The following is a 70,144-nucleotide window of genomic DNA, read 5'->3' as shown; positions in this document are numbered from 1 at the left end:
CTTTAAAAATTGCCTTTCAGTTATTTAAAAATGAAATTATTTGGGAAATGGTAAATGATTTTTGTTAAGAGCTTACTAAGTGCCAAGCACTGAATTAAGCGTTGAGACAGAGACAGGTAATCAGGGTGGACACATTCCATGTCTCACATGGGGCTTACGGCATTAATCCCCATTTTACAGATGAGGTAACAGGCACAGAGAAGTTGTGACTTGCCTAAGGTCACGCAGCCGACAGTCCTTGCTCTGTCCACTAGATCGTGGAAAGGTGATTCATCTGAAAGAAGGAAAGCATTAGTAGATTTATTTTGCATCTCGAGGTGGAATTTGAAGGAGGGAAAGGAAATGCAATAACTTGATTAGTTAAGTGGTATAAGTTGCATCCTCAGATAAGGAAAAATGGGTAAACACCTGGAAGTATTGACTAAAAGAAGATTGGGGGTGGCAAGAGGGTTATAATTGGGCGTAAGGAGTTTTTCAATTGGTCAAAAAAAATGGTAGAGATTTCAGGAGTTACAAAAGGAAAAACAGATAAACATATACATATACCTTGTTTCCCTGATGGTGTTTTTATAAGTGAAGGATTTGGGATGTAAAAATTCACTTTCCTTGTGTTAGCTCTTCAGTAAAGATTTTTAAACTGATGTTTACAAGAATGAATTGTAAATGCTGTCTGTTTCAAAATTGATTGGATTAAATTATTAGCTTAAAGGTACACCAATTTTAGTGGGCAAATTGGTTACCTTTCACAAATTTATATTTGTGTCTTTGCATTTTGTAACTTTAGGCAGACATTCAGTCTAGCGTTTTGAGGCTCTCTTTTATAAAAGCAATCAAAAACGTTACAGGAAGATGCGTGCTTATGTAATGTAAGGAAACATAAGAGCATTTCTCTATGAAAGTGTTCCCAACCTTTTTTCTTTCCACAGTCTCACTTTATCTCTGCCCTGACAGTTGTGTTTGTCAACTCCAAATCCCTCTCCTCGCTTAAGATAGACGACACACCAGTAGATGATCCATCCCTCAAGGTACTAGTAGCCAACAACAGCGATACCCTCAGACTATTAAAAATGAGCAGCTGTCCTCATGTTTCACCAGCAGGTATGTTGTGAACGTGCATTTGGGAAAGTACGGCGTTCATAATGAAACACAGGCTGTGTAAATCAAATAGATGGTGTTTATCCAGCGCTTACTGTGTGCTATGGTCCATGAATAAGAGTAGCCTCCAGGACCCCTTACTATTTACCAAGTTCTGCTGAATAGTGATTGGAGTGGGAGATGTTAAATAGGGATATTATTTATAAATGATGAAGGTAAGATTAACCTGCTTTTGTGACAGTGATTGAATTCTGTTGGAGCTAAGTCACGGAGTTTCCAAATATATTTTTTGCCTAAATTAATAACATAGAAACTTCACTTTGCGATCAAAGTACAGATTTTCTAGCAGATAGAAGAGTTCCGTCAAAGAGATGGCAAAGTTACCAAACCCCAAAGGTTTCTAGTTACCAACAAACATCCCACTTAAACTTTTTTTTTTCATCTGTATTGTCTGTATGTCATCGCTCGGGCAAAACTGTGGCCACTTTAAATTGGAAGATAGAAGCTGAATTACTCTAATTATAACAAAATGTCTTGCCAGAAAAGCTATTTTAATCTTCCCATTTCAGATGATCGTCTCGTGGAAAAATTCACAGCCTTGCTTATTCTTTTGAAACCAAATTGTAAAATGTTAGCTATTTTCCCAGTTTATGTTGGCAGTGTGCCGAAGGTTCGAATTTCATCTGGGGAAGAGGAGTTCTTCACTGTGGTTTTCACCTAAAACTTTCGTAGGTCTAGTTGAGCAAAGTTTATATAAGTAAGATTTGTTCCTGTTCCAAAGAAGCAAAAAAAGTAAATAATAAATCAAGCTTCATCCCCATACTAGACAGGACCCTAATCACAATCAATCTTAATATGATAAACATCATTCTTTGGATCGCCATAGTACGTAATCTTAAAATTTGTGTCAACAGGAAGGAAAAAAATAGTTCAAGGGTTATGTTGTTGATAAATCCGAGGAAAAGTCAAAATGATATGCCTTGGCTCATACCACGTGCACACCGTTTCTTCAGACATTGCATCATGTTCTATTCAAATAGATGTGCTTCTTGGGAAAAAGAAGGTTCCCCAAGTGCCCAAAAGCATTATACCTAAAGCTGTTATGATAACGCCCTCTGGAAGAACCGACCATAATGCAGATTTTCTTCCAAAAACCTTTTATGCCTACAACTCTAAAAGATCGTTTCTACTTTTTAAAGCTGTGTCTGTAACTTGTTCATAGCTGGTTCTTTTTTCTTCTTCTTCTCACGAGGTATCCTCTGCGTGGCCGACCAGTGCCACGGCTTACGCGAACTGGCCCTGAACTACCATTTGCTAAGCGATGACCTGCTTCTCGCTCTGTCTTCTGAGAAACACGTTCGATTAGAACACTTGCGCATCGACGTAGTCAGTGAGAACCCGGGACAGACGCACTTCCACTCGATTCAGAAGAGCAGCTGGGATGCTTTTATTAAGCATTCGCCCAAAGTGAATTTGGTCATGTACTTTTTTTTGTACGAGGAGGAATTCGACCCGTTCTTTCGTTACGAGGTCCCCGCCACCCACCTGTACTTCGGGAGGTCAGTAAGCAAAGACGTGCTTGGCCGCGTGGGTCTGACCTGCCCCCGGCTGGTCGAGCTGGTCGTGTGCGCCAACGGCTTGCGCCCGCTGGACGAAGAGTTGATCCGCATCGCGGAACGTTGCAAGAATCTGTCGGCCATCGGCCTGGGGGAGTGTGAAGTCTCTTGCAGTGCCTTCGTCGAGTTTGTGAAGCTGTGTGGCGGCCGCCTGTCCCAGCTGTCCATTATGGAGGAAGTGCTGATCCCCGACCAGAAGTACAACTTGGAGCAGATACACTGGGAAGTGTCGAAGCATCTCGGACGAGTCTGGTTCCCAGACATGATGCCCACTTGGTAAAGACGTTCAAAGGTGGGGTGGATTAGTGGGGAGGCGGGGAGGGCGGGCACTCGTGGAATAGCACCTTAAATCTGAGCACACCAAACGGTGGAGTAGGCCGATTCAACGTAGTTTTCAGGAGAATTCCCCTTCCCTTGAAGCTTAAAAAAGTGATATTGACAGTGGTGCGTGGACACCAAGCGTGGAAAGGTCAGCCGTAACGCGGAAGATCACTGGGGTGAATTTGGTCAGCAGACCAGTGGGGGTGTGTGTGTTTTCTTTTTGTCCATTATTAAATCAGTTTCTGTAGAGACTAGATAAACTTGCTGGAAGAGTCATACATCTCATGGTAGGTAGAGGAATGGCCGTGGGGTGTAAACAACTTAAACCGAGGGGAAAAAAATGCATTTTCTTCATATTCAGTAAACCAGTATTAATAGGATAATCAGTAATAACCGGTTTAAAAAAATGTTTTGTTGTCTATGCAGTTTTTTTAAAATGTAAATTTAAAAATGTAGGGTCTTCATGGATACACCTGTTTTAAGGTGCTTACTACAGCTCAGGAGGGTGAGCCTTCTCAGACGTAAATGACTTATGTTGCTTTTGAAGCAGATTGCTCGCATTTTCGTAACTGTAACACTACCTAGTTCTACATTTATTTAGATGAGCCACTGTGCATGTTTCTTGGAAGAAAAAAACCTGGTTGAAATTGAATAGAAAAATGTCATATTTAACAAAATGACTTGTTTAAAGAGCTAGGAATTATTGGAGAACAAAGAAATATCAAGGGTGAGGGCAAATGACTTTTGTAATCTGCTAAACCATGTACATACATTCTGTAACACATATTGTAAATTGTACTTCGGAGACATTTTTAAATACTGTAAAGAATAAGCTTTTTCTTTCCTTTGCCAAATCCCTAAGATTATTTTAAGGTAATGGAAATCCTTAGGAGTAAACCTATATGCTGAAAAAACAAAATCAGAATTAGAGGTAAAACTTTTAAGTTGTTGGAAAGATTGCCTCAAGTGCATTTACTGCTATCTTTGGATCAGAAATACACAGCCAAGTCATTTCACCTGGAAATGAAAATGAAAAGATAGGGGTTTTTCTACCAGGTGTAGAGCTCTTGACTAGTTATAGGGTACGCAGAAAAAAAAAAGACATCTTTAAATCCATAATATTTTTGAGCAATTATTGCCCAACTGGACAATTTTAATAGGAAAATATTCCTGTGGAAGCTTGATTAGCAACCACGTTTCGTTCAGTAGACCTTTTTGTATTTGAACGTGTTGCATTATAGGTTACCTTAATCTGTTAAAAGGTAATTATGCACTAATACAGTCTGTGTTAAACGTAGGTGTTTAAAAAAAAATTCTTAGCCTTGGCATAAACTTTGGTTTTGAGCACTGGTGCTTGAACACGTCTCCCTCTGTTAGGAAATCGCTGGGTTACTCTCACAAGTTTAGGAAAATGGTGGACTGCTGAGTACAGTGCAAGTTAGAAATGACTTTGAAAATAGACCGAGTGATTTTCAGTTAAACTTTTCATCCATTTTGAAACATCTCTTTTAAGCCCAGAAGAGGATGACGATTTCCTTAATGTTCAACTCGGTGCTTAGGATACGCAGAAGCTCTCTAGTAAGTCGCGGGGGAGAATACACAGAGTTGATCACTGGCTAGCAGTGGCGTGTGATCTCAAGGGGGGAACCGAACAGGCAGAAAAAGTAAAGGCAAGAACAAAGAAAATGATTTAAAACGTTACTCCATTGCTGCACCGATAGGATTCGGTGCCTTTGGGGGAGGGGCAGATTAAATTAAAAATAAAATAGCCCGAGCTTCAGAATTTTTTTTTTCCATAGCATTCATCATCAGCTTGAATTCTCCCCCAGATAAACCTTAAATGTTGGTGTATGATGTAATTGATTCCTTTGAAAACTCAGACTTTGAGCACTTTGGACCGCCCCTTCTACTGGAAGCACCCTGACTTTTTTTTTAATGGTGCTTGTTAAACGCTTACGATGCGCCAAGCATCGTGCTAAGCATTGAGGTAGATAAAAAGTAATCGGGTTGGACGTAGTTTCTGGTTCATATGAGGCTCAAAGTCCGAGGGAGAGGGAGCCAGGAGATAAAGCTGAGGCCCAGGGGAAGTGAAGTGACTTGCCCAAGGTCACACCCAGCTGACGAGTGGCAGAGCCGAGATGAGAATCCGGTCGTCTGACTCCCAGGCCCGTGCTCTTGCCGCTAGGCCACGCTACTTCTCTGACACCGTCAGCCCCGGAGTTCTCCTGTGTCTGGCTGCTCCTTCTCCGTCTCTTTTGCTCACTCTTCTGCCTCCCATCCCCAAACTGTGGGGACTCATTCTTCATTGTTCAGTTCTGGGCCTCCATTTCTCCACTTAGACTTGGAGCACTCATTCACTCCCACTTCTATATTTATGTGAATCTGCCTCTACAGTTCCAGCCTCTCTCCCGTGTAATCTTATATTTCACCCCTGCCTTCAGCGTACCTCTTCTGAAATTGTCCCGTTGACACCTTAGATTTAACATGTCCAAAACAGAACTCCTTCCCTTCCCATTCGACCCTGCCCTCCTCCCGACTTTCCCATCATCGTGGGTGACACCACCATCCTCCCCCTTCCACAGGTCTGCCCCATTGGCATTACCCTCACCTCACCTCTCTCCTTCAGCCTGCATATTGCTTGGCACATAGTAAGCGCTTAACAGATACCGTAATTACTATATTCTGTCACTTGGCATATCCTGCCGGTTCTGTCGTCACATCTCGGGAGTCCAATCCATCTCCAACCAGTCTGCCACCTCACTGGTCCAAGTAAGTCGTCTTATCCCATCTCGACTGGTGCCTCCTTGCTGACCTTCCTGCCTCCAGCCTCTCCCCCTCTCCGATCCATACTTCACTTGGCTCTCTGAATCTAGGTAACCTTATGCTGTTAGTTTTTTTTGGTTTTTTAACGGCCGCCTCACCAATTAGGTTGTAAGGTCCTCGATCTTGTACTCTCCCAAGTGCTTAGTACCGTCCTCTACACATAGGTCAGCGAGTTCCCGTACATAAAGTTCAGCAGATATAACTAATGGATAGAAAGGATTTGACTGTGTAATCAGTGCTCAAGAATCAAAGCTTTATTTGGAAGTTTACATTTTGAACACGTCGACTTGTATGATGCTTGAAACATTTTAGTTTCACTTTATAAGCAAGATGCACAGCACTTAAACTGCCTTGTAAATACTTTAAACCCCCTATTCGATGCTTTTTGTCGTTTTGGAATAAAAAGTTACTATTTCTGGTTTTGTTACCTTAATTTTCATTTCTGAATGTTAAAAAAATGGGTATCTGTTTAATCTTTTAGTTTCTGGTGCGACTCAAAATAATTTAAACTGTTAAGCGTTAACTACTTTTGCAAGCATTGTTCTAAACTTTGGGGCAGATACAAGGTGATCATGTTGGACACAGTCCCTGTCCCGTATGAGGTTCGTGGTCTACGTGAGAGGAGTGTGACTTCATCTCCATTTTACAGATGAGGAAACTGAGGCACAGAGAAACTAAGCGATTTCTCAAGGTCACACACGTGACAAGCGGCAGAGCTGGGATTAGAACCCAGGTCCTCTGGCTCCCAGGCCGGGGCTCTTTCCACCGGGCCACACTGCTTCTCGAAGTTTAGTATTACACCTAATGTTTGCTTTTGAGATACCAAATACTAATGGTTGACTGCTTTTTCCAAAATTAGATTATTTGCAAACGGTGACTGTTACCCCTTGTGAAGAGGCATGCAAATATTTACCATTTTCAGTTGACTGTTGAAAATGAAACCTGTTTACTCTAAGCCTTTAAAGCAGGAGAAGCAATGTTGCCTAATCCTAGCTGTTACTTCATTGCTACATGAGCTTGGGCAAGTCGCTTATCTCCCCTCGGCCTCAGTTTCCTTATCTATACAACGGATAGTCCCTGTTCTCCCTTATGTGTAGACTGTGAGCCCCATAAGGAACCCTGACTGTGTCTGACCCGATTTTCTGCGTCAGCCCATGATACAATGCGTGGCATTCTTAATCATGGTAACAGTGATAATAATAATAATGGTATTTGTTAAGCACTTCCTGTGTGTTAGGTACTGTTCTAAGAGCTGGGATGGAGACAAGCAAATCGTGTTGGACAGAGTCCCTGTCCCATGTGGGGCTCACCGTCTCAATCCCCATTTTACAGATGAGCTAACCGAGGCACGGAGAAGGGAAGTGACTGCCGGTGTGGGCGGGGATCGTCTCTTTATTGCTGAATTCTACTTTCCAAGCGCTTAGTACAGTGCTCTGCACAGAGTAAGCGCTCAATAAATGCGATAGACTGAATGAATGAACGAACTTGTCACACAGTACACAAATGGCAGAGCAGTTGTTATTTCTGCCCATGTTCTGCCAGCAGAGCCGTGTTGCTGTTCGTATTGTTTCGGGGCTTGTGTGCCAGGTGCAGTCCAGGCCCACGCTACTGGTTCTGTCACTTGCCATTCACCGGTGCCGGTGGCCGTTGGCGAAAGTGCTTTAGAAGCTCTTCGCGTCTTCTGTAATGCTTAACAGTAGTAGGTGCGGATTTCACCGCCTCGTTAGGACCACTTTTACGACCCCCTGGGACGCCCCCATCTTGGTGTGGAGTTGGGTGCTTCAGATGTTGCCGTGGACTGTTTTTCAGTCTGTCCAAAGCCACGAGGCCTTCTGGTTCTGCTTCTCTATCTCCGTCCTTCTGAGCGTCATCGGGCTGTGAGCTAACTGCTCAAGTAAGTAATAGTAGTATTTAACGAGCGCGTGGTCGGTGCGGTGCGCTCTAGTAAGAGCGGGGAAAGAGAAGCATGATGAGCCGGAGACCCGTCCCTGGCTGCCACTGAGCTCACAGTTGGAGATTATGGGGGGCAAGGGATAGAGAAAGACACAAAAATGAGACAAGGGTGACAGAAGTCAGCGGAATTCACTGCCGTCGTCGAGTTCTGAGTTGTCGAAGAAGACCTTCGGTTGGATAATAATCACGGTATTCGTTAAACGCTTGCGATGCGTGAGACACTACCGAGTGCTGGGGTAGATCAAGCAGATCAGGCTGGATAAGGTCCTTGTCCCGCGTGGGGCTCACAGTCTCAATCCCTATTTTTCAGGTGAGGTAACTGAAAAGTAAAATGACTTGTCCAAGGTGTCACAGCAGGTAAGTGGCGGAGCTGGGATTAGAACCCATGACCCCTGACTCCCTGTCCCATGCTCTATCCACTACGTCATGCTGCTTCGACGTAGGATTGCGGACTACCTGGGACGAGTCTCCACTCGCAAAGCTATTTATAATCATTGGCTCACCTTGTCATCCTCAGTTCGTGCACCTCTATAGCAGTTATCTGCATAAAAAGCACTTATACCATTTTCTCAAACTCAAGGCCTGTTAAGCTGAAATTGCTAGACAGCTTGAAATCTAGACCCTAAACTTGCTATGGGCAGGAAATGTATCCGTTTATTGTTGTATTCATTCATTCATTCATTCAGTAGTATTTATTGAGCGCTTACTATGTGCAGAGCACTGTACTAAGTGCTTGGAATGAACAAGTCGGCAACAGAGACAGTCCCTGCCGTTTGACGGGCTTACGGTCTAATCGGGGGAGACGGACAGACGAGAACGATGGCGATAAATAGAGTCGAGGGGAAGAACATCTCGTAAAAACCGATGGCAACTAAATAGAATCGAGGCGATGTACAATTCATTAACAAAATAAATAGGGTGATGGAAATATCTACAGTTGAGCGGACGAGTACAGTGCTGAGGGGATGGGAAGGGAGAGGGGGAGGAGCCGAGGGAAAGGGGGAAAAGAGGGTTTAGCTGCGGAGAGGTAAAGGGGGGGGGGCACACAGAAAGCGCTCAATAAAAACGATTCAATGAATCGCTCAGCGGATCTGGCTTCAGCTAGAAGATCCCCCACTGCTGGCAGGAAACGTGTTTACCGACCCTATTTTGCGTACTGTCCCAAGCGCCTCGTACAGTGCAAGCAGGCAGTAAATACGATTGATTGACCGTGACTGATTGATCTCCTGTCCTGCCCAGAGACAACACTAAAAACGCAAAAGAAAATTATTTTCGATGATCAGTTCCCTCCTTCCCCCTGCAGAGACATCCAAGAGATGGTTAAACTACTTATTGGAAGAGCTCAAGGTGATCTTATCACACTATGCAAATTTTTGGTAGTTCTCCTTCCAACTCCTTACTTGTGGCTTAAGAACACAATATAAAATAAAGCGGTTGAACGGACACTATGCTTCGTAGGTGCTTTGGGATTTCAAAGATTGCGAAAGTTATCTGGCAGAGGAATAACGAGCACCACCACCACATAGGTTAATCGCTGTTAAATGGGTTAAAAGCCAGAGCTACTAGACGCAGGACAGGCCTAATCTCATTTCACTTGACTAGCTGGTCCAACCAGGTGAGTCCGCTCTCTGAATCCGAATGCCTTTGCACTCTGGTGAGTGTGGCAGAGTGGAAGGTAAAATTCAGTTTGCTTCCTTTTCTAATCTGGACGCGTGCCCAGTTTCTTTTTCAGATGTTCCTTCGAATTAAAATTAAGGACCGGCGGATGCTAAGACCAGCTTGTGAATGGTCTACCCAGTTTCTCTGTGTGATTATAATGGGAGAGAGGAGTTGAGTGGGATTACCCCCTAATCAATCAGTCGATCGTAATTATTGGGTACTTACTGTGTGCAGAGCACTGTACGAAGCACTTGGGAGAGTACAGTACAACAGAGTTGGTAGACACGTTCCCTGGTAAAGGGTTTGGTTCAAGGCTCAACTTTAAACTAGGCCGTGCCCACAGCAAATTGGGAAAACTCCTCCTGTACCGTAGCTGGAGATTCTGGTCCTGAGCCGCCTGCCCCGGTGACTTCTGTCTGCCCATAAATCGTTCGTTATCAGAGGAGGCAGGAGTACAAGTCGATCAATCTCTTAATCCGCCCTCAAAAAAACCAGCAGCCTGGTTCCAAGAATTCCCCCGCCCTAGAATCCACACTCTGCCGTAATGAGATCCTGTTGGATTCCCACTCTCCTCCCAATCTATTCCAGAGGGGACAGGAGTAGTAAATAGGTTTCTAATCAAATAGGGCTTCTTTCTCAGCATCAACCTACGCCCATTAGGGAGCCTGCAGTGGCCATAAGTAAGAAAAAGCCTCAAGGAGCCATTTAAGCTGGAAAGAGACGCTTTTTGGGGAAACTGCTGCCTCCAACCAGAGTAGGTTGCTCAGAAAAAATGGAAGACGATGATGATGATGGTGTTAAGCGCTTACTGTGTGCCAGGCGCTGTATTAAGTGGTGGAGGCACTACGCTACAGGACAGCCAGACCTGCTTCCCATCTCTTTCGTTGTCAAGCTGGACAGGGAAGCTGTGATATCCATCTCCTCTGACTTAGCAAGACACCATGGCAAAAATGTCTGCCAGCCGTTAGATGCCTGGCAGGAAATAGAATAGGGTAGATGGTCTCTTCCCAAATTGCAGTCCCTAACCGCCACACGCCTTGCAGTAGACATAACCTAAGAATATCAATTGAACCAGTGGGGAGTCCCTAAGAGAGGACTCCAATCCATTTTTAGTATTTACTGTGTGTTCACTGTGCGAACGGCACTGTAATACGCACTTGGGAGAGTACAACAGAGTTAAAAGACATCGTCTCTGCCCACAGGGAGCTTACAATATAGCTGAGGAGATGGGCACTGAAGTAACTTTTGTAGCGCCAAAGTCGGTTCCTCTTTGCTGGGCAGCAGCGGCATGAGAAAGAGTCAAAGGCGGATGATCGAGTGATCGAAATGTTAATCAAAGACCGTGACAGAGACTCAAGTCTTTTTACTGCGTGGAAGAAGGCAGCGGTAAATGGCTTTTGTATCTTTAGCGAGAAAACTATGGATACACATACCAGAACGATCATAGAGTCCACGGAGCCGCTATGGGTCAGAAACAACTCGGTGACATTTGAAGAAGATTTAAGCCCTTATCCTGTGCCGAGCGCCGTTCCAAGTGCTGCGGTAGATACATGTTAATCAGGCCAGATTACACATGGCACTCACAGTCTAAGTAAGAAGGAGAGCAGGTATGGCATCCGCACTTTTACAGATGAATAACTGAGGCACAGAGGAGCAGTGACTTGCCCAAGCAGGCAAGTGGCAGAGCTGGGATTAAAACCCAGGTCTTCTGACCCCAAGGCCCGGGCTTTATCCAATAGACCGTGCTGCTTCCCAGGTAGAAGGAAGAAGTTGGGGAACTGGTGCTTAAATAGAGGGGTATATAAGTCCGTCTATATAGACAGGCTCTGAAAGGTTGGAGGTATGGAGTAGAGTGCAAGTGGTTAATACAGTGCTTTGTGCTCAATAAATACGACTAAAAGACGTACCAAAGGGCAAAGCTGGTTGAGGAGAGCTGGAAGGTGACGGGGATAGAAAATGGCTCGAAGATCCTTGATTACTTTTATGTCTGCTTATCGCAGTCTGTCAACACCTCACGGACTAGTTGTTTAGGGGAACGTTATTGATCTACCTCTTTCTTGAGGCCTTGTCTTCAATATTTCCTTGCTTTCCTGAGCTTTGCTTCTTCAAGCAGAATCCTTGGGCTCGATCTCTTTTTCCCATTTCAGCCTCTTCAGAGCTCGGTTCGTCTCGCAGCCTGTGGCCCAGTCTTTTTCACTTCTCTTTACGGTGCCAGCGTTAAAGAACATCAGAATTCAATTTATTAAAGAATTCAGAATATCATTTATTCATCTCTGTATTAATTTGGCAGCATTAATGAGGAAAGAGAAAGGTGTCAAGCAAATCTTCAAAACCCAATAAAACTCCCCTGAGTGAATCTTAGGAAAACCTCCCAAATACATAATTTAACCCTTTTTAAGTCACTTTACTTCCTACTGGCTTGTACTGTGCTGTTCCTCTTAAAAAGGACTTCGGTTCACCGAGCTCAACTGGAAAGAACAGAATTGCTCCATTGTGACTCACGTTTAGTCATCTAAACTACTGACCAGGTCAAATTCAGCTGGGGAAATTCTAGAATTTGTTACGTTTGGTAGGAGCAAGTGCTAACGATTCTCAGTCGGAAGAAAGGCTGGTGCTTCCTCATCACGATCAGGCTCTGGCCTGGAATGCCCTCCCTCTTACCTTCTATCTACCTCTGCGATTAGAACAGTGCTTAGCCCGTAGTAAGTGCGTAACAAATACCATCATCTTCCTAGTTGATAGATTTTCACTCTTCCCCAACTTCGAAGCCTTAGCGGAGACGCATCTCCAAGAGGCCTTCTCCAACTAGGATCTCATTTCCCCTTCTCCCACTCCCTTCTTGCACTTGGATTCGTACCCCTTATTTCACCCCTCCCTCGGCACTTAAATACATATCTGTAATTTATTTATATTAATACAGCCCTCTAGACAAGCTCGTTGAGGTCTACCAACTCTGTGCTACTGCACTCTCCCAAGTGCTTAGTATAGTGCTCCGCACATAGGAAGCGCTCGATAAATACTACTATCAAAGTGGTATTTGGGCGCTTATTGTGTACAGAGCACTGAACCAAGCGCTTGAGTCCACATTAAGGAGGTCGTATGCCTTTTTCTCTAACCTATACGCCTGGTTCCACAGCTCTCTCAAGTTACTTTGGTCCGACAGGTAATATTTAGAAACTTGACAGCGGGGGCGGGAGGGATAAAGGAAGGGAAGGGGAGTTGACCAGCCTAATTAGTGCTCCCCTCTAAACTGCAGCAGTTACCAATTAAATTAGATTAATAAAGGACAGAGGGCCAGATAACTCATATCAACAGATCTCATTCAGCCAAGTATCTATCTTTTCCCAACTAATGCTGCTCTCCAGAGCTGGCATCGTTGAGTCAAAATCGACTGAATTCAGTTTCACTTGCTAAGAAAAAGTAAGGTGGTTGGCAAACCCAAAAGGAAGCAGGAAGAGACCTGGCAAATGGCCTTGGATAGCCGCTCCCTGAAAAACTGGTAGCTGCCCTCCTTTCATGGGGGTATTTGAGCACTTACAGTGCACCGGGAACTGTACTAAGCGCTCGGGTAGATACCAGATAATCAGTTTGGATGCAGTCCCCGTCCCACATGGGTCTCACGGCCTAATGGGACGTTAGCCGACAGGATAATAATAATGTTGGTATTTGTTAAGCGCTTACTATGTGCCAAGCACTGTTCTAAGCGCTGGGGTAGATACAAGGGTAATCAGGTGGTCCCACTTAGGGCTCACAGTCTTCATCCCCATTTTACAGATGAGGTAACTGAGGCCCAGAGAAGTTAAGTGACTTGCCCAAGGTCACACAGCTGACAAGTGGCGGAGCCGGGATTAGAACCCATGACCTCTGACTCCCAAGCCCGTGCTCTTTCCACTAAGCCACGCTGGATCAGAGCCCATATTAAAAATCCAGCCGTTTTTTGTTCTGTCTAGGTAAAGGAATTTCTTCATACGTTATCTTGATAAATGGAAATTTCATGGGTAAAAACCAGTATTCGAAATTATAAAATAAGTAAAATTGTCTCCTCACAACCACCGCATCAAAAATTTTCAAGAGATTTAAAAGAAATTCTTTAGTCGACACATGAGGTTTGAATGGATAATAAAATTTCCTTATGGCGGCAGCAACTGTGGTATTTCCTCTTGGTCCAAAAATAGAGGTTTCATTTCCCAGGTAAATGGGTTCTCCGCTGTATAAGAAGATTTTGGTGTAATTGGTTTCCACTCTCTTGAACTCCGCCCCCAGCTCAGCCAGCTTCTGATACGTTCTCAAGACGAACTTGGAGCAGTCGTACGATTCGAACCACACCTCCGACTTCTGTCCTGGGCCGGCTTGGACAGTCCACGTCTCGTAATAAATTCCGGTTTCGTTGTCACGCTTTACCCACTTGACCATTTGGTTAAACATGCTTCCTGTAAGAGAGGAAATGGAAGGATTTTTTTTAAAGTTCAGTAAGTGGAAAGGGTCTGACCTCCAGACTGCAATTCCATTTTTTTTTTTATGGTATTTGTTAAGCACTTACTATATCTACGCCAGACTACTTGTTTTGTTCTGTTTTGCTTTGCTGTCTGTCTCCCCCGTTTAGACTGTGAGCCCGTCATTGGGCAGGGATTGTCACTATCTCTGTCGCCGAATTGTACATTCCAAGTGCTTAGGTACAGTGCTCTGCACATAATAAGCGCTCAGTAAATACGATCGAATGAATGAATGTGTGCTAGGCACTGTACTGAGCACTGGGGTAGATACGAGATAATCAGAGTGGACACAGTCCCTGTCCCACATGTTGCTCACAGTCTTAATCCCCATTTTACAGATGAGGGAACTGAGGCACAGAGACGTTACACTGTAATCTCCCCTTCTAGACTGTTAGCCCGCTGTGGGCAGGGAATGTCTGTTTATTACGTTGTATTCTATATTCTACCGAGCACTTAGTACAGTGCTCTGTGGACAGTAAGCACTGAACAAATAAGACTGAATGAATGAAGTGAAGGTCACAGCAGGCATGTGCCAGAGCAGGGATTAGAACTTGGGTCCTTCTGACTCCCGGGTCCGTTCTCTATCCACTAGGCCATGCTCCTTCTCTATCTTCAGCTTCTTTCCTCTTCGCCCGCCACCCAAAAACTTCCCTCTGAGTCAGTCTGCTCTCCCAGATGATCGGTGCCGAGATTTTAAGACTAGTCATGAGCTACACTGTGCCGTACTTCTTAACTCAAGCTCGCTGACTGGTGGAATATCTTTTTGGCAGAAGACCACCTCTGTTCCTGCCACCGCCAGACAGGAAGTCAGTTTTTGGCTTCCAAAAAGGAGCAAGAACTCTCAATTATTTCCCACCTCACCTCCGCCTACCTCCATCTCAATCCCGGCCAGTGGCCCAGAACCCACTGATGTGTGAGCTTCCCTCTTCTCCGTCCAGTGCTCAGTACAGTGCCTAGCACACATTCATTCATTCGATCGTATTTATTGAGCGCTTACTATGTGCCTAACTCAGCTCTCCCGTAGGCAAGGGAAAGCGTTCTTGGCCAACCTCACTTTAAGGAAAGCCTGTTATAAGACTCTGTGTGCTTCGAGTGATGCTACGCACATTCATTGCTTCTAAAATCACTTCACGCCTTACCTAGAAAGTCACGGATAGATGGAAGGACACCTCCTAATTCTCTAACGCTGTCGCTTCCTAAAGCGTGTAGTGAGAACACGCGATACGAAAGAACGGAGTAAGACCACTTCAATCTAGAGTAGATCACCACGTCTTTTTCCGAGATGGCGTAAAACTTAACTGATTCTCTCGGCGCTTTTAAATTCTTAGCTGAAGGAACTATTTTAAACATGGAACACCTTTCCTGAAATGAAGATCTGCTTCATTATTTAATTTGTTAAGATCAGAAGCAGCGTGGTTTGGTGGCAAGAGCACGGGCTTGGGAGTCAGCGGTCGTGGGCTCTAATCCCAGCTCTGCCGGTCGTCTGCTCGGTGGCCTTGGGCAAGTCACTTAACTTCTCTGTGCCTCAGTTCCCTCATCTGTGAAATGGAAATTAAGACTAAGCCCCACCTGGGACAACCTGATAACCTTGTATCTCCCCCAGCGTTTAGAACAGTCCTGGCACATAGTAAGCGCTTAACAAATACCATCACTATTATAATTTGCTCACCACAAGTCCATTGTATTAAGAAGGCAAGGTTTCCCAGCACCTCGGGAGCTGGAGGTCCGATGAGTGCCAGCCACGGCCCCACAGCGGGGCATTTTTTCCTCAGGGGCTGGAAAGCTGGCGCTCTTCCCTTTATTTTCCCGATTGACACCAGGAAGCAAATGTCCCAGCCCTGTAGCGTTCTGGGTCAACAAACACTTGCTGGGATGCATAAAAGCCAGAGCAGTGTGGCCAACAGGCCTATCGGACTACCAGCTGAGCTCCGTTTCAACGCACTTCCGTTGTCCACTGACAAAGAAGGTGGGGCACCAAGTAACATAAAACACAGACCTAAGCCGGCCAGACAAGTTTGAATGAAGGAGTGTGTTATTTGGAAGGCCGTGTGAAAGCTCCACACTCCCGTAGAGGAAGGCCCGCTAGGAAAGCTTCTCGCCAACTCCAAAAGACAAAGTGAAGAAATGGAAATTAAACAGTGGCACAACGAATTTTACACAGAATGACTTTCAGAGAATACAGATTGTAATTATACCCCTGAAGGTAGGGTGAAGGTGGTTTCCTCTTGGTGACTGAAAGAAGGGAAGGAGCCATTAGAGTCAACAGATGAAGAAGACAGTGGGGGCCAAGTATTATGGGAAGCAGCATGGCATAGTGGCAAGAGCACGGGCTTGGGAGTCAGAGGGCATGGGTTCTAATCCCGGCTCCGCCACCTGTCTGCTGTGTGACCTTGGGTAAGTTCTTTAACTTCTCTGTGCCTCAGTTACCTCATCTGTAAAATGGGGATTGAGAGTATGAGCCTCAAGTGGGACAGGGTCTGTGTCCAACTTGATTACCGTGTATCTACCTCAGTGCTTAGAACAGTGCCTGGCACGTAGCAAGCACTTAACAAATACCACAATAATAATAATTATTATTATTGGAAGGGACAGGGTTGGAGGCACATGGTAGATTTTGAAAGGAGGTGAGAGATCTCCTCTTAAGAGACAGTTGAGAGGGATGAGAGAGCAGATGGGGGGGTGGGAGGTAGGAGGCAGCTGAAGGCAAAGGGGAAGTCACGGTCGACGGTTATTACTTTGTCAACAAAGTAGTTGCCATGGTCATCGAGGAGGAGGGGGGATTTCCGTTCTGGAAAAATTGGTGGGAGCAATGGGTTTGGGGATCAATAAGGAAGAAGTGATGATATTGAACAAAAAAGAGGGCAGCTAGAGCAGGTGAGGAAGAATTGGAGCCAACTGAGGTATCTGAATTACTGCCACCGTCGCTTCACCCTAGTTCTGCCTTCAGGATTTGGAATCATTTAAGCAATTCTAGGGAGTGTTCGTTTCTAATCTCCCCAATTTACTTCCCCTGAACTGCTTCTAACCCATCTAAACCCTGGGGTATTCACACACCTTTGCTAATCACCCCAGCCCCAAAATGCTCCTGTAAATATCCTTCTACTCTAATAGTAATAAACAATAATAATGGTATTTGTTAAGTGCTTACTATATGTCACTTACTGTTCTAAGCACTGAGGTAGATACAAACTCATCAAGTTGGACAGATTCCCTGTCCAAATGGGGATCACAGTCTTAATCCCCACTGTACAGATGAGGACCTGAGGCTCAGAGAAGTGAAGTGATTTGCTCAAGGTCACACAGCAGATGAGTGGCAGAGCCGGGATTAGTTAGAACCCAGGTCCTTCCGACTCTAGGGCCCAGGCTCTATCTGGTAGGCCACGCTGCTTCTGTTTATTAATTGCTAATAAACTGACCTGATAAATTGATTTATAGGTCACACTTCAGTTCGTATAATGGAACGTTCCATTTCTCACTTCGGAACAGGAAGCTTTATTCAAATGTCAGTGATTAAAAAGGGCCTGGACCCATTCAGTTTTGGACAACGCACGCTAATTATTTCTGCTGCTTGGAAAGCTCAAGGATTCTATCGCAATTCAACTGGAGCACTGCAAGCAAAGCCTTGTTTTCATTAATCAGCGTAAGTGGCGGGACGGATGAATAGATTTCTCTTCAACGTGCACCTTAATAGGCAATAAATTGCATGAGTAATGCCTGGGTTCAAAGGTTTTTCCACAGAGTAGTTTCAGGCATTACGCTTATCAAGTGGGCTACCAAAAGTGGAAAATTTCAGACCTTCTATGGCGATTCATTTAGTTTATTTAGATACTGTTACTCCGGTCACACGTAGGCTCGGTTTCAACCTACCCGATAGGGTTGCAATTAAAGTCAAGGTTCCGTTTTCCTTCCAGTGGTCATCATCAATTCCTTCAAAGAAACAGGCAGCCCCCTGATTACACCAGAAAGGGGCCTCCATTTCAGGTCGGAGATGGGGAAATGTACAATTTCCAAGCTGGAAAAGCTCATACCACTCCATGGTGTAGTTCTGGCCAGTGAGAGTACTTCTGAACCCAAGAGCATCGTGCATAATTTTCTGGAAATAGAAGGTGAAAATATTAAACAGGCAGAATATTTGCTATAAACTGGGACGAGCATGGCCTAGTGGATATTCCTGGCTCCGCATACATGTCTACCATGTAACCAGACTGTAAATTCACTGTGGGCATAGAATGTGTCTGTTTATTGTTGTATTGTCCTCTCCCAAGCACTTATTATAGTGCTGTGCACACAGTAAGCGCTCAATAAATTTGACTGAATGAGCTTCACTTCTCTGGGCCTCATCTCTAAAATGGGGATCCAGATTAAAACAGGAAACACTCCCTGCAGCTTGTTCTTTTCCAAACCTCCAGGGTGGCCTCTCCGTCTGAACTGTTTTCCGAGGACAGGCAGTTGTGGAGTGTTATTCCCCAGGTTTCCTTCAACCATGGAGCAGCAGCGGGGCCGAGGAGATAGAGCACGGAGAGGTCTGGGAGTCAGAAGGGCCTGGGTTCTAATCCCAGCTCCGCCCCTTGTCTGCTGGGTGACTTTGGGCCTGTCACTTGACTTCTCTGGGGCTCAGTGACCTCATCTGTAAAATGGGGATGAAGACCTTGAGCCTCATGTGGGACAGGGACCGTGTTCAACCTGCTTAGCTTGTATCTACTCCGGTGCTCAGTACGAGTGCCTGACAAATCGTAAAACAAAAAAACCCCCTAATAACAACAAAATCATCTAACCGCACCCGGTCAGAAGAGTGCCTGACAAATAATAATAATAATAATGTTGGTATTTGTTAAGCGCTTACTATGTGCCGAGCACTGTTCTAAGCGCTGGGGTAGACACAGGGGAATCAGGTTGTCCCACGTGGGGCTCACAGTCTTAATCCCCATTTTACAGATGAGGTAACTGAGGCACCGAGAAGTTAAGTGACTTGCCCAAAGTCACACAGCTGACAAACGGCCAAGCCAGGATTTGAACCCATGATCTCTGACTCCAAAGTCTGTGCTCTTTCCACTGAGCCACGCTGCTTCTCTGTATAGTAAGTGCTTAACAAACAAACCAACAAAAAACAAACAAAATGACTGAACAGCACCAGTGCCTGCTGTGTAGAGGAGAATGAGAATAAGATTAATAACAATAATAGTATTTGCTAAGTATTTAACTATATGCCAAGCACTGTACTAAACACTAAGGTAGATAGATATGAGATAATCAGGTCCCACAGTGGGCTCACCATCTAAGTAGGAAAGAGAACAGCTATCGAATCCCCATTTTGTAGATGAGGAAACTAAGGTCCGGAACGGTGAAGTGACTACCAAAACAATACCATGGCTGGGCCGTGTGCCTCCCCTTGCCTGAAAGTGACACCAGAGCTGAAGAACTTGCGGATAATAACGATGGTATTTGTTAAGTGCTTACTGTGTGCAAAGCACCGTTCTAAGCGCTGAGGTGTATACACGGTAATTTGGTTGTCCCACATGGGGCTCACAGTCTTAATCCCCATTTTACAGATGAGGCCGCTGAGGCACAGGGAAGTTCAGTGAGGTGCCCAAAACCACACAGCTGACAGGCGGCAGAGTCAGGATTAGAACCCATGACCTCTGACTCCCAAACCCGTGCTCTTTCCACTGAGCCACGCTGCTTCCCCCACAACAGAAAGGGGCTTAATAAATCGCTTAGGAGATTTCTGAAATGAGATCAGACAAAAAACTCGGTAGCATAATTGCAAACTGGAAGTCCTAGGGTTTGACACTTTTTGCTTCACTGAGTCCAGACGATTGATTGAATGAATACCAGTATTTGAGCCTCGAGTGCCTAGGATACATAGGCATTATGTTCCTCAAAATGCGGCTGGGTTGTGAGACAAGGAAGTGTGGGCTAGGTTGCCAACAGGCTTAAATGTAATTTGTTAGTTTTCTGCTCTAGAGCCTGATGTAATAATAATAATAATAACGATGATGATGGTATTTGTTAAGCACTTACTTTGTGCCAGGCACTGTACTAAGCACTGGGGTGGGTACAAACAAATCGGGTTGGAGCACTCCGGGTAATGAAAAATTAGAAGGGAGATGACTCCTTGCCAAACCCCTTCCTTCATCCCTTCACCCCCACTATTCCTGGGGACTTTCTTGCCCGCCATACCCCAAACACTACCAACCCTCTTCACTTTTCCAGTCCCTCAGGACCGTAAGCCCATTGTGGGCAGGGAATGTGTAATAGTTATACTGTACTCTTCCAGGCGCTCAGTACAGTGCTCTGCACACGATAAGCGCTCAGTAATTACGATTGACCGACGGACTGACTACCTGTATCTGACTGACTGATTTTTAACAAGGGACTCGGCCGGCTGCTGCTCGAGTGGGGAGGAGCAGCACGGCCTAGGGGATAGAGCGTGGACCTGTAAATCGGAAGGTCATGGGTTCTAATCCCAGTTCCGACACTTGTCTGCTGGGTGACCTTGGGCGAGTCACTTCATTTGGCCTCAGTTCTCTCATCCCTGCTCTGCCACTTGTCAGCTGTGTGACTGTGGGCAAGTCACTTAACTTCTCTGTACCTCAGTTACCTCATCTGTAAAATGGGGGTTAAGACTGTGAGCCTCACGAGGGACAACCTGATTACCCTGTATCTACCCCAGCGCTTAGAACAGTGCTCTGCACGTAGTAAGCGCTTAACAAATACCAACATTATTATCTGTAAAATGGGGATCGAGATCGTGGGCCCCACATGCGACAGGGACTGTGTCCATTTCGATTTACTTGTATCCACCTCGGCACTTAGTATGGTGTCTGGCACGTAGTAAGCGCTTAACAGATAACATTATTATAATTATTATTATTATTACGGAGCACATGCCTGGAAGTCAGAAGGACCTGGGTTTTAATCCCAGCTCCGCCTCACGTCTGCTGCGTGACCTTGGGCAAGTCACTTCACTTGTGCCTGAGTGACCTCATCTTTTAAAGTGGGGATTGAGACTGTGAACCCCGTGTGAGACATGGACTACGTCCAACCTGTTTGGCTTGTACCTATCCTGGTGTGGCACATAGTAAGCGCCTAACAAATAGCATTTAATGGTTAATAGTTCCTGGGACATGTCAGCAATCAGTTCACGAAAGACCACATGCCTGGACATCAAAGGACCTGGGTTCTAACCCCAGCTCTGCCACTTGTGTGCTGGGTGACCTTGGCCAAGTTACTTCACTTCTCTGTGCCTCAGTTCCTCATCCCAGACTGAGTCCCCCCACCCCCCATTTCCCTGTGCTCCCCCTCCCATCCTCTGCTCTTCCCCCTTCCCCTCCCCTCAGCCCTGTGCTCATTTGCATATATTATTTATTACCCTATTTATTTTGTTAATGAGGTGTAGATCTCCTTGATTCTATTTATCTTGATGATGTTGCCTTGTTTTGTTTTGTTCTGTCTTGCTTTGCTGTCTGTCTCCCCGCTTAGACTGAGAGCCCGTCATTGGGCAGGGATTGTCTCTCTCTGTTGCCGAACTGTACATTCCAAGCGCTCAGTACAGTGCTCAGCACAAAGTAAGCGCTCAATAAATGCTATTGAATGAATCAATCTGCAAAATGGGGATTAAATCTTCCTCCCTCTGACTTAGACTGTGAGCCCCATGTGGGCCGGGGACTGTGTCCAAGTTGATTATCTTGTATCTAGCCAAGCACTGAGTTCCACGCTTGGCACGTAGTAAGCACCTTACGAGCGCCATAGTAATAATAATGATAAGCCCGTCAAAGGGCAGGGACTGTCTCTATCTGTTACCGATTTGTACATTCCAAGTGCTTAGTACAGTGCTCTGCACATAGTATGCGCTCAATAAGTACTATTGAATAATAATAATTCAGAACTGGGGCTCTACGTGTATCTGGGGTGCACATGCATGGAAAGAATTTGAAATTCTTTCAAATTTCAAATGGATACATTATAGTCTAAAAGTTGTAGTGACAGTAGTAATAATAATATTTATTAAGAGCTCACTGTGTGTAGAGCACTGTAACAATAATAATGATGGTATTTGTTAAGCATTTACTATGTGCCAAGCACTGTTCTAAGAGCCGGAGGGCGGTGAGGAAGGGGAAGGATACAAGGTAATCAGGTTGTCCCACGTGAGGCTCACAGTCTTAATCCCCATTTTCCAGATGAGGTAACTGAGGCACAGAGAAGCTGAGTGACTCGCCCAAAGTCACAAAGCTGACAAGTGGCGGAGCCGGAATTCGAACCCATGAACTCCCAAGCCCGGGCTCTTTCCACTGAGCCACGTTGCACTAAGCGCTGGGAAAGAATACACAAATTGAAGCCAACTTTAAAACCGACTTTACACTTCCAAAGATAGACTGTGTTTAATGAAACCAAGTGACGAAATAAGTCATCCCTTACCAAATGTCCAAGGAGAGCCCCATATTTGAATTCCCACACGGGAGCCTGCAATCGGAAGACTTCAATGACATCATCATCTCTCATTATTGGCATGGGAGAGCCAGTTGGACAGAAAGTATAAAGAGCTTGACAGTAAGGATCTGGTTCAGGACGGAAATCGAAGCGCCTTTTTTATGGGGGAAAAAAAGATTAGCTTGAATTGAAGGGGCTTAAACTTTTACAGCCTAAATTCCCCATTCACTGGCTTTGACAAAGAACACATATTTCGTTACAAACCACCTCCACTTGGTTCTAATAGCAAACCACGCACGAAACCACTTCGATGCACTACCTTTCCCATATTTTATAAACTGTCATCAATCATTCATAATTCAAGCCAGCTCAAAATTCTAGGGGAACTTCCTCTTTATTTTCACAGTTTGGAATCCAAATGAGACTTGACTTGGGTGTCCTTCAATAAAGTCACATTAAGAAATACACCAGGCCAGCTAAGTTTAACAGGGTTCGGAGACAAGATTTTGAAATTTTTTTCCCTCAGAGACTTCCCAAACCAGCAAAGGAATCTTTTAAAGTCATATGAGTTCTAGGAATATTGAAGATAGCAATGTTCTAAACTAATCAATAGTATGAGCACCTGTGTGCCGAGCACTGTAATGAACGGTATATACATAGTGCGCAGAGCACTGTACTAAATGCTTGGAAGACTACAATAACAACAGTAATTATGTTACTCGTTAAGCACCTAATAGGTGCTAAGCACTGTACTAAGTACTGAGGTAGATTCAGGATAATCGAGTTGGACACAGTCCCTGCCCCGCAGTCTAAGTAAGGAGAGAGTAGGATTTAATCCCCATTTTACAGATGAGGTAACAGAGGCACAGAGAAATAATCAATCATTCAATCAATGGTACTTACTGAATACTTACTATGTGCAGTGCACTGTACTAAGCACTTGGGAGTGTACAATGTAGTTGGCAGACATATTCCTTGCTCATAATGAGCTTACAGGCTAGAGGGGAAGTTAGGCATTAATATAAATAAATATGTACTTTATAATATATAATTTAAAGACAGAAAGAGGAGAGAAGAGGAGAGTAATAATAATAATTGTGGTATTTGTTAAGCGCTTACTATGTGCAGAGCACTTTTCGAAGCGCTGGGGTAGATACAAGGTAATCAGGTTGTCCCACGTGGGGCTCACAATCTTCATCCCCATTTTACAAGTGGGGAAACTGAGGCACAGAGAAGTGAAGTGACTTGCCCAAGGTCACACAGCAGACAGGTGGCGGAGCCGGGATTAGAACCCACAACCCCAGGGACTCCCAGGCCCGTGCTCTTTCCGCTAAGCCACACTGCTTCTCCGAGGGGAGTAGAGGGGAGAGGGGAGAAGAGAAAAGAGAAGGGATTTGCTCAAGGTCTCAAAGCAGACAATTGACAGAGCCAGGATTAGAACCCAGGCCCTCTGGCCCCCTGGGCCCGGGCATTAGACCATGAGAGCGTGGCTCAGTGGAAAGAGCATGGGCTTTGGAGTCAGGGCTCATGAGTTCGAATCCCAGCTCTGCCACCTGTCGGCTGTGTGACTGTGGGCGAGTCACTTCACTTTTCGGTGCCTCAGTTCCCTCATCTGTAAAATGGGGATGAAGACCGTGAGCCCCACGTGGGACAACCTGATTCCCCTCTGTCTACCCCAGCGCTTAGAACAGTGCTCGGCACATAGGAAGCGCTTAACAAATACCAACATTATTATTATTATTATTATTATCTCTCCAGCTGGGGCTCCAGGCAGGTTTCCAGGGTCTGCTCACACCAACTCTGGCTCCGGCTGCAAGGACCCGACCCTGACGGGGAGAGGGGGGCGGGCAATGTCTATATATTTTCATCACCCTATTTATTTTGGGCAAGTCACTTAACTTCTCGGTGCCTCAGTTACCTCATCTGTCAAATGGGGATGAAGACTGTGAGCCCCACGTGGGACAACCTGACTCCCTTGTGTCTGCCCCAGCGCTTAGAACAGTGCTTGGCACCTAGTAAGCGCTTAACAAATACCAACATTATTATTATCATCATTATTTTGTTTAATGAGATGTATATCACCCCGATTCTATTTATTTGCCATTGTTTTAATGAGATGTTCTTCCCCTCGACTCTGTCTATTGCCATTGTTCTCGTCTGTCCGTCTCCCCCGATTAGACCGTGAGCCCATCAGTGGGCAGGGACCGTCTCTATCTGTTACCGATTTGTCCATTCCAAGCGCTTAGTACAGTGCTTAACAAATGCCAACATTATTATTATTATTTATTATTACAAAATTAGTAGGCATAATCTTGCCCTCAAGGACTATCCAATCTAGTGGGGAAGCCAGGCATTAAAATACATTTCAAGAAAGGGAAGCAATTGAGTATAATGATATATACATATATATATATATATGATATATAATCATTATAATGAGAGATATATATACTGGACTGTGTCCAATTTAACTTGAGTCTATCCCAGTTAGAACAGTGCTTAAAATAAGCGCTTAATAATATAAATACCGAGGACAGAGGGGGGTGAGGTGAGTACCTAAACGCAAAGGGTTGGAGGAATCAAATGTGTGACTCAGTAAAGAGGGAAATATCAATCAACAGTCAATCGATGGTATTTATTGCGCACTCATTGTTTGTCGAGCACCGTACTTGGGAGAGTACAACAATACAACAGTTAGTAGACCTGATCCCTGCCCACTTTGAGCTTACAGGTTACAGGAGAAGATGAATTAAAATAAATAACAGGTGAGGGCAAAGAGCTTAAGGGTTACAGAGTCAAATGCACAGGCAACACTGAAGGGAGAAGGGGTAGGGAAAAATGAGGATTTAGTTGGGGAAGGCCTCTTGGAAGCGATGTGATTTTAACAGGGCTTTGAAAAGTGGTGGGCCATCATACATAAAAAGGGAGTTCCGGGTCGGAGGGATTGGCAGCGAGACAAGATGGAGCTACAGACAGTAGGTTGGCATCCCTTCCCATCCCCTCAGCACTGTACTCGTCTGCTCAACTGTATGTATTTATTACCCTATTTATTTTGTTAATGAAATGTACATCGCCTCGATTCTATTTAGCTGCCGTCGTTTTCACGAGACGTTCTTCCCCTCGACTCTATTTATCGCCATCGTTCTCGTCTGTCCGTCTCCCCCGATTAGACCGTGAGCCCGTCAAACGGCAGGGACTGTATCTGTTGCCGACTTGTTCATTCCAAGCGCTTAGTTCAGTGCTCTGCACATAGTAAGCGCTCAATAAATACTATTGAATGAATGAATCAGAGGAGCTGAGTGTGAGGGCTGGGTTATAATAATAATAATAATAATGTTGGTATTTGTTAAGCGCTCACTATGTGCAGAGCACTGTTCTAAGCGCTGGGTTAGATACAGGGAAGTCAGGTTGTCCCACGTGAGGCTCACAGTCTTCATCCCCATTTTACAGATGAGGGAACTGAGGCACAGAGAAGTTAAGTGACTTGCCCACAGTCACAGAGCTGACAGGTGGCAGAGCTGGGATTCGAACCCATGACCTCCGACTCCGAAGCCCGGGCCCTTTCCACTGAGCCACGCTGCTTCTCCCTGTAGGAGGGCTGTGTAGGAGACGAGCAAGGTAAGGTTGAACGGAGAGACTTCTATTTAACCGTACTCTCCCAACCGCTTGTACATTGCTCCGCCACTGATCGTTTGTTCGGTAAGGACGCCGATGCGGAGGCGAACGGACGACAACTCCGCAGGTTCTTGAGGAGCTGGGAGATAAGGACTGAACGGTTTTCTTTTTTTAGACAAACGATCCGGGCGGCAGAAGGAAGTACAAACCCGAGCGGGGAGAAACCGGAAGAAGCGGGGGGGGTCGGCAAGGAGGCGGCTGACGCGCTGGTCAAGGCGGGAAATTTCGAGTGCTTGGATCAGCACTCGTCATAAGGGGAGGAGATAAAATTAGACAGGGAAGGCTCCCTGGAGGAGCTGGGATGTGATTTTACCACAGCTCCAAACAAGGGGTGGTCTTCAAGCGGTCTACTAGAGGTGAAGTACGGGGAGTTCCAGGCCGGAAAGAGGCGGGGAGCAAAAGGTCGGTAGCAAGAGAGATGACAGTTGGGTCCGGTGCATAGGTGGGAATTAAAAGACCAAAGAGTGCAGGCTGGGCTATAGGGAGAGAGGAATGAGGACGAGTAGGGCTTAGCGCTTAGTTCAGTGGTCTGCACGCTGTAAGTGCTTCCTCAGAGAAGCAGCGTGGTTCAGTGGAAAGAGCACGGGCTTGGGAGCCAGAGGTCGTGGGTTCGAATCCCGTCTCCGCCACCTGTCAGCTGTGTGATTGTGGGCAAGTCACTTAACTTCTCTGTGCCTCAGCGACCTCCTCTGTAAAACGGGGATGAAGACTGTGAGCCTCACGTGGGACAACCCGATGACCCTGTATCTACCGCAGCGCTTAGAACGGTGCTCTGCAAATAGTAAGCGCTTAACAAATACCAACATTATCGTTATTATTCTTATGAAGCGCTCAATAAATACGATTGAATGAATGGGGTTTAGGGAGCTGAAAGGGTCTTAAGGCTGATGAGGAGGAGTGTCTGCTTAATATGGAGATGGATGGGCAACCAGTGGAAGTTTTAGAGGAGTGGGAAGGTGGGCGAGGAAGAAGTTTTTAGCAAAATGAACGGGGCAGAAGAGGGAAGTATGGCCTGGAGAGGGGAGAGACAGGAGGCAGGGAGGTCAGCGAGGAGGCTGTTGCAGAAGCCAAGGCGGGATATGGTGACTGCTTGGACTGGTGTGGTAGCATATCGGATGGAGAGCAAAGGGAAGATTCTAGAGATGAGAAGAAGACAGAACCGGCGGCGAAGTGGCTAGAGCACGGGGCTGGGAGTCAGAAGGTCTCGGGTTCCAATCCCGGCTCCTTCACTTGTCTGCTGTGTGACCTTGGGAAATCACTTCACTTCTCTGTGTCTCAGTTCCCTCAACTGTAAAATGGGGATTAAGACTGTGAGCCCCGCAGGGGACAGGGACTGTGTCCACCCAGGCACTTAGTACAGTACCTGGCACACAGTAAGCGCTGAACAAATACCACAGTTATTATTATCTGATGGGACCTGGTGACAGACTGAATATTTGGGTTAAAGGAGGTAGATGGTCAAGGATAATGCCAAGGCTAAAGGCTTGTGAGGTCAGGAGAATGGTGATTCTGTCTACAGTGATGGGAAGTCATGGGGAGGAGAGGGTTTAGGTCAAGCTCAATTTAAGTCCATACGCGTGATCACTGCCCTCGAAAAATTTACAGTCTAACAGGGGGAGAGCTGTGGTCCCACAAATCAGAGCGGAGGGGAGTGCCGGGGCAGAGGAAGAGCGTGAGCAAGAAAACGAGGATGAAAACAAGGATCTGTGAGTAAGTGGGGTTAAGAGGTACAAAGCGTATCATCTAGTGTGCCCTGGGAGAGAGTGGATAAGCAGGAGGGAGAGAGGCGATCGAGTGTCTTCCAGTCAGCGCTGGGGAGTTTCTCCTTTCCTTGGAGAGGAATGGGCAACTCCTGGAGGATTTTGAGGAATGGGGTGATGTGTGTAGAATCGTATTTTAGAAAAATGAGCCGGAAGCAGAATGAAGTAGACTGGAAGCAAGGAGACCAGAGAAGAAGCTGATGCAGTGGACAGGCTGCGATTCCGACACGATTATGTCATATTATGATTATGAGGGGCGGGGAGGGAGGGGAAGCGGGGCAGGAAGGAAGATGGGAGAGGGGTGAGGAGGAGGAAGAAAATGGCTTTCACCATTCCGGTGTTCATTCGCTGCTGCCACATCTCTAATCCTGAGTTGGTTCATTCATTCGATCGATCGTATTTATCGAGCGCTTACTGTGCGCCGATTACGGTACTGAGCACTTGGGAGAGAACAGTGCAACAATAAACAGTCACATTCCCCGATCACAGCGAGCTCAGACTTAAAGAGGGAGAACATCGATACAGATGAATAAATGACAGATACGGACGTAAATGCCGTGGGGCTGGGAGCGGGGAAGGGCAGAGGGAGCAAGTCAGGGTGACGTAGGAGGGAGCGGGAGATGAGGAAAAGCGGGGCTTAGTCTGGGAAGGCCTCTCGGAGGAGATGGGCCTTCGCTCACACGACTCCCCCTTCCTCCAAAACCTCCAATGGTGACTCATTCCTCTCCACATCAAGCAGAACCTCCTGACCGTCGGTTTTCACAATCAGCTCTCATTCCCCTACTTATTTTCAACCTCTCGCGTTCAACTAGACTGTAAACTCACCGTGGGCAGTGAATATGTGTCTGTTTATTGTTGTATCATTCATTCAATCGTATCGACTGAGCGCTTACTGTGCGCAGAGCACTCGACGAAGCGCTCGGAGAGTACAGTTCGGCAACAGATAGAGACGATCCCTACCCGAATGTGGGCTCACGGTCTAGAAGGGGGAGACGGACAACAAAACAAAACAAGTAGATGTGGCTCAGTGGAAAGAGCATGGGCTTGGGAGTCAGAGGTCATGGGTTCGAATGCCGGCTCCGCCACTTGTCAGCTGTGTGACTGTGGGCAAGTCACTTCACTTCTCTGTGCCTCGGTTACCTCATCACCCTGATCACCCTGTATCTGCCCCAGCGCTTAGAACGGTGCTCTGCACCTAGTAAGCGCTTAACAAATACCAACATTATTATTATCATTAGCAGCAAAATAAATAGAATTAAAGATATGTACACATCATTGATAAATAGAATAATAAATACGTGCATATATACACAAGCGCTGTGGGGCGGGGAGGGGGGTAGAGCAGAGGGAGGGAGTCAAGGCGACGGAGGGGGAGGAGGAGCAGGGGAAAAGGGGGGGCTCGGTCTGGGAAGGCCTCCTGGAGGAGGTGAGCTCTCGGTAGGGCTTTGAAGGAGGAAAGTGTGCTAGTTTGGCGGAGGTGAGGAGGGAGGGTATTCCGGGCTAGAGGTAGGACGTGGGCCAGGGGTCGACGGCGGGACGGGCGAGAACGGGGGACGGTGTGGAGGTGGGCGGCGGAGAAGCGGAGCGTGCGGGCCGGGCCGTAGAAGGAGAGAAGAGAGGAGAGGTAGGAGGGGGCAAGGTGGTGAAGAGCTCTGAAGTCAAGGGTGAGGAGCTTTTGCTTGATGCGAAGGTCGATGGGCAACCACTGGAGATCTCTGACGAAGGGAGTGGCATGCGCGTGGCTCAGCGGAAAGAGTCCGGGCTTCGGAGTCAGAGGCCATGGGTTCGAATCCCGGCTCTGCCCCCTGTCAGCTGGGTGACTGTGGGCAAGTCACTTCACTTCTCTGTGCCTCAGTTCCCTCATCTGTAAAATGGGGATGAAGCTTGTGAGCCTCAAGTGGGACAAGCCGATTACCCTGTATCTACCCCAGTACTTAGAACAGTGCTCTGCACATAGTAAGCGCTTCACAAATACCAACATTATTATTTCAGTAGAAAGAGGATCCGGGCAGCAGAGTGAACTATAGACTGAAGTGGGGAGAGACAGGAAGTTGGGAAATCGGAAAGGATGTTGATGCAGTAATCCAGTTGAGATATATTATACTCTCCAAAGCACTTAGTAGAGTGCTCTGCACACACTTTGTGTTCAATAAATACGACCAAATGGCTCACACCCCGGCTCCAACTCTTTTGTCCCTCCCTAATCACACCTCCTTCCTGTCCTTCCTCCCACTGACCTCTTGCTCACACCCTTCCCTCTTGGTTTCGAATCCCGGCTCTGCCACTTGCCAGCTGTGCGACCGTGGGCAAGTCACTTAACTTCTCTGTGCCTTAGTTCCCTCATCTGCAAAATGAGGATTAAGACTGTGAGCCTCACATAGGACAATCTGATTACCCTGTATCTCCCCCAGCGCTTAGAACAGTGTTCTGCACGTAGGAAGCGCTTAACAAATACCAACATCATTATTATTATTTCTACCTGACAGATTGCTGCTTTCCCCCTCTTGAAAGCCCTTCTGAGCTCACACCCTCTCTAGGACGCCTTCCCCCGAGTAACCCCCAATCTCCACCGTCTCTTCAACCCTTTGGGGGTCACCTAAATCCCGAAGTTGCCACGACACCGTGGCACCATCTTCCCTCTCACAGCGGCTAGACTCGATTCCTGCCCCTCGGCTGGAATCCGTTTGAGCAACCAGGGCCTAACTTCTCATCTGGACCGACGGAGCAGGGGCTTGACGGGGCAGGGGAGAAAGAAGTAGAGAACGAAGGAGGGAAGGGAGGAGGGGAGAAGAGGAGGAAAGAGAAGGAAGCGAAAGATGTGATTCCTTCTCCCCGTCCCCACTCTGTTCCTCACCAGGACCGGCCACGAATGTCCTCCTTCTTTCCTTCCTTCCTCAGCCCCGCTCCAGGCACTGATCTAAGCGCTGGGGTCGATACAAGGTAATGAGGTTGTCCCACGTGGGGCTCACAGTCTTCATCCCCATTTCACTGATGAGGTCACTGAGGCACCGAGAAGTGAAGTGACTCGCCCACAGTCACCCAGCTGACAGGTGGCGGAGCCGGGATTAGACACTTAGGCATTCATTCGTTCATTCAATAGTATGTATTGAGCTCTTACTATGTGCAGAGCACTGTACTAAGCGCTTGGAATGGACAAATCGGTAACAGATAGAGACGGTCCCTGCCCACTGATGGGCTCACGGTCTAATCGGGGGAGACGGACAGACGAGAACAATGGCAATAGACAGAGTCGAGGGGAAGAACATCTCATTAAAACAATGGCAAATAAATAGAATCGGGGTGATATACATCTCATTAAACAAAATAATGATGATAATAATAATGTTGGTATTTGTTAAGCGCTTACTATGTGCCAAGCACTGTTCTAAGCGCTGGGGCAGACACAAGGGAGTCAGGTTGTCCCACGTGGGGCTCACAGTCTTCATCCCCATTTGACAGATGAGGTAACTGAGGCACCGAGAAGTTAAGTGACTTGCCCAAAATAAATAGGGTGATGAAAATATATAGACATTGCCCGCCCCCCTCTCCCCGTCAGGGTCGGGTCCTTGCAGCCGGAGCCAGAGTTGGTGTGAGCAGACCCTGGAAACCTGCCTGGAGCCCCAGCTGGAGAGATAATAATAATAATAATAATAATGTTGGTATTTGTTAAGCGCTTCCTATGTGCCGAGCACTGTTCTAAGCGCTGGGGTAGACAGAGGGGAATCAGGTTGTCCCACGTGGGGCTCACGGTCTTCATCCCCATTTTACAGATGAGGGAACTGAGGCACCGAGAAGTGAAGTGACTCGCCCACAGTCACACAGCCGACCGACAAGTGGCAGAGCTGGGATTCGAACTCATGAGCCCTGACTCCAAAGCCCACGCTCTTTCCACTGAGCCACGCTGCTTCTCCAAAGGTTCTAATCCCGGCTCCGCCGCTTGTCAGCTGTGTGACCGTAGGCAAGTCACTTCACTTCTCTGGGCCTCAGTTCCCTCATCTGTCAAATGGGGATGAAGACTGTGAGCCCCACGTGGGACGACCTCATCACCTCGTGTCCCCCCCCCCCCCAGCGCGTAGAACAGTGCTCGGCACATAGTAAGCGCTGAACAAATACCAACATTATTATCGTTATTATTATTATTATTAAGTAGTATTAACTAAATAGGTCGAATGAATGAATCGAATGAAGCCGAGCAACGCGGAGAGGGCGGTGAGGATCGGGGCGCCGGGTGACGGGCGGGGCCGGACTCACTTGTAGGGCACCGGCCACTGCCGCCGGGGGGCGCTGCTGCCGCTCCGGCCGTCGCCGCCCTGGGGCCCGGGCGGGGCCGCGCAGCCCGCCAGGGGGCGCCCCGCCAGGACGAGCCCCGCCAGGACGCACAAGGCCAGGCCCGCGGACAGGCCCGGACGCGGACACGGCGGCTCAACACGGACGGCCATGGCGCCGACGCCGCCGACGCCCACACGCCCCCCTCCCTTCCCCTCCGCTCCGCGCGCATGCGCGCACGCAGACACGGGCCCCTTTCCCTCCTCCGCCGGACTCCGCCCCCTCCTGGCCCCGCCCCTCCCTAGCCTGACCCCGCCCCTTCCGGTCCTAGCCCCGCCTCTCCCCCTGCTGACCCCGCCCTCTCCTAGCCCCGCCCCCCTGTCCTAGCCCCGCCCCTCCTGCTCCTGGCCCCCCCCCTCTCCCCTCCCCCCCCCCCCCCCCGGAGAAGCAGCGCGGCTGAGTGGAAAGCGCCCCCTCCCCCCCCCCCGGACTCACAGGTGGTGGGTTCTAATCCCGCCCCGCCTCCCGTCAGCTGGGTCACCTGGGCCAAGTCACTTCGCGTGGCTCAGTGGAAAGAGCCCGGGCTGGGGGGGGGGGGGTCAGAGGTCATGGGTTCGAATCCCGACTCTGCCACTGGCCAGCTGGGTGACTGTGGGCAAGTCACTTCACTTCTCTGGGCCTCAGTGACCTCATCTGGAAAATGGGGATTAACGGTGAGCCCCAAGTGGGACAACCTGGTTCCCTTGTGTCTCCCCCAGCGCTTAGAACAGTGCTCGGCCCATAGTGAGCGCTTCGCAAATACCAACATTATCATTATTATTATCTCGAAAATGGGGAGTGAGACCGTGAAGGAACTCCCCCGGGGACACCCTGATGAACTCCTTCTAATAATGTTGGTATTTGTGAAGCGCTTACTGTGGGCCGAGCACTGTTCTAAGCGCCGGGGGAGATCCAGGGTCATCAGGTTGCCCCACGTGAGGCTCACAGTCTTCATCCCCCTTTTCCAGATGAGGTCACTGAGGCCCAGAGAAGTGAAGTGACTTGCCCACCGTCACGCAGCTGACCAGTGGCAGAGCTGGGATTCGAACCCATGACCTCTGACTCCCCAGCCCGGGCTCTTTCCATTCATTCATTCAATAGTATTTATTGAGCGCTTACTATGTGCAGAGCACTGGACTAAGCACTTGGAACGGACAAATCGGTAACAGACAGAGACAGTCCCTGCCCGATGACGGGCTTACGGTCTAATCCGGGGAGACGGACAAACTGTGAGCCCCTTGTGGGACAGGCGATTTGTCCAACCTTATTATACCTTCTCTACCCCAGTGTTTAGTACAATGCCCGGCACCTGATAAGCACTTCACAAATACCACAAAAGACCAGAGACAGAGGAGGAAAAAACGCCTCGGCCTTGTTTCCCGCTTCTTGAAGCCCATCAGCCTTTGGAGACTGGATGGCTTCAGAGAAGATTTGAAGACAGACACTAAAATAATAATAATTCATTCAGTAGTATTGATTGAGCGCTTACTATGTGCAGAGCACTGTACTAAGCGCTTGGAATGGACGAATCGGTAACAGATAGAGCCGGTCCCTGCCCTTTGAAGGGCTTACGGTCTAATCGATAATAACGTTGGTATTTGTTAAGCGCTTACTACGTGCAGAGCACTGTTCTAAGCGCTGGGGGAGATACAGGGGAATCAGGTTGTCCCACGTGAGGCTCACAGACTTCATCCCCATTTTCCAGATGAGGTCACTGAGGCCCAGAGAAGTGACTTGCCCACAGTCCCACAGGACGGAGGAAGCCGTAGCTTATACTCACAACTACCTGTAGCGCTTCTGTACATTAAGAGAAGCAGTGTGGCTTCGTGGAAAGAGCACAGGGGGTGGGTTCTAATCACTTCGGGCAAGTCACTTCACTTCCCTGTACCTCGGTTCCCTCGGTTCCCTGTACCTCGGTTGGTTAGAGAAGCAGCGTGGCTCAGTGGAAAGAGCCCGGGCTTCGGAGTCAGAGGTCAGGGGTTCGACTCCCTGCTCTGCCACTTGGCAGCTGGGTGACTGTGGGCGAGTCACTTCACTTCTCTGGGCCTCAGTTACCTCATCTGTAAAGTGGGGATTAACTGTGAGCCTCACGTGGGACAACCTGACAACCCAGGGCTTAGAACAGTGCTCTGCACATAGTAAGCGCTTAACAAATACCAACATTATTATTATTACCTCATCTGGAAAATGGGGATGAAGACTGTGAGCCTCACGTGGGACAACCTGATTACCTTGTATCAACCCCAGTACTTAGAACAGTGCTCTGCACATAGTAAGTGCTTAACAAATACCATCATCATTATTATTACTATTATTATTATACCGACATACTATTTAAACCCCAACTCGTCTCCCCCGTTCAGACCGTGAGCCGGTCATTGGGCAGGGATTGTCCCTTTCTGTTGCTGGATTGCCCATTCCAAGCGCTTAGTACAGGGCTCTGCACATAGTAAGCGCTCAATAAATACCATTGAATGAATGAATTCATATCCACTTCTTTTTCTTCCAACAGTTAATTTTAGTGTCAGTCTCTCCCACTAGCTAGTAGCTCCTTTAGTAGCAATAATGTTGGTATTTGTTAAGCGTTTACTATGTGCAGAGCACTGTTCTCAGCGCTGGGGGAGATACGGGGGAATCAGGTGGTCCCACGTGGGGCTCACAGTTTTAATCCCCATTTTACAGATGAGGTCACTGAGGCCCAGAGAAGTGAAGTGACTTGCCCACAGTCACACAGCTCACAAGTGGCAGAGCAAGCAAATCGGATTGGATAGCGTGGCTCAGTGGGAAGAGGCCGGGCTTGGGAGTGAGAGGTCATGGGTTCTAATCCCAGCTCCGCCACTTGTCAGCTGGGTGAATGTGGGCAAGTCACTTCACTTGACAGGTGGTGGAGCCGGTCTTAGTATTTTTCAAGGGCTTTCTTAAAAAAGCACTTTTTAAGTGTCGGGAAAGAATATACCCTTGGGAGTTAGACAAGGTCCCTGCCCCTTGAGGGTTCACAATTTAAAAAGAAAAAGAGGTGGGGGAGAGGGGACAGGAAACAGATACATAAGGAGAACTGGGGGAAAAAAACCCGGCAACATAGAGACAAAAAACAAAGGTTGGTAGGGCACTGCGGCTGGAGGGAGCAGAATTTCAACCTCCTCATGACTCCAAATTCTCACTCACAACCAAAGTCACAATAGCCACTAATAATAATAATAATCATTGTGGTATTTGTTAAGCCCTTATTGTGTGCCGAGAACTGTGTTAAGAGCTGGGTTAGATATAAAATAATCAGATCGGATGCACCTGTTCCACATGGAGATCAATCTAAGGGGGAACGGAGAACGGGCAACGCATCTCCATTTTCCTTTTCCGAAGCACAGAGAGGTTAACTGACTTGCAGACGCACACAGCGGGCAGGTGACCGGGGGGATTAGAACCCAGATCCTCTGACTCCCGGTACTAGAGCGGTAGCTGCTGTAGCCTCCCCGAGGCTTCGTGGAGGTGACACGATGGAGTGGCGGCAAGGTAGATTCAACTGGAGATTCCTCGGAGATGCTTGCTCTTGCTTAGAAGCAGCGTGGAAAAAGCCCGGGCTCGGAAGTCAGAGGGCATGGGTTTGAATTCTGGCTCTGCCACTTGCCAGCTGTGTGACTGTGGGCAAGTCACTTCATATCTCTGTGCCTCAGGTACCTCATCTGTAAAATGGGGATTAACTGTGAGCTTCACGTGAGACAACACTTTTTACCCTGTATCTCCCCCAGCGCTTAGAACAGTGCTCTGCACATAGTAAGCGCTTAACAAATACCAACATTATCATCATTATTATTATTATTCTGCACTTGAATCTGTGATCTCTGGACATTTGATATGTGCACCTCCCCGCCTCCAACCCCACAGCACACATGTACATAGATTTAAATCTTATTAACATCTAGACTGCAAGCTCATTATAGGTTGGGAATGTCTGTTGATCCTCCTAAGCGCTTAGTACACTGCTAGTTGTAATGCTAAATACCACTGATTTATTGGTGCAGAAGACAGCTAGTGTGAGATTCCGGGAAAAATCGTAGAAGCCTGGGATTTTGTCTATTAACTTTATATACCGCCTCAAGTGCTCAGTACAGTGCTCTGTAATATTAGATGTTCAATAAATGCTATTCTTGGGTCCAGTGCTCCATAACACTAGGTGTTCAATAAATGCTATTCTTTGGAAGTCCCACATGACCACGCATCTTATCTTGTAGTCTCCCAAGTGCTTAGCATAGTGCTCTGCACACGGTAAGTGCTCAATAAATTCATTCAATAGAATTTATTGAGCGCTTACTATGTGCAGAGCACTGTACTAAGCGATTAAACGACCGACTGATCTCCCCGAATAAGCAGTTTACTTGGTTTACCACCCGGAATTGGTCATGGCACCATCTCTGATTGCATATCGCTCAATCAATCAATCAATCAATCAATCATATTTACTGAGAGCTTCCCATTTGCCGAGCAGTGAGCTAAGGCTCTGCCACTTGTCGGCTGTGTGACTGTGGGCGAGTCACTTCACTTCTCTGTGCCTCAGTTCCCTCATCTGTAAAATGGGGATGAAGCTTGTGAGCCTCACGTGGGACAACCTGATTACCCTGTATCTCCCCCAGCGTACCAACATTATTATTATTATTATAATATAGCAGACTTGGTAGATGTGTGCGGGGGCTTGCACTCCTTAGTGGATTTAGTGGAAGAAGCCCGGGCTTGGGAGTCAGAGGTCATGGGTTCGAATCCCAGATCTGCCCCTTGTCAGCTGTGTGACTGGGGGCAAGTCACTTCACTTCTCTGGGCCTCAGTTACCTCATCTGGAAAATGGGGATGAAGACTGTGAGCCCCACGTGGGGCCACCTGATGACCCTGTATCTCCCCCAGCGCTTAGAACGGTGCTCTGCACAGAGTAAGCGCTTAACAAATGCCATCATCATCAACATTATTATTATGGTTCTAATCCCAGCTCTGCCCCTTGTCAGCTGTGTGACTGTGGGCAAGTCACTTAACCTCTCTGTGCCTCAGTGACCTCATCGGCAAAATGGGGATGAAGACTGTGAGCCTCACGTGGGACCACCTGATTCCCCTGTGTCTCCCCCAGCGCTTAGAACAGTGCTCGGCACATAGGAAGCGCTTAACAAATACCAACATTATTATTAACAAACACCAACCTGATTATTATCATTATTGCGTTGAGCAACTTCGGGGGGGGGGGGGGGGGCGGGGAGGCCTCCTTGCCGTTCCGTCTCCGGCCTGGAGGGGGCGCGCTCTCCAGGGCGGCGGCGGGTGGGGGGGAGGGCGCATGCGCGCGTCGGGGGCGCGTGCCCGTCGGCGCGCGGGGGCTTGTGGGAGGAGGCGGAGGAGGAGGCGGAGGAGGAGGAGGAGGTGTCATGGCGCGGCGGCGGGCGGCGGTGATCCTGGCGGGCTGCGGGGTGCTCGATGGCAGCGAGCTGCACGAGGCCTCGGCCGTCCTGGTGCATCTCAGCCGCGGAGGGGCCGAGGTCGGGGCGCCTGAGGGGGGGCGCGGGGACCCGCGGGGCTGGGGCTCGTCGTGGGGGCGGGGCCGCCCTGTGAGGGCGTGGTCTCCTCGACGTGAGGGCGTGGTCTCCTCGACGTGGGGGCGTGGTCTCCTCGACGTGGGGGCGTGGCCTCATCGACGCGGGCGTGGTCTCCTCCTGGGGCGGGGCCTCCTCGACACGAGGGCGGGGCCTCGGCGTGGGGCGTGGTCTCCTCGACGTGGGGGCGTGGCCTCATCGACGTGGGCGTGGTCTCCTCCTGGGGGCGTGGCCTCCTGGGGCGGGGCCTCGACGTGGGGCGTGGTCTCGACGTGGGGCGTGGCCTCATCGACGTGGGGGCGTGGCCTCCTCGATGTGGGCGTGGTCTCCTCCTGGGGGCGTGGCATCCTCCTGGGGCGGGGCCTCCTCGACACGAGGGCGGGGCCTCGGCGTGGGGCGTGGTCCCCCGGCGGGGGCGTGGTCTCGGCGTGGGGGCGGGGCCTCCTCCTGGGGGCGGGGCCTCGACGTGGTTGCGTCTCCTAGGCCTTGGATGTGCCTGGGATAGTCATTAATAGTAATGCTGGTATTCGTTAAACGCTTACTCTGTGCAGAGCACTGTTCTACGCACTGGGGGAGATCCAGGGTCATCAGGTCGTCCCACGTGAGGCTCACCGTCTTCATCCCCATTTTACAGATGAGGGAACTGAGGCCCAGAGAAGTGAAGTGACTCGCCCACAGTCACACAGCCGACAAGTGGCAGAGCTGGGAATCGAACCCATCCTATCCGTTACCGAGACCTGCCGGTTTCACCTCTACAATATCGCCAAGATCCGCCCTTTCCTCTCCACCCAAACGGCTACCTTACTATTACGGGCTCTCGTTATATCCCGGCTGGACTACCGTGTCGGCCTTCTCTCTGACCTCCCTTCCTCCTCTCTCGCCCCGCTCCAGTCTATTCTTCACTCCGCCACCCGGCTCATCTTCCCGCAGAAACGATCCGGGCGTGTCACCCCCCTTCTTAAACAACTCCAGTGGTTGCCTATCGACCTCCGCTCCAAACAAAAACTCCTCACTCTAGGCTTCAAGGCTCTCCATCACCTTGCCCCTTCCTACCTCTCCTCCCTTCTCTCTTTCCACCACCCACCCCGCACGCTCTGCTCCTCCGCCGCCCACCTCCTCGCCGTCCCCCGGTCTCGCCCGTCCCGCCGTCGACCCCCGGGCCGCGTCCTCCCGCGGTCCCGGAACGCCCTCCCTCCTCACCTCCGCCAGACTGATTCTCTTCCCCTCTTCAAAACCCTACTTAAAACTCACCTCCTCCGAGAGGCCTTCCCAGACTGAGCTCCCCTTCTCCCTCTACTCCCTCTACCGCCCCCCCTTCACCTCTTTGCAGCTTGACTCTCTTTTCCCCCCATCTCCCTCTGCTCCTCCCCCTCTCCCTTCCCATCCCCTCGGCACTGTACTCGTCCCCTCGACTGTATATATCTTCATCACCCTATTCATTTTGTTAATGAGGTGTACATCGCCTCGATTCTATTTAGTCGCCATCGGTTTTTACGAGACGTTCTTCCCCTCGACTCTATTTATCGCCATCGTTCTCGTCCGTCCGTCTCCCCCGATCAGACCGAGAGCCCGTCAGACGGCGGGGACCGTCTCTATCTGTTGCCCACTTGTTCATTTCAAGCGCTTAGTACGGTGCTCTGCACATAGTAAGCGCTCAATAAATACTATTGAATGAATGAATCAGGTTGTCCCACAAGGGGCTCACGGTCTTAATCCCCATTTTACAGATGAGGGAACTGAGGCCCAGAGAAGTGACTTGCCCAAAGTCACCCAGCTGACAAGTGGCGGAGCTGGGATTTGAACCCAAGACCTCTGACCCCCAAGCCCAGGCTCTGTCCACTGAGCCATGCTATCCAACCCAATTTGCTTGCATTCACCCCGGCGCTTAATACGGTGCCTGACATATAGTAAGCACTTAACAAACGCTGTAATTATTATTTCATTCATTCATTCAATAGTATTTATTGAGCGCTTACTATGTGCAGAGCACTATACTAAGCGCTTGGAATGGACAAATCGGCAACAGATAGAGACAGTCCCTGCCCATTGACGGGCTCACGGTCTAATCGGGGGAGAACGACAGACAAAAACAATAGCAATAAATAGAATCGAGGGGATGAACATCTCATTAAAACAATAGCAGTAAATAGAATCAAGGTGATGTACATCTCATTAACCAAATAAATAGGGTAATGAAAATATATACAATCGAGTGAACGAGCACACCACTAGACCACATTGTTTTCCTGCTTAGCTCAGCCCCTGGAGCCCATGTAGTTATCCTGAAGCATATTTTCCCATCGAAATGTTTATTTTTGACTTCTTTTCATAGGTGAAAAAGAACAGACCCGACCGTTACAGCTATTAACCTTTTCTCTTTTCAGGTCAAAATATTTGCCCCTGATGTAGAGCAGATGCACGTAGTCGATCACCTCAGAGGAAGCCCAACGGATGAGAAAAGGAACGTGTTGGTGGAAAGCGCCAGAATCGCACGAGGCGAGATTCAGGATTTAGCGGATCTGAAAGTCAGTGAATTTGATGCTGTCATTTTACCTGGTAAATTGGCTTAAAAAAAACCAAATGTATAATCCTAACTGTTGCCCACCTATTTAATAATAATAATTCATAATTATGTTACTCGTTAAGGGCTTACTATGGGCCGAGCACTGTTCTAAGCGCTGGGGTAGATACAGGTTAATCATTTTGGACCCGATCCCTGTCCCACATGAGGCTCACGGTCTTAATCCCCGTTTTACAGATGAGTAATTGAGGCTCAGTGAAGTGACTTTGTCCAAGGTCACACAGCGGACACGTGGCGGGGCCGGGATTAGAACCCAGGTCCTTCTGACTCCCAGGCCCGTGTTCTGTCCACTAAGCCGTGGCGCTTCCATATCAAACAAAAGCTCCTTACCGTTGGCTTGTGAGCACTCAGCTGGCCGCCTCGTACCTACCTCACCGAGCTGCTAAGCCCAGCCCTCACACTTGGCTTTTCTGGTACCCGTTTATTCACTGTGCCCCGATCTTTTCTATCTCACTGCCTGCCCTTTTCCCCATCCTCCTTCTGGCCTCAGACTCCTTTTCTCCCACCCCCGTCACCTCTAAGCTCGTTGCGGGCAGGAAAAACGCCTGCCAAGCCTGTTGTATTGCCCTCTCCCGAGTGCTTAGTACCGCACTCTGCGTACAGTAGATGCCCAGTAAATACCATCGATGGATCGATCGGTTGTTTTCCCTTTAATTGGATTTTAAGAATTCTAGACATCCAAGGGGAAAGTTACTCTGTAAGATGGACACGTTACTTGGACGACTCCTTTATGCCGTTAATATTTCGAGTATAGCGGTGTGACTCCCCTGCGGCACTCTGAGCCGATTGTCTGCTTTTTCTGAATCTCTTACGTTTGCTATTCTGGCGGGGCATTGCTGAGAGGAGGGAGAATCGTTTTTGCTCTGCGGGACGGGGGCACTGCTGAGAGGAGGGGGAATCGTTTTTGCTATGTGGGACCCGGACTTGTATCTACCCCAGCACATAGAGCAGTGTTTGACACGTCGTAAGCACGTGACAGATACCTTAAAAAAAAAAAGCGCTTACGTGCGTTTTTATTGTTAGTTGCCTTCTTTAGTGATCTCGGTGTCTTTGTCTTTGAAGGCGGATTTGGCGTAGCAAAGAACTTGTGTTCCTGGGCTGTGGATGGCAAAGACTGCACCATCAACAGTGTCGTGAAGTCAACCCTTCAAGCCTTCCACAGTGCCAAGAAACCCATGGGCCTGTGCTGTATCTCTCCAGTGCTCGTAGCCAAAATCTTCCCAGGCTGCGAAGTCACAGTCGGTTACGATAAAGATGTGGACGGAAGGTAAGGAGACGACTTAAAGCCTCCGGCTAGTGAGCAGACGATAGTTATTCCAAGAGGGGGGCAGCATAGACAGGTAATTGCTCTCTCCCGCTTCAGAGCCGGACCGAAGGTCTGTCTCCTCCAAGAAGCCTTCCCTGACTGCGTCCTCCTCGCCTCTTCTCCCACTCCCTCTGTGCCACTCTTACTTAATAATGATGTTGGCGTTTGTTAAGCGCTTACTCTGTGGGGTAGATACAAGGTGATCAGATTATCCCACGTAGGGCTCACTGTCTTCGTCCCTATTTACAAAAAAATAAATGGTGGTATTTGTTAAGCGCTTACTATGTGGGGTAGATACAAGGCGATCAGATTATCCCACGTAGGGCTCACAGTCTTCGTCCCTATTTACAAAAAAATAAATAAAATAAATGGTGGTATTTGTTAAGCACTTACTCTGTGCAAAGCACTGTTCTAAGCTCTGGGGGAAACAAGGTGATCAGGTTGTCCCACGTGGGGCTCACAGTTTTAATCCCCATTTTACAGATGAGGTAACCGAGCACAGAGAAGTTAAGTGACTCGCCCACGGTCACACAGCTGACGAGCGGCGGAGCCGGGATTCGAACCCATGACCTCTGACTCCCAAGCCCGGGCTCTTTCCGCTGAGACACGCTGCTTGTCTTACTGGCTTCTCCAGTCATCCTCCCTCCCATCCCCACAGTGCATACGTATATATCTGTATATATCTGTAATTTATTTATTCATATTAACGGCTTTGCACATAGTAAGCGCTCAGTAAATGCACCTGGTTGATTGATTACCAAGGTGGGAATTAGACACAGTCTCTGTTCCTCGGGGGCCTCAGCATCCAAGTGGAAAGAAGGGATCGGAGAGAGACACACCAGGAAAGATGAAATATTCAAAGACAACACGGACAAATACTCCCAAATCAGTAGGTGCTGTGGCTACAGGAGCAGAATTTCAGGCTCCCCGCGGCTCGGGGGTCAGGTCGCGCCCGTAGCCACAGCAACAGCAACCATCTCTACGCAGATGACACGCAGATCTACATCTCCGCCCCCGTCCTCTCCCCCTCCCTTCGGGCTCGCATCTCCTCCCGCCTCCGGGACGTCTCCGCCCGGATGTCGGCCCGCCGCCTAAAACTCAACACGAGCAGGACTGAGCTCCTCATCTTCCCTCCCGAACCCGGTCCTCTCCCGGACTTCCCTATCACCGTGGACGGCACGACGGTCCTTCCCGTCTCTCGGGCCCGCGATCTCGGTGTCGTCCTTGACTCGTCTCTCTCGTTCACCCCACGCGTCCTATCCGTTACCGAGACCTGCCGGTCTCACCTTTACGATATCGCCGAGATCCGCCCTCTCCTCTCCACCCAGACGGCCACCTTACTGCTACGGGGTCTCGTTATATCCCGGCTAGACTACCGTGTCGGCCTTCTCTCCGACCTCCCTTCCTCCTCTCTCGCCCCGCTCCGGTCTATTCTTCACTCCGCCGCCCGGCTCATCTTCCCGCAGAAACGATCCGGGCGTGTCACCCCCCTTCTTAAACAACTCCAGCGGTTGCCTGTCGACCTCCGCTCCAAACAAAAACTCCTCACTCTAGGCTTCGAGGCTCTCCGTCGCCTTGCCCCTCCCTTCTCTCTTTCCACCGCCCACCCCGCACGCTCCGCTCCTCCGCCGCCCACCTCCTCGCCGTCCCCCGGTCTCGCCCGTCCCGCCGTCGACCCCCGGGCCACGTCCTCCCGCGGTCCCGGAACGCCCTCCCTCACCTCCACCAGACTGATTTTTCTTCCCCTCTTCAAAACCCTACTTAAAACTCACCTCCTCCGAGAGGCCTTCCCAGACTGAGCTCCTCTTCTCCCTCTACTCCCTCTACCGCCCCCCTTCACCTCTCCGCAGCTTGACCCTCTTTTCCCCCCTTTCCCTCTGCTCCTCCCCCCCTCCCTTCCCATCCCCTCGGCACCGTACTCGTCCGCTCGACTGTATATATCTTCATCACCCTATTTATTTTGTTAATGAGATGTACATCGCCTCGATTCTATTTAGTCGCCATCGGTTTTTACGAGACGTTCTTCCCCTCGACTCTATTTATCACCATCGTTCTCGTCCGTCCGTCTCCCCCGATCAGACCGTGAGCCCGTCAGACGGCGGGGACCGTCTCTATCTGTTGGCGACTTGTTCATTCCAAGCGCTTAGTACGGTGCTCTGCACATAGTAAGCGCTCAATAAATACTATTGAATTGACTTGAACAGCTGTGCTGCAGATGAAGTAACCTTGCCTAGTGGATAGAGCACGAGCCCGAGAGTCAGAAGGTTCTGGGTTCTAGTCCCAGCTCTGCCGTGTCACCTTGGGCAAGTCGTTTACCTTTTCCGTGCCTCCGTTCCCTCATCCGTAAAATGGCGATTAGGACCGTGAGCCCCATGTGGGACATTTTGTGTCCGACCTGATTAGCTTATATCTACCCCGGTGCTTAGAACGGCGCCTGGCAAATAGTAAGCGCTTAACAAGTACCACAGTCATTATTAACGGCGGCAGCCACCGGTCTTCCCGGGGTTCTGCGGAGGCCTCTTGCCGTGGGTGCGGGTGGGAGCAACTTCGATCTCCATCCCGGCCTACGCGGAGCGTGCCGTGACCCTCGACGGCGGCGGGGGAGGTCGGCGGTTTCCACGGAGGCTTTCGTCAGCGGCCGCGGAGGATGCTTGATTTCACGGCTCAGACTGGAGGAGATTTCTTGGGTGTTTTTCAGAGAAGAGAGCATTTTCTTTATGCAGTAGCCTGAGCCTGCGATCCCCTATCGCTGTACCCTGCCGCTAGAATGCCTCAGAGTGATATTCTTTCTCCTGAATCAGATCTCTCTTCTCGTTCGTAGGTTCCCCGATGCCGAGACGGCTACTGCGATAAAAGAGCTTGGGTGCAGACACGTGTGTAAAGATGTGAGCGAATCCCACGTCGACGTTGCTAACAAGATAGTGACTACCTGTGCCTTCATGTGCAAAGCCCCGCTGCATGAAATTTTTGACGGGATAGGTACGATGGTGAGAGAAGTCTTAAAACTAGCCTGATTGTCGCTGGGATTCTTTCCGCACTGCACTCAGGCAGCGTACTCATTTCAGCGTAAGACGCGGACGCGTTTGATTGTTCCAATAAAACATTAAGTCACAATCGGGTGAATTACTCCGCCAAACTAATTCTCTTCCCCTCTTCAAAACCCTACTTAGAGCTCACCTCCTCCCAGAGGCCTTCCCAGACTGAGCTCCCCCTTTTCCCTCTGCTCCCTCTCTTCCACCTCCCCTCAGCTAAACCCTCTTTCCCCCCCTTTCCCTCTGCTCCTCCCCCTCTCCCCCTCCCCTCGGCACCGTGCTCGTCCGTTCAACTGTATATATCTTCATCACTCTATTTATTTTGTTAATGAGATGTACATCACCTTGATTCTATTCATCTGCTATTGTTTTAATGAGATGTTCATCCCCTCGATTCTGTTTATCGCCGTCGTCCTTGTCTGTCCGTCTCCCCCGATTAGACCGTGAGCCCGTCAGAGGGCAGGGACCGTCTCTATCTGTTACCGATTTGTACACTCCAAGCGCTTAGTACAGTGCTCTGCACATAGTAAGAGCTCAATAAATGCTATTGAATTACTCGCCGTGCTGTCGGGCTGGAGAACGACTGGAATGTTCCATTGCCCCAAGTATAATTAAATGGCAACCAATGATCAACCCTTCATTTCATCATTCGGGGATACAAAATCCAAAGAGCGAGGAAATTATTTACCTTCGTAGCCGCGATTTTCAGCCAAACCCACCATTTTAATATGCATTCCAAACAGAGGGCGTCTGAATGTTCCTTAGGCTTTTTCGGAGCCACTGAGATGAATCATTTGTGTTTTCCAGTTGCTGGTGGCATCACCCATTTTTTAAGAAAGGGAATTGGGAACCGTAAGGTTTCGTATCAATCGGTGGTATTCATTTAGCACCTCCTGAGTGCCGGGCACTGTACTAAGCACTCGGGAGAGTGTGATGAAACAGAACTGGAAGGAACTTGCAGTCTAGCGGGGGAGACAGACGTTAAAATAAATTGTGGATACGTACATAAGCGACGTGGGGCCGGGGGTGGGGTCAATATCAAGCGTTTGAAGGTTGCAGACCCAAGTATATGGATGACACAGAAAGGAGAGGAAGTAGCAGAGATGCAGACTTAGTTGGGGAAGGCCTTTTGGAGAAGATGTGATTTATATAGCGCTCGGGGGCCTAGGAGCTCGGTGACGTCCCCTCAAGGTCATATCTTCTGTTTTTCTAATCATCGTAATAACTGTGGTATTTGATACGCACTTACCGAGTGGCAGGTACTGTACCAGGCGGTGGGGTGGATGCAAGCCGATCGGGATACGGTCCCTGTCCCACGTGGGGCTCGCTGTCTCAATCCCCGTTTTACAGACGAGGTAAATGAGGCCCCGAGAAGTGAAGTGACTTGCCCGGGGCCACTCAGCAGACAAGTGGTGGAACCGGGATTAGAACCCATGACCTTCCGTCTCCCAGGCCTGTACTCTACCCACTACGCCATGCTGACGTGCAGCTTGTGGGTGGGGGATGGGTTATGTCTGGATCTTAGCTCCCCAGTCTCTAAAATGAAAATTTATTGTATTGAAAGAACCGGGGCTCGAATTGTCCTGGCCCTCGATTCTCACTCCCTTCTCTATTGGGCTTTTGGCCCTTTTTTTTTCCGGTATGATATTTGTTAAGCGTTCGGTGTGTGTCAGGCAATGTTCTACGAGGTGATGCGGATACGAGTTAATCAGATCTGGGCACAGGCCCTATCCCACGTGGGGCTCACGTAAGTAGGCGGGAGAACAGGTATCGCATCCTCATTTTACAACTGAGGAAATTGAGGGACAGAGAAGTGAAGTGACTTGCCCGAAGCCACCCAGCAGGCAAGTGGCAGAGCCGGAATTAGAACCCAGGCCCTCCGATTCCTGGGCCCGGGCTCTTCCTGCTAGGCCGTACTGCTTTTCAAGCAGTTTTTTTAATGGTATTTGTTGAGCGCTTACTAGGTCAAACGCTGTTCTAAGCACTGGGCTAGGAACACGTTAATTAGGTCGGGCAAGATCCCTGTCCCACTTGGGGCTCACGGTCTAAATAGGCGGGAGAAGAGGCATCCACATTTTACGATTGAGGAAACTAAGGCGCAGAGAAGTTGGGTGACTTGCCCAAGGTCCCCCCAGGAAGCAACCGGGAGAGCCGGGATTCGAATTCAGCTCCTTCAGACTCCCAGGCCTGTGCTCGCTCCACTCGGATCTACAGAACAGTAAGAGATCAGTCTCGATTGATCTCCCCCAGGGCTTAGAACGGTGCTTGACACATAGTAAGCGCTTAAATACCATGAAAGAAAACCAAAAGCACCCTCCCCCCGCAACTTCTTGGCACATGCCCCAGCACAGAACAGCCCAGCCCCCATTTCTTCATGGAACTGTAAGAAATATCATTTAAAGCTTCCTCTTTGAAATTAATCGACAGAAGAATAGGTGTCCCGGTGCATTCCCTATTCCTGACCTCTCTGCTCGTCTCCCACCCTAAGGGCTCCGGTTCGAGGCGTATATTTTGCACTTTCGGCAGCTGTCGTGAGCTCCTTCCCAGAAGTTGCAGCCAGGCGTTGCAGATAAATCAGTTGACTGCCCACCTCCCGCCCCGCCTTGCCCGATTCCCAGCTCTTTTCTGTCTCTTGCCCTCACCCCCCGGCCCCACAGTCGCTCTCTGCTGAGCTGTGCCGGTTGGAATAGCTTGGGTTGGTTCTTTCACTTTCGGCTCTGGCCTCCCCGCCTTCATCGTGCCACCTTCCCTTCACTGGCTTGCCGGGTCAGTCCCCTGTCCCAGCCTGGCCCGTGGGGGTGGAGATAAAAATGGCCCTGCCATCCTTGCCCTCGTGCCTTTGGGTGAATCTGGGGGTGGGAGGGCGGTGGGCTCGTGGATTGGGAAGTAAGGGGACTGGAGGGGCTGGGGGTTAGCTCAGTTATCTCTGCTGGTCCCACGCAAGCCTCGTCCTCCCCCCGTAGACAGCACCACTAGCCTCCCTGACTCACGATCCCGTAACCTGTGCACTGTCCTCAACTCATCTCTCATCCCGCCCCCGTCTTGGATGGGTCACCGGATCCCGTCGGTTTTCCCTTCACAGCACCGCCGAAACCCGCCTTTTCTTCTCCATCCAAACTGCGGTCCCGCCAATTCAAGGCCTTATCCTCACCTCCTCCGACTACTGCATCTACCTCCTCGCTGGAGTCGTCTCCGACCCGCGGCGACGCCGTGGCCGCGTCGCTCCCGGGGCGCCCCGCCTCCGTCTGCGATCGTTCAGGTGGTGGATCCGCGGAGTTTTCTTGGTAAAAATGTGGAAGTGGTCTACCCTCGCCTCCTTCCGTGCAGTTAGTTTGAGTCTCCGCCCCCGACTCTCTCCCGTGCCGCCGCCACCCGGCGCGGGTGATTTTTGACTTGTGACAGATCGCCTTCCCCTCGCCGGCTACTGGCCAAGCTAGGAATGGGATGGATACGTCTCTGCTTGCCTGGAATCTCTCCGGGTGCGATTCTGAGAGAGATGTCTCTCCCCACTCCAGTCCCTGCTTCACCCTGCTGCCCAGATCATTCGTCAACAAAAACTTTCAGTCCACGTCCCTCTACTCCTCCAGAACCTCCAGCGGTTGCCCGTCCACCTCCTCATCAGACAGAAAGCCCTCACCGTCGGCTTTAAAGCGCTCACTCGGCTCGCCCCGTCCTTTCCTTAACGTCACTCCAGCCCAGCCCGCGCACTCCGCTCCTCTAGCGCCAGCCTACTCGCTGTGCCCCAATCTCATCGCCGACCCCTTTCCCACGTCCTCCCCGTAGCCTGGAGCTCTCTCCTCCATATACATTCATTCAATAGTATTTATTGAGCGCTTACTACGTGCAGAGCACTGTACTGAGCGCTTGGAATGTACAAATCGGTAACAGAGACAGTCCCTGCCCTTTGACGGGCTCACGGTCTAATCGGGGGAGACATCAGACCACCACTCTCTCCACCTTCAAAGCGTTATTAATATCCATATCCCCTTCTAGACTGAAAGCTCGCCGTGGCCAGGGAACGGGTCCGTTTACTGTCGTATCGTCCTCTCCCAGGCACTGTGTGCTCCGCACACAGTAAACGCTCGAGAAATGCAGCTGAACGAATGAAGACACTGATGGGCGAGAATAGAGTCTCTCGTATTCTCGGTCCGGTCGATCCGTTGGCTACTTCGTGTTGTCCATTAGTGAGGGAGTCATCTGGAAATGAGTTTAGCTCTTGGCAGTTGGGATTTTAATAAATTCCAAATGGGCCAAGTGGCTCATGCACCGAGAGGAGAATGCATCCCGGCTTTAAGCAGGCTCTCCCGACCCGGTCGGATTCCGATTCCAGACCAAAGCCGGTCCGGGTTTGGACCGGAACTTGACTTCCAGGTGAGGTGTCCCGGTGTGGTACTTCCTTTGCGCTGCTGGGAGTTCGGTGGATCAGTCGGCGGTATTTATTGAGCGCTTACTCTGCGCGGAGCACTGTACCGTTTGGGAAAATTGGGAGAGTACGTTTCAACGTGTTTCCTGCCCACAAGTAACCTAGAAGGGGAGACAGACGGTCAAATAAATTGCGGATGTGTGCATCGACGGTTTGGGGTGAGGGTAAGGTGCATATCGAGTGGTTAAGGTCACGGAAACCCAAGGAGACCACTGCATTCCTCCGCCACTACATCACGAGCCCCTCACCGTCCGCTGACCGAGAGATGCGGTGTGGCCTAGTGGAGAGAGACCAGGCCCGGGAGTCAGAGGACTTGAGTTCTAATCCTGTCCCCACCACTCATCTGCTCTGTGACTTCACTTCTCCGGGCCTCAGATACCTCACGTGTAAAATGGGGACGTGGGACAGGGACTGCGTCCCACCTGATCGGCTTGTAGCTCCCCCAGTGCTTAGTACGGTGCCTGGCACATAATAAGCGCTCGACAGATAGGGAAAAAAACAAAAAACTGTCCCCGCCTGGATGTTGGGCCCTGCGGGCTGACTAAAGGACTGTTAGCTCATTGCGGGCAGGGAATGGGTCTGTTTACTGTTCAGTTGTACTGCCCCGAGCTCTTAGTACAGTGCTGTGCACACGGTAAGCGCTTAATAACTACGATTGAGTGCTCTGCACACTGTAAGCGCTCAATAAATACGATTGAATGAATGAATCAGCTATGCTCTCCTGCCCTGTCCTGCCCTCTGGCTGACGGTGGGACCCCGGGGAGAAGAAGAAGGAAACGGCGACTTCTTCTCCGTACCTCTCCTTACTCATCCTGTCCGTCTCCAAGCTTGGAGTCACCCTGCCGATTCCACCTGATTTTCCTCCCCCCGCCATCCCACGTACTGCCCGCCCACCCTCCGGGGCGAGGGAAATGATTAAATGCCTGTCTGGGTCATGCCATTCCTGCTTTAAATTGGTAGAGCTCTTCAAGAGTGACGTTCTGTAGAATGGCTGAGACCACTTAGGCCTTTAATAGAGAGAAATCAATCAAGCCATTCATTCGGTCTCACTGATCGAGCGCCTATTGTGTGCAAAACACTGTACTAAGCGCTCGGGAGAGTACAACACACACATTCGCTCAATCGCATTTATTGAACGCTTACCCTGTGCAAAGCAATGTACTAAGCGCTCGGGAGAATACAATATAACAACAGACAGACATATTCCTGCCCACGAGCTCACAGTCTAGAGGAGAAGATAGACTTTAATATAAATAAATAGATAAAAGAATTACAGGTATATACGTGTGTGTTGTGGGGATGGGAAGGAGGATGAATGAAGGAGCAAATAAGAGTGGTGCAGAAGAAAGGGGAAGAAGAGAGGAGGGCTTAAGGGAAGGCTTCTTGCAGGAGATGGGCTTTCAGTGGTATTTATTGAGCGCTCGTGATGTGCAGAGCACTGTACTAAGCACTTGGGAGAGTACCATATGGCGGAGTTCGTTGACCTGTACTCTGTCCATAATGAACTTAGTCTAGAGGGGAAGACAGAGATTGGTAGAAATAAATTACGGATACGTACATAAATGTTGTGGGCTTAGAGGGAGGGGTGGACAAAAGGCTCAAATCCAAGAGTCCTAACAGAGGCTCAAAGCTTTTATTAAAATGTTTGTGGCACTCCTCTGACCTGCTTTGGGAATGAAAAGTCACACTTTATGGGAGGAGAAAGGAAAAGAGAACTCGAGAGGGATTTGTTCAAAATTCCCCACAGAGTGAGGTCCGTCCCTTCCTTCCTTCCTTCCTTCCTTCCTTCCTTCCTTCCTTCCTTCCTTCCTTCCTTCCTTCCTTCCTTCCTTCCTTCCTTCCTTCCTTCCTTCCTTCCTTCCTTCCTTCCTTCCTTCCTTCCTTCCTTCCTTCCTTCCTTCCTTCCTTCCTTCCTTCCTTCCTTCCTTCCTTCCTTCCTTCCTTCCTTCCTTCCTTCCTTCCTTCCTTCCTTCCTTCCTTCCCTGCCCAGTGACGGGCTCACAGTCTAATGGGGGGAGACAGACGGACAAAAACAAGACAACGTAATCACGATAAATAGGATCGAGGGGATGGACGCTTCATTAACAAAATAATAGGGTAATAAAAATAGATCCAAATGAGCACAGTGCTGAGGGGAGGGGGAGGGTTAGATCCCACAGGGCTAGCTGCTCATCCAGTTCTCCAATGGAACCTGTGGCCTCTTGTGGTAACTCTCGTCTGGGTTTTATGCTTTGGTTTATCTAGGGAGTTACGGTGGCTGGATCTGGCCCTTCTACCCTTGTCTCTCTTGTCTGTGCCGTCGAGTCGTCTCCGAACCATCGCGACCCCACGGACACGCCTCCCCTAGAATGCCTCACTCTCTACGTTCATTCAATAGTATTTATTGAGCGCTTACTATGTGCAGAGCACCGTACTAAGCGCTTGAAATGAACAAGTGGGCAACAGATAGAGACGGTCCCCGCCGTCTGACGGGCTCACGGTCTAATCGGGGGAGACGGACGGACGAGAACGATGGCGATAAATAGAGTCGAGGGGAAGAACGTCTCGTAAAAACCGATGGCGACTAAATAGAATCGAGGCGATGTACAATTCATTAACAAAATAAATAGGGTGACGAAAATATATACAGTCGAGCGGACGAGTACGGTGCTGTGGGGACGGGAAGGGAGAGGTGGAGGAGCAGAGGGAAAAGGGGAAAAAGAGGGTTAAGCTGCGGAGAGGTAAAGGGGGGATGGCAGAGGGAGTAGAGGGAGAAGAGGAGCTCAGTCTGGGAACTCCTCTTGGAGGAGGTGAGATTTAAGTAGGGTTTCGAAGAGGGAAAGAGAATCAGTTTGGTGGAGGTGAGGGAGGGCGTTCCAGGACCGCGGGAGGACGCGACCCGGGGGTCAACGGCGGGACGGGCGAGACCGAGGGACGGCGAGGAGGTGGGCGGCGGAGGAGCGGAGCGTGCGGGGTGGGTGGTGGAAAGAGAGAAGGGAGGAGAGGTAGGAAGGGGCGAGGTGACGGAGAGCCTCGAAGCCTAGAGTGAGGAGTTTTTGTTCGGAGCGGAGGTCGATAGGCAACCGCTGGAGTTGTTTAAGAAGGGGAGTGACAGGCCCAGATCGTTTCTGCGGGAAGATGAGCCGGGCGGCGGAGTGAAGAATAGACCGGAGCGGGGCGAGAGAGGAGGAAGGGAGGTCAGAGAGAAGGCCGACACGGTAGTCTTGCCGGGATATAACGAGAGCCCGTAACAGTAGGGTAGCCGTTCGGGTGGAGAGGAAAGGGCGGATCTCGGCGATATCCGTAGAGGTGAAACCGGCAGGTCTCGGTAACGGATAAGACGCGTGGGGTGAACGAGAGAGACGAGTCAAGGACGACACCGAGATCGCGGGCCCGAGAGACGGGAAGGACGGTCGTGCCATCCACGGTGATAGGGAAGTCCGGGAGAGGACCGGGTTCGGGAGGGAAGATGAGGAGCTCAGTCTCGCTCGCGTTGAGTTTTAGGTGGCGGGCCGACATCCAGGCGGAGACGTCCCGGAGGCGGGAGGAGATGCGAGCCCGAAGGGAGGGGGAGAGGACGGGGGCGGAGATGTAGATCTGCGTGTCATCTGCGTAGAGATGGTAGTCGAAGCCGTGAGAGCGGATGAGTTCACCGAGGGAGTGAGTGTAGATGGAGAACGGAAGAGGGCCGAGAACCGACCCTTGAGGAACTCCGACAGTTAAAGGATGGGAGGGGGAGGAGGCTCCGGCGAAGGAGACCGAGAATGACCGGCCGGAGAGGAGAGAGGAGAACCGAGAGGACGGAGTCCGTGAAGCCAAGGTGAGATAAGGTATGGAGGAGGAGGGGATGGTCGACGGTGTCAAAGGCAGCAGAGAGGTCAAGGAGGATCAGAATGGAGTAGGAGCCATCGGATCTGGCAAGAAGGAGGTCACGGGTGACCTTAGAGACAGCGGTCTCGGTAGAGCGGAGGGGACGGAAGCCAGATCGGAGGGGGTCCGGGAGAGAATGGGAGTTAAGGAATTCTAAGCATCGATCGTAGACGACTCGTTCTAGGATTTTGGAAAGGAAGGGTAGTAGGGAGATGGGGCGATAAGTGGAGGGGGAAGTGGGGTCGAGAGCGGGTTTTTTTAGGATGGGGGAGACGTGGGCGTGTTTGAAGGCAGAGGGGAAGGAGCCCTTAGAGATCGAGTGGTTAAAAATAGAAGTTAAGGAAGGGAGGAGGGCAGGGGCGACGGTTTTAATAAGGTGAGAGGGAATGGGGTCCGAGGCGCGGGTGGAGGGGGTGGCGCTTGCGAGGAGGGAGGAGATCTCCTCCGAGGATACTGCGGGGAAGGATGGGAAAGTAGGGGATGGGGTCGGTGGGGGGGAGGGGAGAGGCGGAGGGGTGACTTTGGGGAGCTCAGACCCGATCGTGTTGATTTTCATGAGGAAATAGGTGGCCAGATCATCGGGGGTGAGAGATGGGGGAGGGGGAGGAACAGGGGGTCTAAGGAGAGAGTTAAAGGTCCGGAACAATCGGCGGGGGTGACGGGCGTGGGTGTCGATGAGGGAGGAGAAGAAGCTTTGCCTGGCGGAGGAGAGGGCAGAGTTAAGGCGGGAAAGGATGAATTTGAAGCGTGTGAGGTCGGCTCGGTGCTTGGACTTTCGCCAGCAGCGCTCGGCAGCTCGGGCATGGGAGCGTAGGAGGCGGACGGAGGAGGCGATCCGGGGCCGTGGGTTAGTGGAACGAGAGCGGCGGAGGGAAAGGGGGGCGAGAGAGTCGAGATGAGTAGAGAGGGTGGAGTTGAGAGCGGAGACCCGATCGTCGAGAGTGGGAAGAGAGGACAGGGCGGCGAGGTGAGGAGAGATGCTGTCGGAAAGACGGATGGGATCGAGAGAGCGGAGGTCTCTGTGGGGCAGTAGCGAAGGTTTGCAGGGGGAGGGAGTGTGAGAGATGAGGCAGGTGAGAAGGTTATGGTCAGAGAGAGGGATTTCAGAGTCGGCGAGGGAGGAGATAGTGCAGCGGTAGGAGATGACGAGATCGAGGGTGCGATCGAGTCGGCGAGTGGGCGCGGTACGGTGGAGGAGGAGGTCGGCAGAGTCGAGGAGGGATGGCAGGCGGGCGGCAGAGGAGTCGTCGGGTACGTCCGTATGGATGTTGAAGTCTCCGAGGATCAGAGTGGGCAGAGAGAAGGAGAGATGCCATCGTTCCGGCGGTGAATCCAGAGTTTTCTCGGTAAAAATACGGAAACGGTTTAGCGTCGCCTTCCTCCACGCAGTCGACTCGAGTCTCCGCCGTCGACTCTCTCCCGTGCCGCCGCTGCCCAGCACGGGGGAGTTTTGACTTGGGGCAGATCGTCTTCCGCACCCTAGCCGCTGCCCAAGCTAGGAATGGAAGGGACAGGCCTCTGCTTGACTCTCCCTCCCGTAGCCGTGACTGGTAGAGTATTGGAAACTCTCCAGGTGCCATCCCGAGAGGAGAGAGAAGCAGGTGCCATCCTTAGAGAAGCAGCGTGGCTTAGTGGAAAGAGGCCGGGCTTGGGAGTCAGAGGTCGTGGGTTCTGATCCCGGCTCCGCCGCCTGTCTGCTGTGTGATCTTGGGCAAGTCACTTGGCTTCTCTGTGCCTCAGTTACCTCATCTGCAAAAATGGGGATTAAAAAAAAAACCGTGAGCCCCACGTGGGACAATCTGATTATCCTGTATCTACCCCCGGGCTTAGAACAGTGCTCTGCACATAGTAAGTGCTTAACAAATACCATAATAATTATGATTATTATTATTATTATAGAGGGGCCTTCTGCCCTACAGAATCCAAAAATTCAGGGAAAAATGCTCCCTGAGGACAGAGATAGGTTCTAATAATAATAATAGTAATAACTATGGTATTTTCTAAGTGCTTACTATATGCCAAGCACTGTTCTAGGTGCAGAGGTAGGTATACGATAGGCTGGACGCAGTCCCTGTCCCAAAGGGGATTTGCAGTCTTAATCCCCATTTTACAGATGAGGGAACTGAGGCCCGACGAAGTGACTTGCTCAAGGTCAAACAGCAGACCCACTCTCCCAAGCGTTTAGTTCAGCGCCCTGCACAGAGCGCTCAGTATCTACCACTGATGGGACGAGAGGACCTTTTCCAGCACATATTTTCTGGTAGGGATAGGGAGTGTTGGGGAAAGTAAGCAGGAAGTCTGACTTCTCGTCACAACAGGCAAGGCGATAACTCACGGTGAGTTCCAGAGCGGGTGTCTCCGCTGGACCAACCCCATGACCTCGCCACGGTGACCGAGCGGGGCACGGAAGCAAGGATGATAATAATGTCGGTATTTGTTAAACGCTTACTCTGTGCAGAGCGCCGTTCTAAGCGCTTGGGGAGATACAGGGGAATCAGGTCGTCCCACGTGAGGCTCACAGTTAATCTCCATTTTCCAGATGAGGGAACTGAGGTACAGAGAAGTGAAGTGACTTGCCCACGGTCACACGGCTGACAAGTGGCAGAGCCGGGATTTGAACCCATGACCTCTGACTCCCAAGCCCGGGCTCTCTCCACTCAGCCACGCTGGATGATGAGTTTGATGATGCCAGAGACTCACGTGCGTGATCGGACCAATAGTGCGTAACGCTCACGCTAGACCGTAAGCTCGTTGTGGGCAGGGAATGTGTCCGTTTATTGTTCTACTGTACGCTCCCAAGCGCTTAATCCAGTGCTCTGCATATAGTAAGTGCTCAAGAAGGAACGTGGCTCAGTGGAAAGAGCCCGGGCTTGGGAGTCAGAGGTCGTGGGTTCGTATCCCGACTCTGCCGCTTGCCAGCTGTGTGACTGCGGGCAAGTCATTTAACTTCTCTGTGCCTCAGTTACCTCATCTGTAAAATGGGGATTAACTGTGAGCCTCACGTGGGACGACCTGATTACCCCGTATCTCCCTCAGCGCTCAGAACAGTGCTCTGCACATAGTAAGCGCTTAACAAATACCAACGTTATTATTATTTTTACTTCACTTCTCTGTGCCTCGGTTCCCTCATCTGTAAAATGGGGATTAACCGCGAGCCTCACGAGGGACATCCTGATTATCCTGTATCTCCCCCAGCGCTTAGAGCAGTGCTCTGCACATGGTAAGCGCTTAACAAACACCAACATTAAAGTCATAGAGAATAATAAACCCCCAGTTGAGAGAGAAGCTGCTTGCAAGATGGACGGATGAGGAGAGTGGGTAAGTGGATGTTAGGATTGAACTCCTTTTCACCTGGTCAGAGTATTTCAACAACCTGTGAGCGCATGAAAGGGCATCGCTGATTGTCCGGGAGCCGGGGGCTGAATGGCCGGGAGCTGTGCTCAGGTGGGGATTAGCTGGGGGGATTGGTTGTGGATGGGTCAGGAGCAAGTGGGAATAATAATGATAATAATAGTTATGGTATTTCTTAAGCACTTGCTACGGGCTAAGCACTGTAGTGATGATAATAATAATAATGTTGGTATTTGTTAAGCGCTTACTCTGTGCAGAGCACCGTTCTAAGCGCTGGGGGAGATACGGGGTCATCGGGTGGTCCCACGTGAGGCTCACAGTTAATCCCCATTTTCCAGATGAGGTAGCCGAGGCCCAGAGAAGTGAAGCGACTCGCCCACAGTCCCACAGCCGACAAGTGGCGGAGCCGGGATTCAAACTCATGACCTCTGACTCCCAAGCCCGGGCTCTTTCCACTGAGTCACGCTGTACTAAACTCTGGGGTGGCTACAAGCAAATCGGGTTGGACACAGTCCCTCTCTCTCCCTTCTAGACCGTGAGCCCGTCGTTGGGTAGGGATCGTCTCTATCTGTTGCCGAACTGTACTTTCCAAGCGCCTAGTACGGTGCTCTGCGCGCAGTAAGTGCTCCGTAAATGCAGCCGAATGAAGGAATGTGGGGCTCACGGTCTCAAATCCCATTTTACAGATGAGGTAACTAAGGGACAGACGAGCAAAGTGGCTTGCCCCAGGTCGCAGAGCAGACGAACGGCGGGGCCGGGATTAGAACCCGTGACCTCCTGACTCCCAGGCTCGTGCTCTAGCCCCTCCGCCAAGCTGCTTCAGAGTGGGAAACACCTGAGGAGGGAGAAGGGAACTCGGAGGCATGAGGTTAAGGTGCCCAGGGTTCTAAACCGCATGGGGCATCTCCAAATTCCAAAGTTCCTGAAAAATGGCACCGGGATGACGTAGTCTCTCGCTTGGGGCCGGAGTGGCGGGAGAATCCGCGTTGGCAGCAGCTGCTGGGAGCCCGGTGCAGAACAGTCGCCAACCGCAGCGGCTAAGCCGGGAGAAAACCCGCTCCCTTTATTCGTCCCGGCTCTTAGAACAGCGCACGGCACCCTGTGAGCGCTTAACAGGTGCCAACGTTATCATTTATTCATTCAGTAGTATTTATTGAGCGCTTACTATGTGCAGAGCACCGTACTAAGCGCTTGGAACGGACAGATGGGCAACGGATAGAGACGGTCTCACGGTCTGATCGGGGGAGACGGACAGACGAGGACAGGGGCGATAAACAGAGTCGAGGGGAAGAACATCTCATGGAAACAGTGGCAGCTAAATAGAATCAGGGTGAGGTACATCTCATTAAACAAAATAAATAGGGTGACGAAGATATATACAGTGGAGCGGACGAGTACTTCAACCCCCCTCCCAGCCCCCCAAGCACTTAGGTCCGTATCTGTCATTTATTTATTTCTATTCACGTCTGGGAGAGAGTGGAGGGCGGAGACTCAAGTTCACAGCGCGGAAGGAGGCCGTCGTAAGCCACTTCCGCATTTTTGCCGAGAGAACTCTCTGGATCCACTATCGGAACGATGGCAGATGGAGGCGGGGGAGTTTCGGGAGAGCGGGGTCCGTGGCGTCGCTACGGGTCGGAGACGACTCGACGGCGTAAGCCGGATTCGTGTCTGTCTCTCCCTCTGGGCCGTCAGCTTGCGTGGGCAGGGAATGAGTCTGTTCTACTGTTCCGTTGTACTCTCCCAGGCGTTTAGTACAGTGTTCTGGCGCGGCTCAAGAGAAGCAGCGGGGCTCAGTGGAAAGAGCCCCGGGCTTCGGAGTCAGAGGTAATAATAATAATAATAATGTAGGGATTTGTTAAGCGCTTACTATGTGCCGAGCACTGTTCTAAGCGCTGGGGTAGACACAGGGGAATCAGGTCGTCCCACGTGGGGCTCACGGTCTTAATCCCCATTTTACAGATGAGGGAACTGAGGCACCGAGAAGTTAAGTGACTTGCCCAAAGTCACACAGCTGGCCATGGGTTCGACCCCCGGCTCTGCCACTCGGCAGCCGCGTGACCGTGGGCGAGTCGCTTCACTTCTCTGGGCCCCGGTTACCCCGTCTGGAAAACGGGGATTAACCGTGAGCCTCACGTGGGACGGCCTGATGACCCTGTCTCTCCCCCAGCGCTTAGAGCAGTGCTCGGCACACAGTAAGCGCTTAATAAATACCAACAGAAAAAAGAAAGAGTAAGCATTCAGTAAATAAGATTGCCCGAGAAAACGAGAGGCCAGGCTATCCTCTCGTCCCGATCCGTTGCTGCTGCCTTCTTGGGTCTCTCGGTTCCTGCCCAGAGCTGCTTTCGAGGGGTCTCTAGCATGCAGTTGCCCTTTGCTGGCAAGCTGGGGGGAGCTGAGCCTCGGGTCCCACGGGCGGTGCAGTCCGCAGCGGGAAACTGGCAGTCCGATTTCCCCTACCATCACTTAACTGCTGGCCTAGAGGCCATAGCACAGACCTGGGAGTCAGAAGGTCAAGGGTTAATAATAATAATAATAATAATGTTGGCATTTGTTAAGCGCTTACTATGTGCCGAGCACTGTTCTAAGCGCTGGGGTAGATACGGGGGAATCGGATTGTCCCACAAGAGGCTCACAGTCTTAATCGCCGTTTTTAATCCCTGCTCTGCCACTTGCCTGCTGTGTGACCTCGGATGAGTTATTTCACTTCTCTGGGCCTCAGTCACCTCATCTGGAAAATGGGGATTAACAGTGGGAGCCCTATAATAATGATGTTGGTATCTGTTAAGCGCTTACTATGTGCAGAGCGCTGTTCTAAGCGCTGGGGGAGATACAGGCCGATCAGGTTGTCCCACGTGGGGCTCACGGTCTTCATCCCCATTTTACAGGTGAGGTAACGGAGGCCCAGAGAAGCGAAGTGACTCGCCCTCAGTCACACGGCCGACGAGTGGCGGGGCCGGGATTCGAACCCGTGACCTCCGACTCCCAAGCCCGGGCCCTTTCCACTGAGCCACGGTGTGGGACAGGGCCTGCGTCCAACCTGACTAACGTGTATCTACCCCAAGGCTCAGAACGGTGCTTGGCACAGAGTAAGGGCTTAACAAGTATCATTATTATTCTCATCGCTATTGTTTTTGTCCGTCCGTCTCCCCCGATTAGACTGGGCGGGGACTGTATCTGCTGCCGATTTGTCCATTCCAAGCGCTCGGTACAGTGCTCTGCACATAGCAAGCGCTCAATAAATACTGTTGAATGAATGAATGAGTGATTATTGTCCGAGTCTCAGTCGCCACATCTGTGAAATGGGGATTGAGACTGTGAGCCCCACGTGGGACGGGGTCTAGGTCCAACCCGATCAGCTTGTATCCACCCCAGTGCTTAGTACGGTGCCTGGCGCATAGTAAGAGCTTAGCAGATACCATTTTTATTATCATTATTGCCGCTGCCAGCTGAAGGAGACATCTGGGTTCAACGTATCCATCACCTCTGCTATATTGTAATAACAATAATAATAATGTTGGTATTTGTTAAGCGCTTACTATGTGCCGAGCACCGTTCTAAGCGCTGGGGTAGACAGAGGGGAATCGGGTTGTCCCACGTGGGGCTCACGGTCTGCATCCCCATTTTACAGATGAGGGAACTGAGGCCCAGAGAAGTGAAGTGACTCGCCCACAGTCACACAGCCGACAGGCGGCAGAGCTGGGATTCGAACTCATGAGCCCTGACTCCAAAGCCCGGGCTCTTTCCGCTGAGCCACGCTGCTTCTCCCTCCCAAGCTCTTAGCACAAAGCTCTGCACACAGGAAGCGCTCAATAAATACTACCGTTTGATCTGGGTGCGTTGGGAGTGTGACATGTTAGACTCGACGTGCATTTTGGAGTGGGATATCTGCAAGGTTTAGTTATTTTTAAAACTGCATCGTAAATGTTTCTTCTGGTCCCTCGCCCCCACTCTGAAGTTTCTTTGGATAACTGGGATCCACGATCAACGATCAATCAATCGAATGTATTGAAAGCTTACCGAGTGCAGAGCGTCGAACTCGGCGCTCGGGAGGGTGTAATAGAAAAGAGTCGGTAGATGGGTGACAGAGTTGGTAGGTGTGTTCTCTGCCCACGAAGATCAATTTCATAATTCTTCAAAACCACGATCTGGGTATCGTTAAGCTTCGGAATACCGTTGGAATCTAATGCCCTAAATGAAATAAGGTTGCCATACTACTGTCACGTAGGCCAGGTTCTTATTTGGAGAGGGAATGTGTCTCTTTATATTGTCATACTGTACTCTGATAATAATAAATAGCGATAATGTCGGTATTCGTTAAGCGCTTACTATGTGCCGAGCACCGTTCTAAGCGCCGGGGGAGATGCGGGGTCGTCAGGTCGTCCCACGTGAGGCTCACGGTTAATCCCCATTTGACAGATGAGGTAACTGAGGCACAGAGAAGTGAAGTGACTTGCCCACGGTCACACAGCTGCCAAGTGGCGGAGCCGGGATTCGAACTCATGCCCTGCACACGGTACGTGCGATGCAATGGGCTATTCGGGTCATTTGCAAATGACGCGAAGGAATAATACGACCGAGGAAATACTTGCCACGCCTATTACACTGTGAATGATAAAAAAGGCACGAGTGAAACCAGAAGTTTTTGAAAATGAAATCCAAATTTTAAAATAATAAAATGCGGTTGTTACCCCACATTAGATTTTCTTTAGCCCCCTGGGCTCAGGGTACTAGAGTGGTATGACTTGTCTAAGGTTGTGCAGTGACTGTGAAAATAATCCAGCGGTGGTGACTTGGTCCACGCACTCGCGTTCATTGAATGCTTACTGGGGGCAGAAAACACTGTGCTAGGTGTTCAGGAGAGTAGAATAAATGTAAAGTCTCTGCCCTCGAGGCCTTTACTATTTAGAAGAGAGATGGGCTTAACGTAGGGAACCGGGTTCTAGTCCCGGCTTTGTCGCTCGTCTGCTGCGTGACCTTGGGCAAGGCATTTCACTTCTTCGTGCCTCAGCGACCTCATCCGTGAAATGGGGATTACGACCGTGAGCGCCATGGTGAGACACGGACTGTAGCCAACCTGATTACCCTGTACCTACCCCCCACCGCTCAGAAAGTGCCCGGCACGTGGTAAGCGCCTAATAAATACCATTAAAAAAAATACGGTATAAGACTTGCTGACCCAGTTGAGCTGCCCACTCGTCTCCGCTCTAACCGGCAATTTCGTTACATGATTTGGACGTGCCACAGGGGAAGTGTTAGAAAATGATCTTCTGCCAACGTGAGTCTGTTCTGATATAACATGATCCACACAGGGGCCCAAAGAGAGTTCGTTCGTTCGTTCGTTCGGTCGTTCGTTCGTTCGGTCGTATTTATGGAGTGCTTACTATGTGCAGAGCACTGTACTAAGTGCTTGGGAAGTACAATTCAGCAACAAATAGAGACAATCCCTGTCCACAGCGGAGAAGAGAGAGAGCGAGTGGGTGTGGGGTGTCAGTCTGGGCAGGGACCGTCTCTATCTGTTGCCGATCTGTCCATTCCAAGCGCTTAGTCCAGTGCTCTGCACAGAGTAAGCGCTCAATAAATACTATCGAATGAATGAATGATTCTGCGACCCGCTACCTCGGTCTTAGTGCGTGGAGCTGTAAGAGTTCTTTGCGCTTCTTTACGTGTCTGCAGCTGGACGGAATGTAACGCGGTAAGACAGCAAGGAGTGGCAAAAGGGTGACGGCTTAGGATCGCCGTTTACTTATTTTCCATATTTATTTATTCTTTCATTCAACAGTATTTATCGAGCGCTTGCTATATGCAGGGCACTGCTAAGCGCTTGGAACGTACACATCGGCAACAGATAGCGACAGTCCCTGCCCTCTGATGGGCTTACGGTCTAATCGGGGGAGACAGACAAAAACGGCAATAAATTATCCGTATGGATAAATTTATCCATTTATCCGTTTATTTTTTTCCACATTTATTCCTTTTAGTGACAGTTATATCTATTTTTTTTCCACCTGCTCTAGTTTAAACTCATCTCCATCCCTGTCATCTCCATCCCTAAACAGTACCGGTCTCAAGGGCAGAAATCTGTAGGGAAAAACATCAGTCACGCCGTTGTCTCTGAACCTTTAACCCATCGACGAGATCGACTGAACGCTTCGTGTACGCAGATGGCCCTACTAAGTGCTCGGGAGAGTCCAGCCCAACAGGTCCGGCAGAAAGGTTCCCTGCCCACGCGGAGCTTACAGTCTAGAGGGGGAGACACACATTAAATTTAAATAAGCTTCCGTCTCTAGCTCATTCATTCCTACTAAACCAATGTTTCTGTAATGCAAATACTTCCAAAAACGCGCATTTCCCAAAGCACATCAGGGCAGACGTGACTGCATTCGGTTACATCCCCAGGTTTAATGACAGTAACGATGGTGGTATCCGTCAAGCGCTGTTCTAAGCACCGGGGGGATACGGGGTGATCAGAATGTCCCACGTGGGGCTCCCGGTTCTGATCCCCATTTTACAGATGAGGTAACCGAGGCCCCGAGAAGTCAAGTAACCTGCCCACGGTCACACAGCCGACGAGTGGCAGAGCCGGGAGTCGAACCCGTGACCCACGCCAGGTTTGGCAGTCGGTGGCTGCGTGAAAGGTTGGAAGATGAGTGGGGAGGGCGGGGCTAGGCTTGGGGGGACGGTCTCCCTCTCGTGCTGCACTCTTGAGGGTCCGACGCGATAGCGGCCCCGTGGGGCCGGGCGAGCCCGTGCGTTACGCCCGCGGGGAGAGACGGAGGAGGAAGGCGTGGCGCGGATCCCCGCGGCCACACGGCTGGAGCGGGATTTACCCCCGTCGGTCGTCTTTATCGAGGGCTCGCTGTGCGGAGGGCACCGTACCGGACCCCCCGGGAGAGTACGATACGCCAGAATTAGCCGACGCGTTCTCTGCCCGCGGTAACCTTGCGGTCTGAAGAACCCCCTCTCCGTCTCTCAACTGGCCCTCGGTTACCCTCGCCCTCTAGCCCGCCCGCTTCCCTCGAGCACCCCAGGGGGTGGGCGGACAGCTAGGTGTTCAGGCCAACAGGTGGGCGTCAGGCGGGTCTCTTATTGCAACTGCTTTCACGGGGTGGGTGAGCAACGAGGGGGAGCGTGAGAGCCCACCCCGGGGCCTAGTATAATATCCGGCGCACGCTAAGCGCCTAACAGGTACCGTGACAATGACAGTTACATGAACGTCCGCCTTCCCCGCCGGACCGTGAGCTCACTGTGGGCGGGGAGCGTGTCCACCGACTCCGCCGCGTCGCGACGGTAGCATCCGTGGCATCCGTTAAGCGTTCACTAGGTACCGGGCACTGTACTAAGCCCCGGGGTGGGTACGGAGCAATCAGGTTGCACGCGCTCCCTGTCCCGCGGTCGCGGTCTCAATCCGTACTTCCCAGGTGAGGGAATCGGGGCCACGAGAAGTGAAGCGACTCGCCCGGCGGAGAGGCGGCGGGGGCGGGACTGGCACCCGGGTCCTTCTGACTGCCGGGCCCTTCCTAGGCCGAGCGCATCTTGGAGCCTTCCTTGGGGGACGAGGTCCCCTTCAAACACGTGGTTAACAGGGAGCAGTCGTCCAGGGCTTCCAGCCCGTCCACCGCCTTGACGACGGCTTCCACCGCCTCCGGGCAGAGCGCCGTGGAAGCGTTGACCCTGAACTTGTCCTCCAGGTCCCCGGGGCTCAGCGGCTTCCGCCAGTGGCCGTAGAAGGCGTCGCAGCGTTCGGTGAAGGTCTCCCCGCCCCGGAGGGTCACGCTGACTTCGCAGTAGAGGGTGTCGAAGTTGGGCCGGTTGTCCGGAGGGTGCTCCAGCCGCACCCTCTCCAGCAGCCGCCTCAGCCGCGGCCTGTCCCGCCGGTCCCCGTGGAAGGAGCGGACGGAGACGCCGCCGTCCAACAGGGCCGCGCAGGCCACGAACTGGAAGGAGTGGCGGGCCTCGTGCTCCGACTCCGGGAAGGGCCGGTCGACGTACCGGACGTCCGGGACCCGCAGGACGATCCTCTCGATCTGCTCCGGGCCGGGAGGCGAGGCCTTCCCGGCCGCCATGCTCTCCCCGACGGCGGAGGCGGCGTCGGCCACCCAGTGGGTGCCCAGGTGGGCGGGGAAGCGCTTGGTGGCCACGTCCTGCCGGTCCAGCAGCCAGGGATAGGACTCTAAAGCGGGCAGGGCCTCGGGGCCGTAGTCGGAGTAGAAGGCCCCGAAACCGGCGGGCAGGTCCAAGATGCGAGGGTTTCCCCGGAGGCCGAGGAAGGCCAGGCGGGCGGCCTCCAGGCCGTGCCGGGCCGCGTTGCCGACGTGGAGGGGCTTGGTCTGGGTGGCGGCGTTGGCCATGGGCGCCCCCGCGTAGGAGGCGGCGATGGCCAGGGCCTCCCGGCACTCGGCCGGCTCGAGCCCCAGGAGCTTGGCGGCCGCCGCGGCGCTCCCCAGGGTGCCCACCACCGCCGGCGGGTGGAATCTGAAAAGCAGACGGCGCGGTGAGCCCCGGTCGGTCCTATCTACCGAGCGCTCCCTGGGTGCCGAGCACCGCTCCGAGTGCCTGGGAGACTACGCTAGAACATTCGTCCGTTCGGTCGTATCTACTGGGCGCTTACGGTGTACTGAGCTCTTGGGAGAGGACGATGTAACCTTCATTCAGTTAGACCTATCGCTCGCTTACTGGGTAGTAATAATGACAACGATGACGGCGTACGTTAAGTTCTACTGCGGGCCGAGCGCCGTTTAAGTGCCGGGGGAGTCCAAGTGATCGGGTCGCCCCACGTGGGGCTCCCGGGCTTCGTCCCCATTTTACAGATGAGGGAACCGGGGCACAGAGAAGCGAGGCGACTTGCCCAAAGTCGCGGAGCTGGGGTTAGAGCCCACGACCTACGAAGCACTGTACTGAGCGCTTGGGAGAGGACGTTCGTTCGTTCAGTCGGATTTATCGAGTACTTACTGGGTGTAGAGCACTGTATCAGCGCTCGGGAGGGGACGGTGTAACGTTCGATGGGATTTACTGAGCACTTACCATGTGCAAAGCTCTTGGGAGAGGACATTCGTTCATTCGATTGGATTTATTGAGCACTTACTGCGTGCAGAGCACCGTACTAGGAATTGGGGAGGGGACGAAGTAACGTTCGGCCGATTTACCGAGCGCTTACTGCGCACAGGGCACTGTCCTAAGTGCAACGTTCATTCAGTCGACTTGTTGAGCGCCGACTGTGTACGGGGCACCGTCCCCAGCGCTTGGGAGAGGACAATATAACATTAATTCGCTCAGTCAGATTGATCGAGCGCTTACTGTGTACAGGGCACCGAACTAAGCGCCTGGGAGAGGACACTATAACAATAAACAGGCGCTTCCCCTGCCCGCGCGACCTTACAGAATAGAAGGGGGAGACAGACACCGATGGCAATAAAGAAATAAATGACAGGTAGGTAAAGAAAGTCCCGTGGGGTTAGGACGGGGGATGAATAGAGGCGACGCAGAAGGGATTGGGAGAAGAGGAAAGGAAGGTTTAGCTCCTTACGGGCAGGGAACACGTTCATCCATTCAATAGCATTTATTGAGCGCTTGCTATGTGCAGAGCACTGTACCGAGCGCTCGGAATGGACGGTTGGGCAACACGTAGAGACAGTCCCTGCCCACTGACGGGCTCCCGGTCTAACACGAGAAGCGGCGTGGCTCAGTGGAAAGAGCCCGGGCTTGGGAGTCAGAGGTCACGAGTTCGAACGCCGCCTCGGCCACTTGTCAGCTGGGTGACTGTGGGCGGGTCGCTTCACTTCTCTGGGCCTCGGTTACCTCATCTGTAGAGTGGGGATTAACCGTGAGCCTCACGTGGGACAACCTCGTTACCCTGCATCTACCCCAGCGCTTAGAACGCGTAGTAAGCGCTGAACCAATACCAACATTATTAACATGTCTACATACAAAGTTATCATCCTCTCCCAAGTAGGGATGGGGACTGTGAGCCCCCCAGGGGACGGGGACCGTGTCCAACCTGATTTGCTTGTCTTCACCCCAGCGCCTGGCCCGTCGGAAGCGCTGAACAAATGCCATCGCTATCATTATTATTATCCCCCTCCCGGGACGGGCCGGGGGAGGTCTAGGGCGGCGTCTGAACCGAGGTCGAGCAGGCGTCCAAAATCGCAAAACCGGATATAAAAAGCGTCCCGCTCTCTGTCGGTTTCCGGCTGACCGAAGACCAGATTGTCTAGAGCGAGAGTGTATGGCTTCCATCTTGCTGTTAATCTGAGCCCGGCGCTTCGAACAAGTGCCTGGCACGTAGTAAGCGCTTAACAGATTCCGTCATTCTTCTTCTTGGCCGTGGCTTACTGGAATTTCAGGTCCCAGCAGGCCTCTCTGGGCCTTGCAAAGGGATTGTTCAGGGCGGCTCTGGCCCGTATAACCTGCGCCGCCTTCTCCCTCTCAGCGGAGGAGCCCCACGTGGGACGCGATCACGTCCGAGCCGGTCCTCTCGCATTCACCCCGGCGATTAGCTCGGCGCTCGGCTCCTAGCTGAGTGCTCGAGAAGCAGCACGGCTTAGCGGAAAGAGCCCGGGCCTGGGAGCCGGAGGGGCCTGGCTTCTAATTCCGGCTCCGCCACGCGTCTGCTGTTGTGCGGCCTTGGGCCAGTCGCTTCTCTTCCCTGGGCCTCGGTTCCCTCATCCGTAAGATGGGGATTAAGAGGGTGAGTCCCGTGTGGGACAGAGACTGTGGCCAACCCGATTACCTTGTATCTACTCCCGCGCTTAGAACGGTGCTCGGCACATGGCATGCATGTAATAATAACGTCGGTATCTGTTAAGCGCTTACTATGTGCAGAGCACCGTTCTGAGCGCTGGGGTAGACGCGGGGTGATCAGGTTGTCCCCCGTGAGGCTCACAGTCTTCATCCCCATTTTACAGATGAGGTGACTGAGGCACAGAGCAGTGAGGTGACTCGCCCACAGTCACCCAGCTGACAAGCGGCAGAGCCGGGATTCGAACCCATGACCTCTGACTCCCAAGCCCGTGTTCTTTCCGCTGAGCCATGCTGCTTCTCTAGTATAGCCATTATACTAGCATAGTATGCTTCCCTTCTCTAGCCGTTCTGCTTCTATAATGTAGCCGGTACCATTATGGTTACTATTATTAATAGTGATATTATAATAGCATAGGATATTGTAATTATCTAACACTATGTTATATAATCATTAAATATGTCATCACATAATAACGTGATATCGATATAACGGTATCCCGTCGATACCATATATTATTATAATACATGACATATCATATTATTGCAATACGATTACAATATTGTTATTACAATATCACACTGAATTATATTATATGATATCTTATAACACCATGATATATAATATATTCAAGTATATTAAATAGAGAGAGTTATATTATGTAATATGACATATTATAATATATTGTATTATAGTGTACATTTCAGCACATCATATACTGTACTATAATTATAAGCTATACGACATGATAATTACATAATTATATAGTTATGATATTATAACATTGTTAATAATAATATTTTGTAATAAATTCCATCCTCGACATTAACCTATGGGTCACCTCAACATTCGGGGACCCATTTCAGTTCTGGGACCCCAAGGCTACAAACATGCTAATTCTCCCACTAAACTGTAAGCTCCCGGTGGGCCGGGGATGTGGCTACCAACTGTTGTACTCTCTTAACTGCATAGTACAGTGCTCTGCACACAGTAAGTGCTCAATAGATACCATTGATTGAGGGAAGTCGGTGACAGTGTCAAAATCAAACCGGGCTATTTGGGGTTTTCCCTTCAGAACTTTCCTTAGCGTAACATGCCTGCTACCGCTAATGCCAATAATAATGATAACGGCATCTGTTAAGCACTTCCTACGTCCGAAGCACCGCTCTAAGCGCCGGGGGGGCGGGGGGATACAAGGTGATCGGGTCGTCCCACGTGGGGCTCACCGTCTTAATCCCCGTTTTACAGATGAAGTAACTGAGGCCCAGAGAAGCGAAGTGACTTGCCCAGGGTCACACAGCTGACAAGCGGCAGAGGCGGCATCAGAACCCCGACCCCTGACTCCCAAATCCGAAGTCTTTCCACTGAGCCACGCTACTACTACTAATCACTGTGGTGTTTAAGTTGCTTACTACAGTAATGATAACTGTGGTATATTTCAAGTGCTTACTATGTGCCAAACACTGTACTAAGCTCCAGGGTAGACAGAAGAGGATCGGGTCAAACACGGCTCCAGGCCCAGCCTGAAGCGCAGCCTCAAGAGGCAGGAGCAAGTCTCTGCCGCTCGTCTGCTGTGTGACCTCGGACGGGTCATTTCACCTCTCTATGTCTCAGTCACCTTGTCTATAAAATGGGAATTGAGACTGTCAGCGCCATCTGTGTCCAACCTGATTATCCTGTAGCGACTCCAGCGCTTAGTACAGTGCCTGGCACATAGTAAGCGCTTAACCGATACGTTAAAAAGGGAACTGATCACGTTGTATCGACTCCAGCGCTCGGTACGGTGCCTGGCACATAGTGAGCGCTTAACAGATACCTTCAAAAAGGGTTACTGAGTATCCCGTATCAACTCCAGCGCTTAGTACAGTGCCCGACACATAGTAAGCGCTTAACCGATACGTTAAAAAGGGAACTGACTACGTCGTATCAACTTCAGCGCTTGGTGCGGTACCTGGCACGTAGTAAGCGCTCAACAGATACCTTAAAAAAAGGGTGCCGATAAGCCTGTAGCAGCTCCGGCGCTTAGTACGGTGCCTGGCACGTAGTAAACGCTTAACAGATACCTTAAAAAAGGGTTACTGAGTATCCTGTATCGACTCCAGCGCTCAGTACAGTGCCTGGCACAGAGTAAGCGCTTAACAAGTACCTTAAAAACAAAAAAGGGCTACGGAGGCTAGATGAAAACCTGAGCTGACGGATGCTGACTTCTACGGAGAAGGGGGAGCTGCCTCGGCTCCCGTCTCCTCCGCCTGTGGATTCGTCATTCGCCGCGCCTTCTGCCGGACGCTGGTTGAAGGCAGAAGCCTTCCTCCCCTCCCCTCCGTTCCTCGTAACTCCGTCGCCAGGTTCCCTCATACCTCTTTGGAATGTCGCTGGCCTCATTGGAAAAGCGCATCAGTCGGCCTTGCACCTCGATCCCGACGTTGAAAGCCAAAAGCAGGTCGAGCCCGGATATTTTAGGCTTCTGCGGCAGGGCTTCCGACAAGGCGATGAGGACCGGGAGCACGGCTCCCGACGGGTGAGTGGCTGGATGCCAGGTGTCATCAAAATCCATCGAGTGGACCTGGGCGGGGAAACGGGAGAGAACCGAAGGCAATCGTGTCCTCTTCCAGGTCCCCGATAGACCCGGGCCCCGGCCGTCTGATCCCAGCAGAGAAAGGACGACCAGGTTCCGAAGCGTCGAGGGTTCTCTTGGGTTTAGAGGATTATCTGGTTTCAGGATGACTTTGCCAGAGGTGCTCTGGATAAGAGGGGGGCGATCGGGAGGTGCTCTGGATAAGAGGGGGGAGGTGGTCCGGATAGGAGAGGGGCGATCGGGAGGTGTTCTGGATAGGAGAGGGGCGATGGGCAGGAAATCAGTCGTATTTATCGAGCGCTTACTTTATGCAGAGCACTGGGCTAAGTCCTCGGAAGGGTACGCTACAACAGAACTAACAGAACTTGGCTATAATGAGCTTACTCTCTAGAGGGGGAGAGAGACATTCGTATGAACTCATACGGAATTTATAACTTTAAAGATATGTGTACGGGTTCCGTGGAGTCGGTGGCGGGGCGAGTATCAAACGTCCAAAGCACGCGCCCTCTTTATTCACCCCACCCTCGGCCCTTCTGCACTTAATGTACGTATCCGTAATTTGTTTATATCAATGTCTACCTTCCCCTCGAGACCGTAA

The 70,144-nt window shown here is 50.5% G+C and overlaps 4 protein-coding genes across 4 annotated transcripts in view; 2 read left to right on the top strand and 2 right to left on the bottom strand.

Moving 5' to 3' along the window:
* The window catches only part of FBXL3 (F-box and leucine rich repeat protein 3), a 21,265-nt gene extending 16,296 nt beyond the window's left edge, over positions 1 to 4,969 (top strand). The window contains exons 4-5 of the mRNA XM_029056441.2: positions 927 to 1,098; positions 2,348 to 4,969. Coding sequence (XP_028912274.1) covers positions 927 to 1,098; positions 2,348 to 2,991 — 816 coding nt within the window. The 3' untranslated portion in view covers positions 2,992 to 4,969. The remainder of the gene's footprint in view (positions 1 to 926; positions 1,099 to 2,347) is intronic.
* An 8,330-nt stretch (positions 4,970 to 13,299) lies between these two features.
* CLN5 (CLN5 intracellular trafficking protein) lies at positions 13,300 to 32,299 on the bottom strand. Its single transcript, XM_029083453.2, has 4 exons — positions 32,077 to 32,299; positions 22,379 to 22,544; positions 17,828 to 18,053; positions 13,300 to 13,897 (listed from the first exon to the last, which is right to left on the bottom strand). The coding sequence occupies exons 1-4, from the start codon at positions 32,262 to 32,264 to the stop codon at positions 13,386 to 13,388; spliced, it is 1,092 nt and encodes a 363-aa protein (XP_028939286.1). The 5' UTR covers positions 32,265 to 32,299; the 3' UTR covers positions 13,300 to 13,385.
* Positions 32,300 to 37,497: 5,198 nt separating this feature from the next.
* On the top strand, positions 37,498 to 44,695 carry LOC100082227 (glutamine amidotransferase-like class 1 domain-containing protein 3A, mitochondrial). Its single transcript, XM_029082498.1, has 4 exons — positions 37,498 to 37,640; positions 40,079 to 40,250; positions 41,338 to 41,542; positions 44,403 to 44,695. The coding sequence occupies exons 1-4, from the start codon at positions 37,530 to 37,532 to the stop codon at positions 44,593 to 44,595; spliced, it is 681 nt and encodes a 226-aa protein (XP_028938331.1). The 5' UTR covers positions 37,498 to 37,529; the 3' UTR covers positions 44,596 to 44,695.
* Positions 44,696 to 62,770: 18,075 nt separating this feature from the next.
* Positions 62,771 to 70,144, bottom strand: part of ACOD1 (aconitate decarboxylase 1) — an 18,408-nt gene continuing 11,034 nt past the window's right edge. Inside the window, exons 4-5 of the mRNA XM_029058127.2 lie at positions 69,329 to 69,534; positions 62,771 to 64,708 (exon numbers count right to left, since the gene is read on the bottom strand). Of these exons, the coding sequence (XP_028913960.1) occupies positions 63,754 to 64,708; positions 69,329 to 69,534 (1,161 nt within the window). The 3' untranslated portion in view covers positions 62,771 to 63,753. The remainder of the gene's footprint in view (positions 64,709 to 69,328; positions 69,535 to 70,144) is intronic.

Source organism: Ornithorhynchus anatinus, chromosome 2 (genome assembly GCF_004115215.2).
Source record: "Ornithorhynchus anatinus isolate Pmale09 chromosome 2, mOrnAna1.pri.v4, whole genome shotgun sequence".
NCBI lineage: Eukaryota > Metazoa > Chordata > Mammalia > Monotremata > Ornithorhynchidae > Ornithorhynchus > Ornithorhynchus anatinus.
The sequence above is the reverse complement of the archived record's forward strand: the minus strand, read 5'-3'. Positions and strand labels throughout refer to the sequence as shown.

What these genes read in the sequence shown, in the direction of transcription:
- LOC100082227 (XM_029082498.1), top strand. Translation starts at nt 37,530, where the DNA reads ATGGCGCGGCGGCGGGCGGCGGTGATCCTGGCGGGCTGCGGGGTGCTC. An exon ending in TCAGCCGCGGAGGGGCCGAG is followed by an intron (nt 37,641 to 40,078) that starts GTCGGGGCGCCT and finishes TTCTCTTTTCAG; the next exon opens with GTCAAAATATTTGCCCCTGA. An exon ending in TGATGCTGTCATTTTACCTG is followed by an intron (nt 40,251 to 41,337) that starts GTAAATTGGCTT and finishes TTGTCTTTGAAG; the next exon opens with GCGGATTTGGCGTAGCAAAG.
- CLN5 (XM_029083453.2), bottom strand. Translation starts at nt 32,264, where the DNA reads ATGGCCGTCCGTGTTGAGCCGCCGTGTCCGCGTCCGGGCCTGTCCGCG. An exon ending in GGGCTCTCCTTGGACATTTG is followed by an intron (nt 18,054 to 22,378) that starts GTAAGGGATGAC and finishes TTCTATTTCCAG; the next exon opens with AAAATTATGCACGATGCTCT. An exon ending in TTTAATTGCAACCCTATCGG is followed by an intron (nt 13,898 to 17,827) that starts GTAGGTTGAAAC and finishes CCTCTCTTACAG; the next exon opens with GAAGCATGTTTAACCAAATG.